Source organism: Lactuca virosa, chromosome 2 (assembly GCF_052849685.1).
Source record: "Lactuca virosa cultivar CGN04683 chromosome 2, Lactuca_virosa_CGN04683_v6, whole genome shotgun sequence".
Classification (NCBI taxonomy): Eukaryota; Viridiplantae; Streptophyta; class Magnoliopsida; order Asterales; family Asteraceae; genus Lactuca; species Lactuca virosa.
Window position 1 is genome coordinate 185,694,808 of NC_136427.1, and position 72,089 is coordinate 185,766,896.

Consider the following 72,089-nt stretch of genomic DNA (forward strand, 5'->3'; position numbering starts at 1 on the left):
CTAGATGACTGGATCACTATCACACCGAGGCCTCTCATCATTTTATTTTATCACACATCAACCATCTACCCATGTTTTACCCAACATATTTGTAGATAAAAATACATATACAGTTTAAAACTTGTATAAAACATCTATTCAACAGTCACCTCAATTAAACAATTAATATAATTACACATAGCACGTATTTTATAGAAAATACTTCATATCTAGGTGTAAGATGAAGGTGACTATACACTCACATGATTTACTGATAATCGGGCAGCACTTCGTTTCCTAAAACGATCGTTTCTAATAAAACCGGGAGTTTTATTGAGAAACCGGGCTCTGCGAAGGTTGGGCTTCAAAACCGAAAAGATAAATTTCTCGGGCTTCTCGGGCACTTCGGGGCGTATTTCGGGTGTTTGGTATAATACCGGGGCTTTGGGGGAAGTTGGAATGAAATAAATATTGAAAAGGGGGCTAAAAATGACAAGTTTTCAAAGTATCACCGGGAGGTCTCGCACCCTCCTATTTATAGGGGCGAGGCTCCTGATCCAAGGGTTGAGAATCCTCCACGCGTCAGCAGATCCGAAGCGAAGTCACATGGGTCGCACGTGCGAGGGTCCTGGTGTCGCCTCCTGCTTGGACCGAGGTCTATGGTCCGAGGGTTCGGTCGTGGCGTCAGTGACTCAGCAGTTCAGATTGCTACTGGGTCGCACTTCGGATGCGAGGGCAGGCGACACGCCTCGCCAGGTGGCGTCAGTGACTCAGCAGTTTCGGACACGTGGCGCGCATGCAGCGAAGGTGACGTGGCCGAAGTCCACCTATGCGAAATTTCTCGGATTTGGCATTTTTTCTCGATTTTTGTGCAAAAACTTCTAAAATCCATAACTTTCGCATACGTGCTCCGTTTTTGACGTTCTTTATATGCACGCGTAGGTAAAATTACGCTCTACAACTTTCGTTTAGACTTGTCGGCTAGTTTTGACTTTAATTTTTATATTATTATTTTTAACAGACCGGGGCAGGAAATCCGTTAAAAATTCATAACTTCTTCATCCGACGTCCGTTTTCGTCAGTCTTTTTACCGTTGTACTACTATTGACGAGACCTTCAATTCTCGTTTAGGTTGTATCGGCTAAAAATTACTCGATCTAAAATTCGAGTTTTTAGCTGTCTACTGCTAACCTGAAACTTAGAAAAATCATAACTTCCTCATACGAAGTCAGATTTGGGCGTTCTTTTTATACATACTTTCGGTTTAACGAACACTATGACTTTAGTTTAGATCACTAAGGCTAAAAAGTAGTTTATCAAAAACTCACTTTTTACGTCATTCGGCACCGTGTCGGTTTTGTCGCGAAACTTCGACAGGTCATAACTTCTTCGTTATAACTCAGATTTCAGTATTCTTTATATATCCGTAATCCTTGTCACGATCACTACAACTTTCTTAATAGATATCGGCTTTATATAATATTTATTTTCGACGCTCATTTTTATTCTTAATTAATTAAATCATAGTAATTAAGCATAAAACACATAATTCACATAATATTCACATAGTTCCTTTTCATTTCTTCAAAATGAGTTACAAAGGTTAACCTAGACTATCACATCAATATTAATGTCTAGCCTAGAAACACGGACATTACATGCAAAAACTTCAACGGATCACAACTTCTTCGTTCTAAGCCTGATTTGAGCGTTCATTATATCCCTAGAATCCTCTTCATGACTACTTCGACTTTCATCAAGGTTGTTTCGCCAAATTATTATTCTATTTAAGACGTGTATTTTATTTCTTATTTTATTATATCATTTTAAGCACGTATACTACATATAACTACACATAATACTCAATAATTATCTTTATTTACTTCATATAAATGTTACACTTGTTGGCCATTACAAGTATATCATTTTATTAATGTTTAATGAGAAAACATGGCCGTTACAAGTGGTCCTTATTGTGGATGTTTGTTTGATGGAGTCGTTAACATGCCTCATGTGCCTTGCACATGAGGCCATTCTCATCATTTGCCATATGGCCATCTTAAACATTAAGGAAGCGGAGGGGTTAATTTTCGGGCAACATAATCATTATCCTCTACCTTCTCCTTATGCTAAGAAACCTTTTGATCAACCCCTCTTCTTCATGGCATGGTGTCAATTCTCATTCATCTCCCCCAGCAACAAGTGATTATAGGGTTTCGACAAGAACATTTATTGCTATGTGGACCTTACGTCCACACTATAGTTAACCACATAACATAAGTAAAATTATGGTAAGCATAACCTTGTAATGTTAGGGTTAACTAAATGATGGTTGTATTCATTTTCACTTCTATCTATAACATCTATTTCTTGGGCCTTCATCTTAGGTTTTATACCAAACTTTTGCACAAAACCATGGCGCTCACTCTGTGGACCTTTATGTACTTGTAAGGGTCAAGGGGCATGACTGGGAAAAGAGATGGAGTGACCACAGCAAAAAAGAATGTGTTTGTAAAGAAGAAGGCTAAGGTTAACTGAAGTGGGGGTGTTTATGTCTGTTTTAGGTCTTTTGATGTAGAGTTGCCACTTTGTTTTATGGTTGTATTAATGGTAATTTTTTGTAACGAACGGTACTTAGTTTGGCAAGTTCTCTGTATGGTCATGTATGTTGACCTTTAATCATTATAAACTCAGGTTGACCATGAAACAATATTAATTGTTATTATGATATACAATACCATTTTTTGGTATGTTGTTTTTCTTATAAACTTACTTGGTTCAGTTCATTATGTATGGAAAAATAAAAACACTTGTTGACGCATAATAAATGTATGTATTAATCAAGGTATGTATTAATACATTACATATTCCAAAAATACAAGAAGGATCTAATTACACAAAACACATTAACCATAACACCAAGACTACACCTTACATGCATTCAGACACCACATCAAACTCAAAATAATACCATAAATACATTAACCATACAACCAAGAGTACATTTTCATACATTCAAGGAAAACATCAACCCTAAAATCTACTCAAGCCTGCTTCAGGGGACGAATTACAAAAAAACCCAACTGAAAAAAGGATGCACTTATACATCCTTGCTTACATTCTAGATTCTTGAAGGGATTTTTGGATTTTGTTCATCGACTTGAGTAACCCACGTATCACTTCCACAAATCTAGGGCACAAGGATTCATCAAACCACCCAATCCAACTACACATGCTCCTATTTTGAACACATGACCTAAATCGCCTTTCATGGTTGCATTTAGACCATGATGTTACAATAACATCTCGACTTCCACGGTGCCAATCGTCATTCTTCATGTTCTTGAGTTTCGTGTACTTTACAGATTGTGCCTTCTGTTGGATTAGGTGTCTTATCCAATAATTGAATTAATATATACTTGAAGTATTAGCAAAGTCCTTTTATGTTGCCCTCAACACCTAGTAATTGAATAAGATGACTTTTAGAGAGAGTGACTGATTTATTGATTTATTATATGATTAATAAACATAAATAAATGAATTTTTTAATATGTTATGAAAATAATATATTAAATTAAAAATAGTATTATTTAATTAATAATTAATCTGAAATTAATTAGAATTAATTTTGGGTTTAATTGGATTAATTAAAAGTGCAAGGGTCTAATTGAAATTGTTCAATAAGTGAATAAGAGGTTCCAGAACCTTCCTCCATAAGAGGTGGATGGTTCCGGGAGGATAATTCTAGGGTTTCTAGAATATCCCTTATAGATAATTAGGGAGTAGATAATTACCAAATTTGAGATATTAATATAATATTCAAATTAGGGTTATCTAGGATTTCCTAATTCAACTATAAAAGGACCACTAGGGATCTAATTTTCGGCCATCTCATTCTCACAAGGCCAAGCCAAAATTTTCATTTCCCCTTTCCTTTCTCTTAAGCCTCCTTGTTGCTAGGGTTGAGTGTGAACCATCAGAGGCACTAGATTTCTGGTGCTAGCTTCCAAGTGACTACAAAAAGGATTTTGTTTGATTATCTACTTGTATAATCAAGAGGTATGTTTTTCTAAACACTTTTGTTATTTTCGAAAATCCTAGGGTTCTTGTAGGTTTCTTGATGTTCAGTTGGTTATTGCATTCAATAGTGAAAACATAGATCCTTTAGATTGCATGCAAACTTAGGGATTAAGTTTTTCCACCAAAATATGATTTTTGTAACCTATAAATTCCATCAGTGGTATCGGAGCATTTATTTTCAATTGAATATGCATAATAGTTGAATAGATCAAGATTAGGGTTTATAGAAATTAAACCCTAATGGATGCAAATTTCGACTTGGGCTAGGGCTCTTGAAACCCTAGCCTCCACCCTTATTTTCGAAATTTCTAGAGTTTCCTTATTTGATAATTATTGTTTTTAATTGTTTAAAATAGAATAATTAAAATTAGATAACCCTTATCCCTTGATTTTCGAAAATATAGATGGAAAAGGATTAGGATTAAATTTAAATTATTTGATTAATATTTAATGGTAAATAGTTATTTAATACTCATAAGATTTAAATTAATTTAATTAATTGTTAACTAAAATATAAAGATTAAATCTTAATTGGTTTATTTCAAATTAAATTAACTTTTTTTTTAATTTATAAATTTAAATTAAACCTAGTATTTTAGAAAAGTTTTAAAATACACCTTATATATATATATATATATATATATATATCATCAAATGTTAATTATTATATGTATAAGACTAAGTCAGTCGGATCGCTTGTATGTCTCATTCACGAAACGAAACTATAAGGGAGGTATAAGGAAACTGTCGATAAAATGGTAGTTGAAAGGGTGTCCACTCTAACCCACCGCTTCCTTGTTTGGTGGAGGGTCGTTAGCAGAACATAACTAATAGGACATTAACTTCATTAAAAGTATAATGCTATTAAAGTACTAGAACTCTTTTATAAAATCTCACTCTAGTTATTTTAAGGAAAATGTGAAAACTATGCTAATCCATGAAAATGCACATTATGCTTTATATGTCATTATGGAGCGTGTGTGGTTAACCATCACACTAATAGGGACTATAAAGAGTAGTAATGGTCATCTCGAGAATTATCATTGTTGATGGAGGGTGTGTGGTTAACCAACACATCAATTAGAGATGATAAATGACATCCAGGTTGCCAAGCATATTTATATGGTTATTCACATCTTGTTTGTGATCCTCGGTATCCCAGTCACAAATAGAAGAGCATAATCTGATATTAAACATGACATTGATAGATTCATTGAATCTCAAAAGATCTACGAATTTCATTTTGATAGAAATTGGTAAATTGTGTTTACCTACCTTTATAAAATTTACAATTGGATTACGGCATCCCTCTTCTTGATTGTGAATTGCAATAGTTGGATCCTAGCCTCAAATATTTATTATGGGTTAAATATTAGGGATTATTTTATCATCTAACTAAAACTACCTTCCTTTTCTGTATAGATGTCTACTCCTGGTGATGCTTTTGCTCCTTCATCGTCTACCCACAACTCAGGTTTCTCTCTACTCTCAATCATGTCCAAGATGACATTTGATTGTACCAACTACAACGATTATACGTGTAACATAAAGATGGCTCTTCGATTCGAGGGCAAAGAGTATGTCCTTGAAAAGAAACTTGTTGAAATAAATGAAGCCACTGCTACTCTAGAACAACTAGCGTCCTACAAGAAATAATACGACAATGCAACAAAAGTTTCTTGCATCATGGTCACTACTATCGTCCCCGAATTGCATATGTTATATGAGAACTATTGGCCATATGAGATGAACAATGACCTTGTGGAAAAGTACCACAAGTAAGCTCGTCAATAGAAATATGAAGTGGTCAAATCTCTCATTGCTTGCAAGATGGAATAGAGAGAGTCTGTGTGCAACCACATACAGAGAATGCAAAGGTACCTGGAATGGCTTATTAGGCTCAATGTGCAGTTCGACGAGGAGTTGGCCATTGACATGGTCTTGAACTCCTTGCCAAGTTTTTATGATCAGTTCATTTTGTCCTATCATTTGAATAACACACAAACCACATTGGCCTAACTCCATAACTTGCTACAGACTGCTGAGTCGGGAATGAAGGGAAAGAATCAAGCCCCTACTACTAGTATTGCTCCTATTCTATCCATTAGGCAAAGCAAAAGGAAGAAGATGAAGGTTGCTCCCAAAGCTGACTGGAAGGGCAAGGCCCATTTTGGGTCATCTAGAAATGACCCAAACGCAAGGTCCAATTCAGACATTCCATCTGTTAGTGACCCCAAAGAGGCCACTTGTTACTATTGCAATGACAAGGGTCATTGGAAGAGGAGTTGTCCTAAGTACTTGCAAGACATCAAGGATGGCAATGTGAAGCCATCGTTGGTAGGTATATACACTATTCAAACTAATAACTCACAATCTACTAATTCTTGGGTCCTTGATACAAGATGTAGTTTTCACATTTGTTCTGATTTGCAAGGACTAAAAGAAAGTGAAGTTGTGGAGCATGGGAGGATGAATCTGATCATGGGGAATAGGTGATCTTCTCTTGTTACCAAGATTAGGACTTAACATCTTATTCTTAGTAGTGATGTTAGTTTAGATTTGATTAATTATTGATATTCTTCAGAAATGACGCGAAACATTATTACATTTCATGCATTGTTCAGACAAGGTTTTCATTATTCGTTTACTGATTTGAATGATTAAATTTTAGTTTATAAAAATGGTGTTTGTATTTGAAGATTTACCTTTAAATAGTGTGTATGAAACTCTGACTTGTCTTGATAGCTTAGGCAATAGTGTATTTCAAATTTATTCATCTAATGGTTTAGATAGAGCATACTTGTGGCATTGTCGTCTTGGGCACATTAACAATAAACGTATCGCCTAAATCCAAAAGGATGGAATGTTGGAAATATTTGACCTAAGTCCAGATGATGAGTATGAATCTTTTCTGTTGGGCAAGATGACAAAATCACCTTTCACTGGATCGTATGAAAGAGGTGAAGGTTTGTTGGACCTCATACATATAGATGTGTGTAGACCCTTCAGATCCACCACAAGGGATGTTAATCGATTTTATGTAATGTTTAGAAATGATTATAGTAGGTATGGTTATATCTACTTGATCAAACATAAATCAGAAACCTTCCAAAAATTCAAAGACTTTAAACATGAAGTCGAGAATCAATTAGGCAGGAAGATAAATATGATTCGATCTAATAGAGGAGGAGAGTATCTTAGCATCGAGTTCCATGACTACCTCAAGGAATGTGGAATAGTTTCACAATTGACTCCTCCTAGGACACCACAACTTAATGGTGTGGCTGAGAGGCGCAATCGAACCTTGTTAGACATGGTTCGTTCCATGATGAGTTGAGCCACTCTTCTCATCTCTTTCTGGGGGTATGCCTTAGAGACAGCCACCCATATCCTCAGTCTTGTCCCTAATAAGAAGATTGTCAAAACACCTCACGAGATGTGGACGGGGAAAGTTCCCTTGTTGGCACATATCAAAGTCTGGGGTTGTGAAGCTTTCGTTAGACGAGAGACTCATGACAAGCTAGAAGCTAGAAGTGAGAAGTATATTTTCATTGGCTAACCAAAAAGTCTTTTGGATATTTGTTCTACAGACCTAGTGAGAATGCGGTCTTTGTAGCACGAACAACAGTCTTTTGCGAGAGAGAGCTCATATGCAAAGAGGACAATGGGAGCACAATTGATCTTGAAGAGATTCAAGAGTCAACCAATGAAGGAACCTTAGAAGACACTAGCACTCAACCAGAGGAAGAAGTTCCAGTTGAGACAGTTGACAACTCATTACCTCTTCATCGTTCCAATAGAGTTATCATGCCATCAATGTCCTATGGTTTCCCTATAACGACAGATGGTGATAATTTTATCTGTGATCAAACACTGGTAAATTTGGATGAACCAGCTAACTACAAGGAAGTGATGGCAAGCCCTGAAGCTGCCAAGTGAAAAGATGCAATGGACAACGAGATCAAGTCCATGTATGACAACCAAGTTTGGAATTTGGTTGATCAAGAACCTGGTCGAAAGACAGTTGGTTGCAAATGGATCTTCAAGAAGAAGACCGACATGGATGGAAATGTGCACACGTTCAAAGAACGAATGGTTGTGAAGGGATTTACTCAAACCCTAAGGATTAACTATGATGAGACCTTATCACCAGTGACCAAGATAAAATTTATTAGGATAATGCTCGCCATAGCTGCCTTTCATGATTATGAAATTTGGCAGATGGATTTCAAAACCGCTTTCCTTAATGGGTAGTTGGTTGAAGATGTTTACATGAGTCAACCAGAGGTATTTGTTGATGTGAAGTTTCCAAATAGAGTGTGTAAGCTTGAGAAATCCATCTATGGATTGAAACAAACGTCTCGTAGCTGGAATCTTTGCTTCTATGAAAAAGTCAAAGAATTTGGTTTCTCTAAAAATGAGGATGAGTCTTGTGTGTATGTCAAGGCTAGTGGGAGTATAGTAACCTTTCTAGTATTGTATGTTAATGACATACTACTTATAGGAAACGACGTTCCAACCTTGCAAGAAGTAAAATTTTGGCTTGGAAAGTGTTCCGCTATGAAGGATCTAGGAAAGACAATTTATATTCTCGCGATAAGAAATTTGAGAGATAGAAAGAAAAGACTAATTGGACTTAGTCAAAGTACATACTTGGACAAGGTACTAAAATGATTTAGTATGGAAAATTCCGAGAAAGGAGAGCTAACTATTCAGATCAATGCTAAATTGAGTAAGACTCAAAATCCCAGAAAGGATGAAGAGATAGTTGATATGAGTCGAGTCCTTTATGCTTCGGTTGTAGGATCGATCATGTACCCTATGACATGTACTCGTCCTGATGTGTCCTTTGCTTTAATCATGGTCAGTCGCTATTAGGGAAATCTTGGCAAAGCTCATTAGACAGCAGTAAAGAACATTCTCAAGTATATGCGAAGGACAAAGGATATGATTCTAGTCTTTGGAGGCACTGATACGTTGAGAGTGACTGAGTACAGTGACGCTAGCTTTAAATCAGATAGAGATAACTTTCGCTCTCAGTCTTGTTGGGTGTTCACCATGAATGGTGGGGCAGTTACTTGAAAATTTCCAAGCAAGACATGCTGATTGATTATACGTGTGAATCAGAGTACATTGCAACAAGTGAAGCATCGAAGGAAGCGGATTGGTTGAGGAACTTCATCAAAGATCTTGGAGTAGTTCCAACCATTCAGGAACTAATGGAACTTTTTGTTGGAAAATATGTCTAAGCCCACAACTATAATTGGTATGTACTTGACCCGATAGTAGCATGGTCCATTTGGGTTGCATTCATTAAAGCAATATGTTAGGAAGGATATTTGAGTAAGAGGTTAATTATGATTTATTAATATATTATAAGTATAATATATTAATTGAGGAATCATATTATTTAATTAGTATTGGTCAAAAATTAATTTAGTGATCAAAAGAGACTAATTAAAATGATACATATGAATTGGGCTAAAGATCAATGGTTTGATTTGTGATGGGCTTATGGATTAATTCATGAAGTATTTATCCAAATCAAATGGATGGGTCATGGGCTAATGTGTATGGATTAGGGTTACACATGACCCTTGATATTATATATATATATATATATATATATATATATATATATATATATATATATGTGTGTGTGTGTGTGTGTATGTATCTATAAGCTTGAAATCGGTTACCCCTTGCACTCAAAGAAGTAGAATTCGATTTTAGAGTCTCCATAACCTCTCTATATTCCTCCCAATTGTTCTTGGTGTTTTGTGATTCCATTTGAGGCATCACACTATTGGTGCTAAGCTTTCTAGAGGCCAAGATATTCAAGCTACTACACAAGGTAATATTCTAACTAGTTTTTATGATTCAAATATCACCTTGCATGATAGTTTAGGCTCCGTGCTTTGGAAAATGTTTATTGCATGTATAATTAGAGAAAACTTAGATCCAAAGCATTAGGGTTGTATGTACACCATAGGAATGTTAGAGTACATAAAACCCAACACTTTTCTATGATAATGAAGGTGCGGTTGCTTTGACTAAAGAACCGAGAGGCCATGGCAAGTCAAGACATATCGACAAGAAGTACCATTACATCAGACATAGATTAGAATAAGGTCACCATATTGTGAAGAGAGTATCATCAGAAGAGAATCTTGCAGATCCTTTGACAAAGGCTCTAAGTAGGGTTAAACATAACCAACATGCTAGGAGCATTGGTTTGAGAGATGATATTAGTTTTAGTAGTTAGATGAGTAGTTTGAAACTTGTAACAAGATAAGTGTAATTGACTTTCGGTGATTAAATAATAGAGACTATTTATGAGTTTGTTTTTTTGCCTTTTTCAATTGTTTATTCTTGTGTTTCGTTTTGCATGTTTTACTTTCCGAACAATTTAATTATTCAAATTCCACAGTCACTCATATTTTTGGAAGTAAGTAGTGAATTAAGACTATCATGGATTGGATTGTAGATTGTCTAAGGGAGTTAGACATATCAATTGTATTGCTACAACATTCATGAGTACTTAGAAATAGAGATTTAAGTATTGGATAAACTCATGCTCTGAGAATTACTTCATGGATTCTATCACAAGTAATTCTGACATGATAATATCATATATTCTTAAAACGAAGATATATGAGTTGTAATTTGAAAGTTGGTTGTGAATTAGTGTTTTGTAAACGCATCAGTAACTTGATGTTATAAAACTTAGTGTCATACATAATCTGATGAGTAAAGGATACAAGAATATGAATCAAAGTTTATTCGTTCCTTTTTCCCTAACTGGAAAAATGATATCTTTGGGCCCCTTGGTGATTTGGTGTTGACTTATACCGTTGGGTCCACCCATTGCATTACAAATCAGAAATCGGAAAGCAAAACTTGGGCAATGAGATTGATTCTAATCCATGTCTCATGTCCGTATGATATCTAGTAGAATGAAGGAATATTGGATCACTTATCTTAGTACCAAATGTTTGTTTAGTTCAGAGTTCGGCAGTTGCTATGGAAGCACTCTTTACTGTCTAATTTAGAAGTTATACTGGTAATTGCAGTTATAGAATTCTCCAAGTGGGAGACTATTGGATTAGGTGTCTAAGCCAATAACTAAATTAGTATATACTTGAATTATTAGCAAAATCCTTTTAGGTTTCCCTCAAACCTAGTAATTGAATATGATGACTTTTAGAGAGAGAGACTGATTTATTGATTTATTATATGATTAATAAATATAAATAAATGAATTTATTTTTATGTTATGAAAATAATATATAAATGAGAAATAATATTATTTAATTAATAATTAATCATAAATTAATTAGAATTAATTTTCGGATTAATTGGATTAATTAAAAGTGCAGAGTTCTAATTGTAATTGTTCAGTAGTTGAACAAGAGGTTCTAGAACCTTCCTACATAAGAGTTGGATGGTTCTGGGATGATAATTATAGGGTTTCTAGAATATCCCTTATTGGTAATTACCAAATTTGAGATATTCATATAATATTCAAATTAGGGTTATTTAAAGTTTCCTAATTCAACTATAAAAGGACCCATTAGGATCTACTTTTTGGCCATCTCATTCTCACAAGGCATAGCCAAAATTTTCATCTCCCCTCTCCTCTCTCTTAAGCATCCTTGTTTTTAGGGTTGGGTGTGAACCATCAGAGGCACGAAATTTCTGGAGCTAACTTCCAAGTGACTACAAGAAGGATTTTTTTTATCTACTAGTATAATCAAGAGGTATGTTTTTCTAAACTCTTTTGTTATTTTCGAAAATCTTAGGGTTCTTGTAGGGTTCTTGATGTCCAATAGGTTATTGCGTCCAATAGTGAAAACATAGATCCTTTAGGTTGCATGCAAACTTAAGGTTTAAGTTTTTCCGCCAAAATATGATTTTTGTAACCTATAAATTCCATCACCTTTAGCTTCGTAGAGGGATATGAAGAAGATGAATTGAATATATATATATATATATATATATATATAATGTATATGTTATAAACCTTAGGGAAAAATGACGAAAATGACCTCGTGTAATGGGCACATTGGGCATGTTAACAACTTCATCAAACGTATATCGATAATAAGGACTACTCGAGCATAAAGTTTTGTCCAAAAGGACCATTCATGCAAAAATAAAGTTTCATAAGGATTGTTTTTTGGACAAAATCAAAACCGTAAGGACAATTTGTGAAATTTTTATCCTGAAAAAATTATAACTTTTTAATAGAATGTTTCAAATTTTGTCCTCATTTAAAAAAGTATGCATTTCCATATAATTCTTTTAAATGATAGTATTTTTAAATATATTTTTTCTAAAGTTTTTTTTGAAATTTTCATACAATTTTTTATACAATTTTGATACAAACCTTTTAAAATTTTTAAACGTTTCATAAATTTTTTAACAACGATTTTATATTTTCTTTATAACATTTTAACATACTTTTGATTAAAAAGGATATATGAAAGTTGTATGAAAGTGTAAAAGATATTTCAAAATTTTGCAGTACAAGGTTTAATAATTGTATATAAAATCTATAAAAAAATGTTTTTAACTTCTAATTAAAAATGCATAAAAATTATACAAAAATTCTGTAACACTCTGTTTTCACATTCCAATAGAATTCGATATGAACTTTTGTTTATAAAATTCAAAATAGAAATATATTACTTTTTCGCCAAAGTAATCATTATAAACACGTAGAAAATGTCAATACGATTTACGTAGATATATATAATGTTTTATGATTCTTCGAAGTTTTGCGTCCAGCCCAATACGACAAAGCACGTCGTAAAATACAAATCGGAGATAGATTGCTTATTAGCCTAAGTAATCTAAACGAAATTGATAGTAGTCGTAAATGCGAGAACGTGCATATAGAGAACGTCCAATCTGACTTTGTATAAGGAAGTTATGATTGTTAGAAGTTTATGTGTAGCAGTGTGCGACACAAAAACCAAAATTCAATTCGGTCGATTGTTAGGAAAAACAATCTAAACGAGAGTCGGAGATCTTGTCGATATAAAGACAGTCGAGAACGGAATTCGTATGGAAACATTATGATTTTTATACGGACTTTAACAGACTAAGTCTGTTAAAAATATAATTTTAAAAATAAAGTGCGAATTAGCCGATGGAGTCTAAACGAAAGTTGTAGATCTCATCGATAGCTACGTGTGGATATAAAGAACGTTAAAAACGGATATCATATGAAGAAGATTAGGTTTTTCAAAACGTCTAAAATTCGCACACGCTCGGCGCGCGCAACTTCTAGAAGCAGGTGAGGTTGACAGCAACATAGGAGACATGTGTGAGCAGGAAGTTTTAGCCATGTCACCAGGCATGGAGCGCCTGGGTGCGGCGCACCCCTCTTGAAATATATATATATATATATATATATATATATATATATATATATATATATATATATATATATATATATATATATATATATATATATATATATATATATATATGCTCATTTTTTCATCCCTTTGACTCACTCATTCCACCACCAAAAGCTCTGGAGACCTTCCCGCACCCTAGCCCTTTACTCCCTAGTTCCCGACTACTTTTGCGAAGCCCTGCGGATCAAAGAGCCGAAAAAAAAAGAACCTCTCCGATCAGAGTACTTCCCGCATAATTACCGGTTTTTGCTAGAAACTCTCTGTAAGTTAGGCTACACTTACTACGCCTTAAGTATAACTTATATTTATATTCATAGTTATTGTTATAAGTGTATGAATAAAGATTTGTCAGTAATTCTAGTTATAATACTTATTGATCTACTTACATGAGAGATGTATGGAACGGTCACGTTGGCTTGGTTGTTGGATTTCAGAAAGGCTATATGCCGAAATTGTCCTACCTCCCAATTGTCCTGCCTAGTTTATCCTTATTTGATACAACTTTCAGTATTCACTGGGACTAATGAAAGATCTAGCTTTCGTAACCAGATCGTCATAGAGATTAATAAGTTATAGTATTATAGGTTATACTTGTTAGGTGTGTTGCCCGCCAGTTGGAACGCCAGTGGAATCATAAAGATAGTTGTCAATCGCCTGAGTAATTGTCTGGGTGAGTTATCTCACTATACCATGTATTACAATATATACCCAAGTATGTTAGGATAGAGACCTGGTAGAGTAGAGCTGATAATATAATGTGCTTAAGTAAAAATGTGCATGTACCAGTAGAATCTAAAGTGTAGTCGTTATGTGTGTAATTGTGATATTAGATTTAGTTAGGGGATGATGGCGGAACGACAAAGAGGCCGAGAGCCTATAGACCTGCATGTTGACAAAATGGCATGTACTCCATAAGTACACATAGACCCGTGTCGACGAAATGACATATAGGTCGTAAGTACACGTAGACCCGTGTTGAAGACGAACTGGTCTGGCGGTAAGTCTAAAATACACATATTATTGGAAGATAGTGAACCATTGTTTGTATGCATGTATATGTATTGTGGTATAAGGTATTTTGGGGAAATCACTAACCTTCATGCTTACCCCGTTGATTATAAATGTTTTTTCAGGTACTTCATCAATTTGTGAGAAGGGCAAGGTTCGACTATACACACACGCATTCACAACATGTTTCCGCTTAATGTAATTATACTATGATATTATTGAATAAATGAAAATGTAAAATTTGGGTTGAAAATCGGGACATTACAAGTTGGTATCAGAGCCCTAGTTTGAGAGAACTGGATGAACATTCGTGTGATTCCAAACTCATCCGAGGATATGAATATCTTAACAAATATTTTTAAGAAAAAGAAATTTATTCAAAAGAAAGGAATGTGATGTGTATAGTCAGCCGGAATTCGTAAAGGAAAGTGATTCCCAAAATATCCATATTGTTATGATTATTGATATGTGAAATGTTAGAAATGCATGCTAGTATGTAGGCTAGGGATCTTTTTAGGAATTACATGATAGAATTTCCTGATACTTAAGATGCCTTATAATCTAGGGATTTGCTTTTTATTTGCTGTTTAGAACTTATATTAAATATTAATTTGTTATTCGAAAAATATGTTAGGTTGCATGCTCCTAAAATTATATAGTCTTAGATTGCTTGATTTAGCGCTATTGCGCAACTCTCGTCTAAGTCTAACTGTCGTAGTGTCGGATCTTTTAGCCGACAGGCTGTTTGATTTTAGTGGCATGCAATTGTATTCGTCCGATAATTAGTCAATATTGGTAGAAGTTCTTCCTCAGCTAACAATAGAAAGGAGTGGAAGGAATACTGTAAGGAGAGCCTAGGAACCTTAATATATCCTTGATATGGCATATATTCGTAAGGTAGGGCGTCGATAGAGACGCGAGATCCTATTGAAATCTAGGAAAGAAGTAATTAGGTCCTTGTAACACTATATGTGTGACAAGACCTATCAATAGTAGAGTGTAGTGACTTGGAAATCTTGGAGCAATTCTTAGATCTAGTATGAATAAGTGTGGAAGGTAGTATGGGCGCGTACTACCGGAAACACATGATCTATACATGAATTAGTAAAAGCTACAAAGTTGCTAAGGAACTAGAGAGGATTTGGATATTATTTTGGAGTTAGTTCGATTCGTATTAACCTATTCCCATTACACCTTTAGCACGGTAATGATCACAAGAGAAAGCGAGTTGGGTTCTGGATCTGAAGGGTTAGGACCAAGCGAGACTGCTATACATGATTGGATAGATGTGGCGATATCAATGACTATAAGAGAGATGATTATAGAAATGTTCAGAACTATTAAGACTGAATTGATAGCTTGTTTTATGAATGGTACGCTATCGTTGCTGGTACTACTTATGTTGTAGCCAATGTCGTCGTTGCTGGTACAACCCCGTCTGGAGAAAAGGAAATGCCCTATCAAGAGTTCAATAACACCAAATGTCCTGAGTTTAAAGGTGTTAGGGATCAAATTTTTGCAATGAGGTCGATCTAGAATGTGGAAGGATCCTTTTACACTTATGCTTGTCCGGAGAACCTGAAGTTCAAATTTGCACAAAATCTTCTATGTTTAGGAGCAAAGGACTGATGGAACTTTGTCACGAAGAACTATTCACTTGTGGAAAAGAGATCGGTGACTTGGGAACAATTTGTTGAGAAGTTCAAGGCAAAGTATGTTCTACGGGTATAGAGGGATCGACTTGTTTATGAATATCTATCACTTAAATAGACCACCGAATCAGTGACAAAGATCACCAAGATGTTTACCGAGAGGGGACTTGTTTTTCCCAGAGTATGCCTCACCAAAGCAAGTGCAGATGTCTATATACTTGAGTATGCTCAAGACCGAGATCAGGTAGCTTGTATCAAACAATCAACACAAGATCTTATCAGAGATGCACGAGCATGCCAGAAGAAGAGAAATTGAGTTGGAAACTCTGCGGAAGGAAAAGAGGCAGACCCCAGCTCCATCCTAGCCAACAACCAATAAATTCAAGCATGGTGAATAAAGATCTGAAGGATAGAGAGGTCCTCAATGAAATAAGTTTGGGAAGTCCAACGAAGGAGTTTATCGTGTTATAATATGCTACAAGTGCGGAAATGAGGTACATTACAGTAGATACTATAAGCAGGGAGCACAGGGAATGCACATCTTTTTCCACTACAACCAGATGGGCCACATCAGGGTTGAATGTCCTTTTCTAAGCCCAACAGGCCCAATACAAGCTACAACACCTGTAACTTTAAGGATAATTGATTGATAGTAGGGTAGAGTTCAAGCTCCAAGGGCCAAAGAGCGATCCTTTCAACTCACGGCAGAGGAAGCAAGGGAAGCACTAGAGGTCATGGCCGGTTGTTCTTCTGATCGAGGAAAAGCTCCAACATGAATGTGATCGCATCAGAAAGGTTAATAATTCTTTTAAACTTTAGCTAAAACCCTATGTAATAAATATATGACGATGAAGCTATAGTAAATATGGAATGTTAACTTCATGTTGTTGCTAATATTAAGTTAGTACATATAAAGACAACATTCTGCTTATCACGATCTTATCATGTTTTAGTCATGCTATGCGAAAATCACTTACATTGGGCACAAGTAAGTAGTACTTTGATAGGAATATTGAAGTTCATTGGATATGAAAAACATAAGTTTCTTCAAATTCCAAATAGCAAAAATTGCATAGACAAATCCAGCTTGGGCTTTGATCATTGACAACTAGAAACAAATAATTGGTCGAACCCAAGTGGGAGAGAACCAACCCATAATATGAAAGTGTAAAGAGAAGTTTGACTTTCGGTCTGTATGTTGAGGACCAGGAGGGTGAAACACAAGTGGATATTGATGGGTTTTGCGCATTCTAACACTCCTATGGTGTACATGCAACCCTAGAAACCTTGGATCTATGTTTTCTCTTCAAATTCAAGTTTTTTTTTTTTTTTTTTTTTGCATCAAGTATCAAATAAACAAACCTGGCTCTGATACCACTGATGGGATTTGAGCATTCTAACACTCCTATGGTGTACATGCAACCCTAGAAACCTTGGATCTATGTTTGACTAAGATACATGCATATAATTATTTTTCCAAGGTTCTTATCCTAAATAGCATGGCATGGGATACTTGAATCAAATAAAACTAGTAGAATTACTTACCTTGTAGTAGTAGTTGATTTCTTGGAGTTTGAGAGCCTAGCACCAATAATGTGGATGCCTTAAATGGAAGTCACAAATCACCACAAACTTGGAAACTTGAGAGAATAGTCACAAACTTCTTGAAATCGGCCCTCTTGGTTTACACACATCAACTAGTCCAATTTCAAGAACCAAAGCCTCCTTTATATAGTGTGGTGGATTAGGGTTACATCCATGTAAACCCTAATACCCATGTCTTTTCATTTCCATGAGATCCATGGGTTAAAGGTCCATGGAGTATCCATGGACTTTCCATGCAAGCCTAGCCCATTCCAAATAAGCATTAGCCCACACTATATAAATACAGGAGCCCATATTTAATTAGTCATACTTTTGATCTCTAAATTAATTCTAAATTAATTATAGATCAATACTAATTAAATAATATGATTTTATATTAATATATTAGGACTTATAATATATTAATAAATCATAACTTATACTATTCTCAAACGATTATCCATAAATTGTTCGGGTGAAGTGCAACCCAAATGGACCATGCCGGGTCGGGTCAAGTACATACCAAATATAGTTATGGACTTAGACACTATATCCAACAGTCTCCCACTTGGATAAGTCTAATAACTATAGTTGCAAGTATGACTTCAAGAACCGATCAGCAATCGTAGCTCTTTAAACTCTGTTGAACTATGAAGCGCCATTTTAGATAAGTGATCATATAATCCTCTGTTCTAGATATCGGCCGGACAAATACATGGAACATGGTCTTGCTTATTGTCCAGCATTTGTTTCCCGATTTCCGATTTGTTTGACATAGAACTTAACTGAACACATCAATTTAGCTCTTACCGGGCCCGGTACATAGGTCAAAACAAAATCATCGAGGGGACCAGATATCGCTTCTAATCCTAGAAGGAACAGAGAAACTTCGACTCATATGTTTGCTCTACTACTTGTTGAACTACACACAAAGGCACGGTTTATAACATCGAGTTACCAATGCGTTTTCGTGCAATCAATGCATAACCAACTCATAGGCAACAAATCATATCTCTAGGTTTGAAGACTTATATGATATTACCGTCTCACGATCACTCGAGATAAATTCCATGAAGTGATACAAGTGAGCGTGGGTTGAATCCAATACTCAGAACTTATGAGCACTCATGAGTGTTGTAACCCCGCTTTGTCTAACATCTTAGACCTCTACAAGCCAACCCATGACAGTCTTGATTCATATCTACTTCCAACATATGACCGACTGTGGAGAGTTTGAATAATATGATATAAACCATAACATAATTATTCTGGAAGTCAAAACATGCAAAAAGAAATAATAGTAAACGATTGACAAGAGATAGCAACACTTTACTCATAAATAACAGCTTTTATTTATCATCAAATGTCAATTACATTTTACAAATTTCAAGATTATCTAACTACTAAAACTAATATCATCCTTCAGCCCTATGCTCCGAGCATGCTGGAGATGCTTAGCCCGAGTCAGTCCCTTCGTGAGGGGATCTGCTGGGTTCTCATCCGATGATACCCTCTTTGCCATGAGGATTCCTTCTTCTATTCGATGTCTGATGAAGTGATATTTTCTATCAATGTGTCTGGATCTCCCATGATCTCTTGGTTCCTTGGCTAAGGCAACCGCACTATTGTTGTCACAGAAAATCTCCATTGGCTCCTTTATAGCTGGTACAACTCCAAGGTCTCCGATGAAGTTCTTTAGCCATATAGCCTCCTTTGCTGCCTCGCTTGCTGCTATATACTCTGATTCACAAGTGGAATCAGCCACTGTCTCCTGCTTGGAACTTTTCCAAATAATTGCCCCTCCGTTTAGAGTAAAGACCCAGCCCGACTGAGAGCGGAAATTATCCCTGTCAGTCTGAAAGCTAGCATCAATGTACCCTACAACTCTCAAGTCCTCACTGCCACCGAGGGTAAGGACCCAGTCCTTAGTCCTCCGTAGGTACTTGAGGATATTCTTTACCGCAGTCCAGTGTGCCTTGCCAGGGTTCCCCTGATACCTGCTAACCATGCTTAAAGCAAAGGCTACATCAGGTCGAGTACACGTCATAGCATACATGATCGATCCTATAGCTGAAGCATAAGGTATTCGACTCATTTCTGCTATCTCAGCCTCAGTACTAGGGCTTTGTGTCTTACTCAATCTGGCGTTACTCTGGATGGGTAACTCTCCTTTCTTGAAGTTATGCATGTTGAACCTTTTCAACACTTTGTCCACATAGGTGCTTTGACTAAGTCCAATTAGTCTTTTACTCCTGTTTCTCAAAATCCTTATCCCTAGGATATAGGCAGCTTCTCCAAGGTCCTTCATAGCAAAACACTTCCCAAGCCAGGACTTTACTTCCTGCAGGGTTGGGATGTCATTTCCTATGAGTAGTATGTCATCCACATACAGTACCAAAAAGCTGACTATACTCCCACTAGCCTTGATATAGACACAAGATTCATCTTCACTCCTTGAAAAGCCAAATTCTTTGACTTTCTCATCAAAGCAAAGATTCCATCTGCGAGGTGCCTGTTTTAATCCATAAATGGATTTCTCGAGCTTACACACTCTACTGGGGTACTCTGTACTGACAAAACCCTCTGGCTGAACCATGTAAACATCTTCAGCCAACTTTCCATTAAGGAAAGCGGTTTTGACATCCTTTTGCCATATTTCATAATCATGAAATGCAGCAATGGCTAACAGAACCCTAATAGACTTAATCTTGGCCACTGGTGAAAAGGTCTCATCATAATCAACTCCCGGAGTTTGAGAATAACCCTTTGCAACCAGTCGTGCCTTATAAGTGTGTACATTACCATCCATGTCGGTCTTCTTCTTGAAGATCCATTTGCACCCAACTATCTTACGATCAGGTACATTGTCAACCAAGTTCCAAACTTGATTGTCATACATGGACTGTATCTCGCTATCCATAGCCTCTTTCCATTTAGCAGCCTCAGGGCCTGCCATGGCTTCCGTGTAGCTGTTAGGCTCATCCAGATTTACCAGTGTGTTATCACTGATAAGTGTCTCACCTTCTGCAGTAATATGAAAACCATAATAATGCTCAGGTGCATTCCTAACTCTGGTGGAACGCCTCAGAGGTATAGATTCTTCAGTTGGCTCAACAGGAGTTTCCTCCTCAGGTTGAGGGCTAGGGTTTGAGGTTCCTTCACCACTTGACTCTTGAATTTCCTCAAGGTCAATTTGTCTCCCACTGTCTCCTTGGCTCATGAATTCTCTCTCTCGAAAGAATCCTCTTCTTGCTACAAAGACCACATTATCACTGGGTCTGTAGAAGATGTAACCAAAGGATTTATGTGGGTAGCCGATGAAAATACACCTTTCGCTTCGGGGTTCGAGCTTATCGTGAGTCTCGCGTCTCACGAAAGCCTCGCAACCCCAAATCTTGATGTGGTCTAGATTGGGAACTTTTTCAGTCCACACCTCGTGAGGTGTTTTGGCAACCTTCTTTGTAAGGACTAGATTAAGGATATGGGCGGCAGTCTCTAAGGCATACCCCTAAAATGAGATTGGTAGCGAAGCTCGACTCATCATGGAACGAACCATGTCCAACAAGGTCCGATTGCGCCTCTCAGCTACACCATTCAACTGTGGTGTCCTAGGAGGTGTCAATTGTGAGACAATCCCACATTCCTTAAGATAGTCAAGGAACTCAGTACTAAGATACTCACCACCACGATCGGATCGAAGCATCTTAATGTTCCTGCCCAACTGATTCTCCACTTCTTGCTTAAACTCTTTGAATTTCTCAAAGGTTTCTGACTTATGCTTGATTAGGTAGACATATCCATATCTACTAAAATCATCAGTAAAAGTCACATAGAACCGATTAGCATCTCTTGTGGCGGTTCTGAAGGGTCCACACACATCCGTGTGTATGAGGTCCAACAAACCTTCACCCCTAGCACAAGTGCCAGTAAAAGGTGACTTTGTCATTTTACCAAGCAAACAAGATTCACAACTATCATCTGACTTTAGGTCAAATGACTCTAAGACTCCATCCTTTTGGAGTTGGCCGATGCGTTTCTTGCTTACATGTCCAAGACGTCAATGCCATAAGGATGCTTTATCTAAGCTAGTGGAAGAGTTAATACACAATACATTATTTCCTAGATTATCTACAACAGATACAGTTTCATACACGCCATCACAAGGTAATGCTTTAAAATAAAGAACATTATTAAAGAAAGCATCAATACTACCATTATTATTATCAAAATAAAAGGTAAAACCTTGTTTATACAATGCACGAAAGGAAATAACATTTCTTGCCATTTCTGGCGAATAATAACATTTATTCAAATCTAATTTAAACCCACTATTTAGCACTAAGGAATAAACTCCTATCTTGGTGACAGGTGAAGCTTTCCTGTTTCCCATGATCAAGTTTATCTTTCCCTGCTCCACATTCTCACTTCTTTTTAGTCCCTGCAAATCACAACATATGTGAATACCACAACCTGTATCAAGGACCCAAGACTTAGAATGAGGTGAGTTATTAGACAATATAGTGTATATACCTGCATGGTTGGGTTTTACTTTCCCATCCTTCAAATCTTGCTGGTACTTTGGGCAGTTTCGCTTCCAGTGCGAATTTTCATGGCAATAGAAGCATTCAGCATCATTAGGGTTAGCAGAAGGAGTGACAAAACCTTTCTTGGTTTTGCTTGAAGAGGAGCCTTCAAGGGTCTTACCCTTGGTACCCTTAGAAGGGTTCTTTCTCTTCTTCCCTTTGCCACGCCCGATTGCCAAGACATTGGCCGCATTTGGAGTAGGAGTAGGAGTAGTAACAACCGACTTACCCTTTAGACCACTTTCGGCGGTCTTCAAGAGTCCTTGAAGTTTTCTGAGGGTGACTTCTTCCTTGTTCATGTGATATGTCATGCAGAATTGATCATAGCACGATGGCAAGGAGTGCAAAATGATGTCTATTGCTAACTCCTCAGGGAAGTTCACATTCAGCTTCAGTAAACGGTCCACATACCTTTGCATTTTCTGCATGTGGCCCGTGATGGGTTCACCATCCTTCATTCGGGTTGTTATCATGGAGGAGATTATTTCATATCGCTCTTGACGAGCACTTTGATGGTAGCGGTCCATCAAGTCCTGGTGCATCTCAAAAGGATAATAGTCCTCATAGGACTTTTGGAGCTCGGCTGTCATGGTGGCCATCATGATGCATGCCACTTTTGTAGCATCTCTTTCATGTACCTCATATTCAGCAAACTCTTCAGGAGTAGCAGTTGGCTCGGGTACCTTCAGCTCCTTGTCGAGAACATATTCTTTGTTCTCATACCGAGTGACCATCCTGATGTTTCTGATCCAATCTGTAAAGTTGGACCCATCAAAGATGACTCTCCCACAAAGATTCATGAGAGAGAAGGAGCTAGTAGGGTTTGAGCCAAAAGCATTGTTATTGGAAGACGTCTGAAAAGAAGATGGAATAGATTAGATTAGATATAGAGATAGTCCTTAACAAAACACCCAAATGTAATATTAAGGCTAGGACCCAACACAATATTTTATAACTTAGAAGAGGGATGCCGTAATCTAAGCTATAAGATATTTGAAGGTAGGTGAATGACGATTCACCAATTTCCACCATGAAAAACGAAATATTTAATTAGGTTTTAATTGGTTTAGAAACTCCTAGATTCTTGGAGATTCATTGAACTTTCTTCAATGGCATGTTTCAATCTCGAGTGTGCCCTTCAAGTTTTGTGACTGAGATGCCGAGGATCACAAAACAAGGTGTGAAGTAACCATACAAATTACTTGGTACCCTTAATGTATTACCCCTCAATCGATGTGCCGGTTAACCACACACGCTCCATCGATACTATGATAAACATTAAGTCACCCTTTACCTACCTTGTTAAGTTCAAGTTAGTGTGCCGGTTAACCACACACGCTCCACTAACGACTTAAACAAAGTGTAAAGTGTAATTTCATGGATTAGCACCTTATTCACATTTTCCTAAAATAACTAAGATTGGGAATTCAATAAAGTTTAGTTACTTTAGTATTATCATTATACTTTTAATGAGAATTTATAAGTCCTTGTCCTACCCGTTCGGCTAACGACCCTCCACCGATCAAGGAAGCGGTGGGTGAGAGTGGACACCCATTAAGTTGCCATTTTATAGGCAACAACCTTATACCCCCCTTATAGACCGGCTTCGTGAATGAGGCGTACTAGCGGTAAGACGATTTGATCTTATACATATATATAAATATTATTAAACTTATAATATTATAAAGTATAAGGGTTGAATTTTAACTTTTAAAATTCTAGGGGTTGGAACTAAAGTTTTTAATATGCCTTTACATGTTCCAAAACTTGAGGGCAAGTTTTGTAAACTTTCAAAACTTTTCATTTCTCATAACTTATGATTTAATGGTTATTAAAAATGAAGACTCTTCATTTTTTGTAACCTATGTGTTCTTTTAATGGTTATTTATAAATGTGGCTTTTGGTTATCCATAACTTAAGAACTAGTTATGGACTCCATTAAAACACATAAAGATCAAGAATTAATCTAATCAATTATTAGCACATAATTTCTATGATCTTCTAAACTCATATGTTTATGAATGTTCATATCAAAAATTTCAAGAATCGTAAGTACATATACAAAACTTGAAATTCTGATACGAGCTTTTGAACAAAACTTCGATTTTTCAAGTTTTTTTTTTTTTTTTTGCATCAAGTATCAAATAAACAAACCTGGCTCTGATACCACTGATGGGATTTGAGCATTCTAACACTCCTATGGTGTACATGCAACCCTAGAAACCTTGGATCTATGTTTGACTAAGATACATGCAAATAATTATTTTTCCAATGTTCTTATCCTAACTAGCATGGCATGGGATACTTGAATCAAATAAAACTAGTAGAATTACTTACCTTGTAGTAGTAGTTGATTGCTTGGAGTTTGAGAGCCTAGCACCAATAATGTGGATGCCTCAAATGGAAGTCACAAATCACCACAAACTTGGAAACTTGAGAGAATAGTCACAAACTTCTTGAAATCGGCCCTCTTGGTTTACACACATCAACTAGTCCAATTTCAAGAACCAAAGCCTCCTTTATATAGTGTGGTGGATTAGGGTTACATCCATGTAAACCCTAATACCCATGTCTTTTCATTTCCATGAGATCCATGGGTTAAAGCTCCATGGAGTATCCATGGACTTTCCATGCAAGCCTAGCCCATTCCAAATAAGCATTAGCCCACACTATATAAATACAAGAGCCCATATTTAATTAGTCATACTTTTGATCTCTAAATTAATTCTAAATTAATTATAGATCAATACTAATTAAATAATATGATTTTATATTAATATATTAGGACTTATAATATATTAATAAATCATAACTTATACTATTCTCAAACGATTATCCATAAATTGTTCGGGTGAGGTGCAACCCAAATGGACCATGCCGGGTCGGGTCAACTACATACCAAATATAGTTATGGACTTAGACACTATATCCAACAGATATAAGTTGTTCGTCTCAGTTTAGTTATTCAGGGTAAAAGAAGAAGGAATTCTTCTGCTAAAAATTACCCATATGCTATGAGTTTCTTGATTCTCAAGGAAAGGTTAGTCTTTCCTCCCAAGCATCTGATAAGAGTTAGGAATTGACCAAATTCTCGGGTATGGATCAGATAGCCAAGAGAACCCAATAGGTTTGTACCCTCAAGGATATGGGATTTATCTTGGCAGTATAAGAACTGCTAGACAATAAATCCAGTAGGTTGCGTAGTTCGCTAATAGATAACATAAAATATTCAGTTGTGGAGATACCTCTTCGGTTTTGAGGATGCAAAGATATGTTGTGATCAAGAAAGGATGATGACAGGAGCGATCAAGCATCAAAACCGTAGTAGTTAGATAGTATTACGACATGTCATGAGAAGGTATAGAAACAAATTAATAAAACAATAGTAATACCTTGATATAGGTAAAGTAGTTAGAGCCCTGGGAGAAGCTTAATGGCGACCCAGTGTTCATTATAATCTAGTAGGTTAGGAGATAAGCAATCCTTATAATGAGTTCATCACGAATACTAGAGTATTGGTTCCAGAGTTTTCAAGCCATTAAACTCGTTGTAGTAGTTTTGGTTAAATTTCAGAATGATGGAACACCTGATGTAACATCCTGAAAATCACAACCAAATTTTTCATTTTAAATTTTATAAAAACATAGTTTCCAGAAAATCCAAATCAATAAAATCTTAAATATCAAAATACAATCATCCAAAAAATTAGAGTATCATAAAATGTGGAATCATGAAAGTTGTCGAGGAGAGTGTACAGTCAAGCCTTTTCCTTTCGGCGATCATCTGAAGTACCTAAAACACATTTAAATCCACAACTGTAAGCACGAGACTTAGTGAGTTCCCCAAAATATCACATACAACACAACATAAATAAATAGCTATGGGTTATCATCAACCCTATAGACTATCAACAGTCCCAATGGGCTGACGACACGCCTTGTGGGTTATCAGCAACCCTGGGGACTATCAACATTCCGAATAGGCTGACAACACACCCTGGAGCTAATAGTAGCTCAGTAACACATAACAACATTCATCAAATAAGATACAACTGCTCAACAAGCACACCCTATGGCATAAGTAATACAATGAGAAGACTCACCTCGCAATAGCAACTAAATACAAGAACTCTAACATGGGGAACACAAGTACAACGAGACATCTAACAACAATAAAGAAGTATTCTCTCAGTCTACACCCTAAAACCCTTTAATCGACCAAAAGTCAACAATGGTCAAAAGTCAACGGGCAAACTCAGTTGTAGCCGGTCGTCACATCGTGGCCACCCCTTGGTTACGTCGTGGCAACATTAGGACAAATCATTCGTGAAGCTATCTGTTGCCACGTCGTGACAATCAACCCATCACGTCGTGGGAACCACGTTGCACAGCTTAATGCTTTAATCTCTTAACCCTTCAAGCCAAGCACTCAAACTTTCCAGAAGTATTTCTCTATCTCAAAGCACCTTAAAAATCATTGCTTTTTACACATACATCTCTTGAACACAAGCTAGGTCAAAATGAAGGAAAAATTAGATCAAATCTCATGCATGGAACTCATAACTCACTAAGTTTCCAGATCTGGGACAAAGGATCACAAAGGAGTTTCAAGAACTCATAAAGTTGCTAAATTTATGAGATTCTAACACTCAAACCTCCTCAAACGTTGAGAAAAGTGGACAAAACTCTAGATCTAACATGCTTGAGCTAAAAAGGCAAGAACTTGAGGACTAACAAGAGTCCTAAGGAAACTCAAGATGATGAGGGCGAGGCTTGCTAGCTGAGATAACGCACAAAAATATCTTCTCTTGTTCTTCAAGGCTAAAATCACCAAAGGAGCTCACAAATCAACAATGGAGGATTAAGGTTTTCTTGAGGGTAAGGGAGGTGATGGAGGCTGAGGGTGTGAAAACCCTAGCCCTCACTTTCCTTAATAAAGGGCACAAACCCCAGAAATTAGGGTTAAGCGCTCAACATCTGCCATGTCGTGACCACAAGCTCGTCACGTCGTGGCGCATGATGAATGATTCACGTTTCTACTGCTATGGCCACGTCATGGCATATCCTTTACCATGTCGTAGCAATCATAAAATCTACATTTTTAACTCTATAAATTATCCAAAACATAATTAATCGTTTACCTGAAAGAGATGTTGCAATTCTCTCCCACTTAAATTAGATTTCGCCCTCGAAATCCTCAACTAAAAACACATCTGGGTAGTGCTCGTGCATCTCCGCCTCGGGCTCCCAAGTCCACTATGATCCTTTCCGGTGTTGCATGCACCTTGACCAAGGGTACCACCTTGTTGCGCAAGTCCTTCGTCTTCCTATCTAGAATCGCCACCGATCGCTCAATATAATTCAGGCAATCATCAACCTGAATATCATCTTATGGAACAACAACAAAGTCGTCGTTCACACATTTCCTTAATTGGGAAATGTGGAAAGTTTTGTGAATCTAACTGAGTTCCTCCAGTAAATTTAATCGGTAGGCTACCTTGCCCATTCTAGCCATCACTCGGAAAGGACTGATAAATCTGGGGCCCAACTTTCTCCGCTTCTTGAAGAGAATAATACCCTTCCAAAGGGATACTTTCAGAAGTATTATATCCCCAACCTGAAACTCCAACTCTGAACGACGTTGGTCCACATAGCTCTTTTGTCAGCTTTGAGTTGTCAACAATCTCTGTCTAACCTGTTGAATAAGCTCGGTCATCTTGAGCACCACCTCAATACTCCCCATGACTCTCTTCCCAACATCTCTCTAGCAAACTGAGGTCCGAAACTTCCTCCCATAAAGAAGCTCGTAGGGAGGCATTCAAATGTTGGCATGACAGTTGTTATTATATGAAAACTCAGCCATCGGAAGGTAGGTGTCCCTTCTCCTACCAAAATCAATGATGCAGGACCTCAACATATCCTTGAGAGTCTGAATCATCCTCTCGCTTTGGTCATCTGTCTGCGGGTGATAAGTAGTACTGAAGTGTAGTCTAGTACCCAGCTCCTCATGGAACCTTACCAAAACCTGGAAGTAAACCGAACATCCTGATCTGAGACTATAGACACGAGCACCCCATGATGATCCACTACCTATCGAATATAAATGTTAGTCAATCTCTCAGATGACGAACTCTCCTGAATAACAAGGAAATAGGCACTCTTGGTTAAACGGTCCACAAAAACCCAAATAGCATCGAGACCCTTGGCTATCCTTGGTAACTTGGTGATAATTTTCATGATAATCTGCTCCTACTTCCACACGGGAACTTCTAAAGGCTGCAACTTGCCATGTGGTATCTGATGCTCAACCTTGACCTTCCTACAGGTCAGCGGTTACGTCCCAAACATACGACCCCAAAAATTTCATTTTTTGATTTAATAAAATAGTATTACCAAAACATCATCGATACAAACCAAATAAAATAAATATATCAACATCATCTCAAATCAAGTAAATCACAAAAGCGGAACTATGTGGTGTGTGCCATGCAGTCATCCCGAGCTCTTCCCCTTGGAACCAGAAGTACCTGAAACATAAAATGAAAACTGTAAGCATAAAGCTTAGTGAGTTCCCCAAACTACCCCATACCATACATAATAAATCACATATTTGGCCCCCGCCCGCCATCGGGCCCCACTCGGCGTCGAGCCCTGCTCAGTATACAGATCTGTTATTCTTAGGCCCCACATGACATCGGGCCCCGCCTTCTATATATATATATATATATCACATAATCATGCTAACATATACAGTGATCATAAAACAACAGTATACGATTCAGTCATCAGGCCTCGCCCAACATCAAGCCCCACCCGGTATACATAGCAACACATAACACATGCAAGGGTCACACAGATTCCTAGCATCCTAACATAATCCATAAGGGCCGGCATTGGTGCCTTCGACTCGCTAAATACAGTGAGGAAACTTACCTCAATCGATAGGTAAAAGATCATACCCTCATTGTTGTTGCGAACCGACGAATCCCCGAGCTATCACTACCAAATAACATCCAATTAATAAATGGATTCCAATCCATAACTACCAATCCATGAATACGGTAAAAAGACCATTTTACCCCTGACTTAGTTTGGACCAAGACTTAGGCCTAAACCTATAATCCAAAAGGCCCAAAATCCAACTAACCATTCAAGGCCCACACTTGGCCCAATTTTCAAATTGGGCCCAAACCCTTACATGGGCCTTACCCTAAAGCCTACCCATTCTCCTACTCCAAAATACTTATACTCAGATGGCCCAACAAGGACCCAAACACTTAAGCCCAAAAGCAAGGACCAACCTCAAAGCCCAAAACACAAAACCCATCAGACTGAGTACGCGGGGGGTACTCAGTTGTACGCTAAGCGTACACGCTAAATGGCTTGTACTCCGTGCGTATAGACTTGTACACCCAGCGTACTCATCCATTAAGCAAAAACCCTTTTTTAAGTACTCAATGCTTAAAACCAGCAGTCCAAATCACATATCTAATCTCTAATAAACGTCTAGAACCATAAATTCACTGACTTTGTGACTTTGCATGCCCCAAAAAGACCCAACTTCAAGATATAGCACTTTACTTTCACGAAATGGACATAATCTCATGCATGGGTGAATCTAAATCCTAAAGGTTCCAACTTTATGGACTTTTAACTTCAGAAAAACCAAGAGTGGCAACTCATAGCTCCTGGAGTGATGTCAAACCACGAGATCTCATTCATGGGACCAAAAAGGGTCCAAAACCCATATAAACTAGATCTAAGCTTCTAATGAGAAAGGTCATAGCTTTTTTACCTCAAACAAGCTGGAAATGGAGTAGAGAATCATGATCACCAAGCTCTTCCTTGATCCACAACCTTGCAACAAACTCCTTCTTCTTGAATATGAACCAAAACAAACGAAGATGAACACAATAAGCTCAAAAACACAACAATGGAGACTAAGGAACGATTTCTAGGTTTTTGGAGGCTTAGGGGCTGCTAAAGAGGCCAATCCTAATGACTTAAGGTGTTTATATAGGGTGCAACACCCTAAACTAGGGTTTCATTAACTCTCGCGTACGCCCGCGTACATGCATGTACGCCCCGAGTATGTGTCCGGAGTCAAGACCAAGCCTCACATCAGTACGCTAAGCGTACCCCATGGTACTCCCCGCGTACTGGCTTTTCATCGTGTATGCTAAGCATACCACTTTATACGCCCCGCGTACTAGCTAAGGACCAAAATGCAACTTTAAATAATACAAGGGGCAATAATGAAATTGTAACGCCCCGTTCCTAGTACGTATTTAATTTGATTAAATGTTTCTTTTTGTAAGAGCTACTCGGCGATTTGTAGCCCTAACTCGCCGAGTAGATGTCGAATTGGACGCGGGCTTTAAGTGATCTACTCGGCGAGTCCACGCCTGGACTCGGCGAGTAGGCCAGTCAGGAGGAAACCCTAATCCTTAGGGTTTGCACCCTATTTAAACGTCCTTATAGCCCCATCTCAGCCTCCATCACCCTCAGAGCATTCCTTATCGAAACCCTAGTCTCCATTGGTGAGTTTAAGTGATTGTTGCCTTGTGAAGGGACTTTTGGTGCACATTGGAGCAAGTGGAAGAAGGAAGGGGTTGAAGAGCTCAAGGAAGGGGACTTAGATCCAGAACACATTCATTTGTGGTCACCCATTCTGGTAATAAAGTTTCCATCTTGATTATTGATCTATTAGATCTTGTTTGTCCCTAAATTGTTGCTTTTAAGCCCTAAAACCCCAAATCCTTGCTAGAGAAACCTTATGGTTGGGCTATACTTCAGATCTGGACCCTCATTACCTTCTAGAGTTGTAAAGTCTCAGTTATGTTCGTGATTGAGGTCCCTCTTGAGCTTAGAACCCCATTAAGAGCTTAGTTTTGACATTTGGAGCCCTTAAAGCTATACATGCATGTAAAGTTTGCAACTTTACGTGATAAGCATGCCCTAGAAGCCTAGATCTGTGGTTTGGAGCCGCTGCATGGCTCAAACCAGGTTTGTATGGAAAAAGGACTGAATGAACTCGGCGAGTAGAACGCTGGACTCGGCGAGTCCTATGAACATAGCCGTGAACTCGGCGAGTTGGTTGAGCAACTCGGCGAGTTCGTTGAAGATTGCTTTGAACTCGGCGAGTTGTTAGAAGACTCAGCGAGTTGGCTAGGGTTTCTTCCAAATCTTGGCCATGTATGAACTCGACGAGTTAAAAAGGGAACTCGACGAGCCAATCAAGGATTTCACGACTTCTCGAGTTCAGGAAGGACTCGACGAGTCGGTGATCTGCACTCGACGAGTCGAGTCAACATAGACTGTTGACTTTGACTGTGGACTTTGACTTGGACCAAGGGTTGACCAGTTGACTTCTGATGGTTTCTGGTAATTGGGAGATTTATGAAAAACGTTTGTATGGTACCTATAGGTGGTGGAGTTCGTGTTGGACCCAGGAGTTGAGCCTTCTTATTTCCGACGACAGTTGCGAGGTGAGTTATCCTCACTATACTAAGGGGTCTAAGGCACCAAGGCCGGCCCATTGGATATGATATCCTAGTAGTTGTATTATGTTGAGTATGAGTTAGTTATGCATGCTAGTTTGATACGCTAGAGGGTAGGTCTGTAGGACTACCTGTGATACTGATTGATTGTCTGCATGTGCATTATCTGTTACATGTTGATATGTTATGTGGGATGGGTTGAGGTTGTACTGCTCCGTGCGGTAGCCAACAAACCCTAGAGTATTCCAGATATGAGTTGAGGGCCCGATAGGCATTCCAGACTCATACTGAGGACTTGGGAGCATTCCAGATACGAGCTGAGGGCCCGGTAGGCATTCCAGACTCGTACTGAGGGCTCGGTGGCATTCCAGATACGAGCCGAGGGCCCGGTAGGCATTCCAGACTCGTACTGAGGGCTCAGTGGCATTCCAGATACGAGCTGAGGGCCCAGTAGGCATTCCAGACTCGTACTGAGGGCTCGGTGGCAATCCAGATGTGAGGTGAGGGCCCGGTAGGCATTCCAGACTCACACTGTGGGCCCAGGGGTATTCCAGTCTGTAAAGATGTGGACCCGTTATGTGCTGTTCTGCTCAATGTGTTATGATATGTCATGGTGTGACATGGTTATGTGGATTGTATGTGTATCGGTATTTTGGGGGTAACTCACTAAGCTTTCGGGCTTACAGTTTCAGTTTATTGTTTCAAGTACATCAGGGGATCGCGGCAAGGCGAAGGCATGATCGTACAGCTCCTCCTATTATGTTATGTTTCTGGGAAAACTCTGATATAAATGTCTTTTGAAAACAAAGTTGTAATGTTTTGATAAATTCGACATGTTTTGAAAGTTTAAATTTGGCTTGAATTTTTGGGTGTTGCAGAAACATACCAGGATTCAAGTGTTACATCAGGCATCTCTCGATGAACCATGTAATCTCCCTTTTCATCCAGGGCCACCAATAACTGAGTCTCAAGTCTCGATACATCTTGGTGGCTCCAGGATGAATCGAAAACCTAGACTTATGCGCCTCCTTTAATACTGTTTGACGGACTCCCCCATAAACTGGAATCCAAATTCGCTCGCATTGGGTCAAAAATCCTTGACTATCGGTAACAAATATATTAATTCGACCCATGATCTTCTCTTTTTCCAATTATCCCTCTTGAATCCATCTACCTGAGTGTCTCTGTAACACCTCGGATTTTAAACAAAATTTTCATTTTTAATTCACCAAACGTTATTCATAAATCCAAGTCATCACAAAATTTTAAATTATTATCAAAACAATATCAGAGTATCCCAAAATCCACAAGACATCATAAGCCGGCGAATGTGTACAATCATGCCTCCGCCTTCCCGGAATCTACAAGCGTACCGAAAACACATTTAAGTCAACACTGTAAAAACGAAACTTAGTGAGTTCCCCAAATACCACATACACAAATAATTAGCCTCTCATGGCTAAATCTCGATAAGTACCCTCCGGTCATGTATCTCAGTGACGACCCTCCGGTCTCACGTCTCGGTATGGACCCTCCGGTCAAAAATCAATATATACACAAAATAATATAACAACATAAGTCACAACATAATGCATAATAACATATATCTCAGTATAAGCAAATAAGACCCTCTGGTCAATAATACGAATAAGACCCTCCGGTCACACATAAATTACCACACAGGTAAGTATAGTGAGAAGACTCAGCTTAGTCGATGGATAGCAAATCCTACACTCGTGTCTGCTGCACAACGGCTCCACACACTGAGCCAAACAAGATCATTCTCAGATAACATTCAGGGTTATACCCAAAGCACAAGGCCCAATTTAAACAGGCCCTCTAAGGCCCAAACCCAAACTAGGCCCACTAAGGCCCAACTCAATAACTCCCTAGGCCCAACAAGGCCCAAAACAGCAAAGCCCAACCTAAAAAACAAGTCCAAGTCCAAAGCCCACAACTCCACTGATCAGACGAACGCACGACGTTCGCCGCCGGATCACTTGACGGGGTCTCAGGCCGGAACGCACTGCGTTCCTAGGGATTACGTGCGGCGTTCCCTGCAAAATTCCAATTCTTGTTTTAATGACTTATTCCATTAAGTCCAGCGTCCAACACCTCTGAATAATCCCATAATAATGAATTAATCCATAAAGTCGAAGGCTTTAAGCCTTAGCATGGCTCAAAGGGGCTCAAACATGATTTCAAGCACTCTAACTCCATAAAGAGGCCAATAACTCACATTTAGTCCTTAACTCCTTAAGTCCTTTCAGCCAACACTCAGATCTGGTCCAAGAAGGAATTTTACAACATAGAGTTCCCAACTTTATGCCTTGTCATGGCTAAATGTGCTCAAACCCAAACCCTAACTTTTAACACAAAAACCCAAATTTCATAATCCTTTGCATGGATGGAAGGAATGGACCAAGATCACATTTTTATGACTTAGAACACTCAAAAACCTCAGAAAGGACAACTCAAATGATCTAGAGTAGTCCATACTTATAAAGACCAAAGGTTTGGGACAAAAAGTACATAAAACCCAAAACCAGCTAGATCAAACACATGATTCATCAAGATAGAAACATTATACCTCTAGTAGCTTGCAAAGTTGATGAAGGTTCTAGATCTAGGAGCTTTACTCCAACAATAGCTTGATCACCTAGTTTCGTCTTCTTCAAGGGCCAAACATAATAAGTCATAACCCAACTAGATCCACATGAGAAAGCCACCAAGATTCAAACTTTATACTTTCTGGAATTAAATCAATATGATTAGGGCTTGGATCCACAAGCTTCAAGCCAATTAATGCTTCCTCAAGAAACTCCTTCCACAATAAGCACCAAAAACCCACTAAATCACCAAAAAGCTCAAGAATCACTCAAATGTAGGCTAAGGGTCGATTTCTAGGGTTTAGAGGGATAGAGACTGAAGATATCAGGGTTAGGTTATGAGATAAGGAGCTTAAATAGGGTCCAAGACCCTAAAATAGGGTTTAGGTATGATTGGAGTACGCCCAACGTACATATGGTACACCCAGCGTACTCCAAAGAGCACCCGTGACCATCCTAGTCAGTACGCCAAGGTACGCCCTGCGTACTTCTGACTTCACTAGTACGCCCCGCGTACCCGGTTGCACCATAAAACCACCAAACTTCTGAAGGCCATAACTTCTTCGTTATAAGTTCGTTTCGGACGATACTTATATCAACGAAAAGGTAACGAGAAGCCTTACACTTATATCAACTTTATTTTTCCTGGAACCCACTCGAACTCATATCCAAAATTCATGAAAGGCCTAGACCAACACCTTTACTGATACCCTTAGGCTCTAAAGCACAAACCGAACTCTTTAATAACACAACCTACCTTACCCACATCCAAAAGGTTCTAAACCTTTCTTCTTTAAAACCTCAAAACCTTCTCATATCCAAATTACGACCTACGAGCCTTAATTCATAGAACGATCCGAAACAGGATGTTACAGTCTCGTATCATATCTAGAAGTGGTGAAATAATGGTCATCCTCAAACATAGGCCTCGAATAGGAGTACCAACCGTCTTGCGGCTCAAAGCATCGACTGCCACATTGGCCTTCCCCGGGTGGTATAAGATTTCACAGTCATAATCCTTAATCACATCAAGCCACCTGCGTTGCCTCATATTTTGATTCGGCTGATCCATGAAGTATCTCAAACTCTTGTGATCCATGTAGATGGGCAAAGACCACATCCCCCAACTCCATATCATGAGTAGGATAATTCACCTCATGAGGACTTAGTTGCCTCGAAGTATAAGATATCACATGACCCCTCTGCATCAAAACGGCACCTAATCCTAAAACAGATGCATCACAATATACCACAAAATCATCAACTCCTTTGGGGAGTACTAGGACCGGCGCCTCACATAGTCTCTGTGGTAGGGTCTCAAAAGCCACTTGTTGATTAGGCCCCCAACGAAAAGTGACATCCTTCCTGGTCAACATGCTAAGAGGAACTGTAATCTTGGAGAAGTCTCGAATGAATCTCCTATGGTACCCGACCAACCCAAGAAAACTCCCACTAAATCACATCCTCAATCTTGGCCAGATCGACTAAAATATCATCTTGATTGACGAGGTACCCTATAAACTGAACCTTACGCAACCATAACTCACACTTCAAAAATTTGGCGTATAACCTCTCCGCCCGCAGGACCCCAAGAATATTATGAAGGTGTTCCTCATGTTGCTCCAAGGTAATAGAATAGACCAAGATATCGTCAATAAAAACAATCCCAAACCAATCTAATATCGGTCTGCACACCTAGTTTATGAGATCCATGAACGTTGTCGGTGTGTTAGTGAGCCCAAAAGGTATCACCGCAAACTCGTGATGACCATAACGAGTATGGAAGCCCGTCTTCTAAATTTCATCATCCCTAACCCTCATTTGATGGTAAACTAACCTCAAATCGATCTTGGAGAACCGATACACTCGCTGCAACTGGTCAAAAAGACCATCAATCCTCGGCAGTGGGTAATGATTTTTCACTGTTAACTTGTTCAACTCCCAGAAATCAATGCACATTCAATGTGAACCATCCTTCTTCTTTATAAAAAGGATCGGTGCTCCTCAAGGTGAGATACTAGGGAGAATAAATCCTTTGCCTAACAATTCCTGGAGTTGCGAGGACAACTCTTGCATCTCAGGAGGCCCAAGGTGATATGGCACCTTGGCGATCGGGGCAGCACCAAGGATTAGGTCGATCCTAAACTCCACATGCCTCTCAGGAGGCATGCTGAGAAGATCATCTAGAAAAACATCAGGAAAATCCCTCACCATATGTAACGCCTGTGTTTCTGGGCTTGTCATTAATGTTGATGTATTAAGTCTAGGTTAACCTTTGTAACCCGTTTGGAAATAATAGAAGTGTATTATTTGAGTATTATGTGTTTTGTGCTTAATTGTGTGTCTTAATTAAATTAAGTATGAAAATAAGCGTCAAAATGAAATGTTAGATAAAGCCGATATCTATGGATAATGTTGTAGTAGTTGAAACGAGGTTTCCGAATATATATAGAATTCAGAAATCCGAGTTATAACGAAGAAGTTATGATATGTCGAAGTTTCGCGACAGAACCGGCACGACGCTGAATGACGTAAAATACGAAATTAAGATAGAGCAATATTTAGCCCTAGTAATCTAAACGAATGTTGTAGAGTTCGTTAAACCGAGAGCGTGCATAAAAAGAATGCCCAAATCTGACTTCGTATGAGGAAGTTATGATTTTTCTAAGTTTCAGCTTAGCAGTATGCAGTCCGAAACTCGAATTCGAGATCGAGTGATTGTTGGTCAAAACGATCTAAACAAGAATCGAAGATCTCGTTGATAGTAGTGAAATGGTGAAAAGACAGACGAAAATGGACGTCAGATTAAGAAGTTATGAATTTATAACGGAGTTTTCCTGTCCCGGCCTACTAAAAATAATACAATAAAAATTAAATCGAAATCAGCCGACGGAGTCTAAATGAAAGTTGTAGAGTATAGTCTCACCTACGCGTGGATATAAAGAACGTCGAAAACGGAGATCGTATGCGAGAGTTATGATTTTCAGAAGTTCGAGGCACGCACCCCGAGGAGGGAACTCCCCGCGTTCGGATGAGGAACGCCCCGCGTTCGGATGAGGAACGCCCCGCGTTCGGAAGCTTGGCCTCGGATTGGCCACGTCGTCGCTGACTCAGCTGGCATCGGATAAGACCCTCGCCCCCGCTCCTGCGCGCTGCGTCCGAAGGAACGCCCATCGTTCGGTGAACGCGCTGCGTACTCCGAAGGAACACGCTGCGTTCGCAAGGCCAGCCTCCCCTATAAATAAGATGCGAGGCCAGCCGTCCATGGTTGCCAAATTTCTTTCTTTCACTCCATTTTGCCTCGTTTTGCGTGCTAGTCATACCCCCGAATCCCCGGTATTATTCCCGAGCCCCGAAGCAAGTCCCGAAGCCCCGAAGATCCCGAGAAGTGCAATTCCCGAGCCGAAGCTCTGCACGCGAGAAGCCAACTTTTGTGAAGATCTTCCAGATCTACCGAAGAATACTACTTCTACAAGTCGTAGTGCTGTCCGATCATCTTCTGATCAGGTGAGTGTGTAGTTACTTTCTTCTAACGCAGAATTATGAAGTAATTTATACGAAATACGTGTTATGTGTATATTTTGTTGTTATATGTGTGAATGTATACTCACTTTCTTCTATCTCATAGATATGATTTATTCTCTATGAAATACGTGTTATGTTTATCTACTAATATGTTGGGTAGAACATGGGTAGATAGTTAATGTGTGATAAACAGATGAGAGGCCTCGATGTTGTTGTTGTTGATCTAGTTATTCAACGGAGTATGGATAACGACCACAGACTCTTTCTAGACAGTCCTGTGGAACGCTAGCAGGCTCATAACCTGTAGGTGTTGTGAACGATGTGTTCACCGGTGTACTCTATCCCCCTCATGGTTGCCTTTAGGACATCTATTGTTAAGGAAACCCCTTTGCAGTAATGTCCGTCCCGATGAAAATCCTAGATTAGGTCCCTTATAATAGATGTTGTTTTAGGGACGTAAAGTGAGGATAACGGGAATGGGTAATCGGGTTATTGTTGGTTGGTAAAAGTAAATATAATTATTTATTGCGGGTTGAAAACCCTATATGCTCACCAGGCTCCCAAGCCTGACCCACTCAGTTTTGTTGTATTACAGGTAGTGGCGCGAGAGCATAAGTTGGATGACTTATCAAGATCTTTTGATATTAGACCAGTTGTTATATGTAACTGTTGTATGGTCTATCTTTTGTTATTTATGCTTTTGGTCTGTTTATCAGAACATGACATCGCGAATATTGTTATATAATGAAAGTGCATCTCTTGATGAAATGCTTTGATAAACTTTATTTTATCATATTTTGTTTTGGGAACAAATTCCGCAACTCTTTTAAATCAATGGATTTACTCTGAACTATTTTAAAGGCATAAATGAAACCGGACTTTTTTGGCCGAGATTTTGGGGATGTCACACCATAGGAACATCAGAAACTGACTTCTTCTCCTCCACTCAAGTATCAATCACATAAGCAAGGTAAATCGAGCATCCATGATGAAGATATTGCCTAGCCCTTGCGGCCGAACAGAAGGCAAAACCAACCCTAATGCCCTCACCGAAGATGGTCAGCTCTCCCTCACTTGGGGTACGGACTACCTTTAGCTGACGCTCACAGTTAATCAATGCTCTGAACCGGATTAACCAATCCATACCTACTATCACACATATACATCTCTCATTGGGATAGGAATGAGGTCTATCGAAAATTCGTCACTAAAAATCTCCAACATACAGTCACGATAAACATTCGAGGCTAAAATCGTGTGTCCATCGGCGATGGCAACCTCCATAGGTCGATCCAATGATCCCAAGGGAACATGAAAATCTCTACTAAAAGATGACGACACGAAAGATCGACTCACACTCGAGTCAAACAACACTAGTGCAGGTAACGAATTCACTAGGAATGTACCTGCATACGCATGGATATATAAGTGTATAGGGAAATATAAATGGATACATACCAGTAATGATGTATTGTGTCGTCCTGGCCTCCTCTATTGCCAGCTATAAATCTCTCCCCGAAACTTTGAGGCCTCATCCTTCCCTTGGCATCCATCAGTAATGCGTAAACTCGCAGGATCTGGAGTCTACACTGATCTCGAGGCAACCAATGGGCAATCGACCTTCACATGGCACATCTGGTTGCAGTTGAAACAAACTCGAAAACCCTTCGAATAATCCTTTATAAAGTTCCCATCTTTGCCACACATGTAGTGTATTATCCCTGCTCGATATGGACCCTCATGATCCTTACCGAACTTGTTGCACGTGCAACCCCTCTGTCCTCCTGACCTTGAATCTGCGGGGTTGAACTGCTTACGTGACTAAACTAGAACAAGTCTCCTCTCCCTTCTTACTGGGATGTCCATGGGTTGCTTAAGACTTAAGCAGAAAATTAGGGTTTCCTCCAGAAACCCTAGCCGCCCTCAGCTATATAAGGAACCCCTAGGCTTAAGATTTTTGGCCAATGCTTGCATCTAGAGAACCCTAGCCAAAATTCTAAGAGCTTCCTCCTCTATCCTTCTCATCTTCTTGCTAGTGGTGTTTGTGAGCCACTAGAGGTGCAACATTTGGGGCACTAAGCTTTCAAGAGTCAAGGATCTACAAGGTAATCATCAAAACCCTTTTGTTATATGATTTTTAAAAATTGTGTGCTAGATCTAAGGTTTATTTCTTTGGTAATCAATTTCAGGTTCAACTAGTGAAAAACTTAGATCCAAAGCAATTAGGGTTGCATGATCACATAGGATGTAGTTGTGCTCATAACCCATCACCTTATTCATAAAAATGAAATGGAGAGTTAGGTTGGGTTATTATTATGGTTCCTTTTGAGTATTGGGTCCCATTAAGTCATGAAAGGGTGTAAAGTTGCCAACTTTACGTGTTAAGACATCATTTAGGATTAGATCTAATAATTTGGCTTAGTATCTTAACCGATTAAGCACTTAATGGAGAGTTGGGTTGACTGTGGAGTACGCTGGGCATAAGTTTGAGTACGTTGACCATAGACAATTTCCTTTGACTTTTGTTGACTTTTGCGATTTAGGCCATATTTAGACTACTAGGGTTTTGGGCCTTGTTGGGCCACTAGTCCTTTTGACTTTGGGTCATTGTTAGGCTTTGGGGCTTCTTGGATTTCAGCCTATAAGGGGCTTGGGGCCTCATTTAGGAATTTGAGCCATATTGGGCTTTTAGAGCCATTGGGTTGGGTCATGGTTATTAGGCCAAGTGAGAAAAAGGGTAAAATGGTCTTTTACCTTGGGAGTTGGACAAATGATGAGATTCCTAGTTATGGTTTATGGCCCAATTTTTAATTGGGGTTTTATTTGACTGATTAGCGCGAGGATTTTTCCAGATCAGCAGTCCGAGCATTTATCTGATTTTCAGCAGTTTGAGGTGAGTCTCCTCGTAGTATTTAGCAGGTCGAAGGCACCAATGTCGATCCATGAATTATTATGATTAAGATGCTAGTTGTCTATATGACTCTTTCACGTGTGGTATGTGATATGTACACCAGGCGGGGTCTGATGCCAGACAGGGCCTGCTGAGTGTATTGTATGCTATTTATCTTAGTGAATTTTGCATGTATTTTATATACTGTATGTATGTAGGGCGGGGCCTGATGTGTGTGTTGGGTGGGGCCCATCGCACGATATAGACATATATGTTCCGAGTGGGGCTCGATGTCAGACGGGGCCCAATGGTTGTTAGGCATGGCCCATTGTATGTTTGATATGTATGGTATGAGGTATTTTGGGGAACTCACTAAGCTTCGTGCTTATGATTTTCAATTTATGTTTCAGGTACTTCCAGATCGAAGGGGAAGAGCTCGGGAAGATCGCATCGCACAATCCACGATTTCCGCTTTATATGAATCTGATGTACTGGAATGTTTGAGTGACATCTGATTTTCTTGTATGGTTTTTATAAACAAGTTTTGGTTGATGGTTTTATTATAATTAAACTGAAACTTTTGTTCTTAATTTTTGGGACGTTACAAAAATGAAGGAAAATGAGATCAATTCCCATGCATGGAACTCATAACTCACTAACTTTCCAGATACGAGACAAGGGGTCACAAAGGAGTCTCAAGAACTCATAAAGTTGCTAACTTTACGAGATTCCAACACTCAAAACTCTTCAAACATTAAGAAAAGTGGACAAAACTCTAGATCTAACATGCTTGAGCTAAAAAGGCGAGAACTTGAGGACTTACAAGAGTCCTAAGGCAACTCAATATAATGATGGAGAGGCTTGCTAGCTGAGATAATGCACCAAAACGCATTCTTCCCTTCTTCAAGGCTAAAAATCACCAAAAGGAGCTCACAAATCAACAATGAAGGATTAGGATTTTCTTGACGGTGAAGGGAGGTGATGGAGGTTGAGGGTGTGCAAACCTTATCCCTCACTTTCCTTAAATAGGGGCACAAACCCCGAAAATTAGGTGTTTCTACTGCCATGATGAATGATATGTGTTTCTACTGCCATGGCCACATCGTGGCATAACCTTTACCACGTTGCGGACATCATAAAATCCATACTTTTAACTCTTTAAATTATCCACAACATAATGAATCATTTACCTGAAATAGATGCTACACATGAACTAGGTAGAGAAACCACTTACAATCTAGGTTCATGTGTGTTTTAAGGATATAACATAAGCCTTTTAGAGGCATGTTCTGGAAATTAGATTACGTTATGATGTCGTAGATAATTTCCCAAATTAATCGCTTTATAACGAGTCGAGAATGTTCATAGTCAAAAGAATAAATCGAAATTTCACGTCTGAAGGTGATCATTCACTGTAAGGAATAAATTCTGGAAGTACAGACCAACGAGTTCCAAGTTCTATAAGACTTCGTGAGGAGTTCGGGAGTACGACTAAGAAGTTCTACGGAGAATGTCGATGCGGAAACATCGGCTAGATCACAAGTTGACCTCAATAAACTTCAATAAGCCAACATCTAATAGCATTAGGAGCCTAAAAGAAAGTTGTAGATCTCGCCGATAGCTACGCATGGATATAAAGAACGTCAAAAACCGAGTTCATATGAAAAAAATATAATTTTTTGAAAAATCTGAAATCTGCGCACACGCGGCACGCGCAACTTCTAGAAGCATACGAGGTGGAACACAAAAGAGGCGAAACATGTAAGCAAGAGGATTTGACACATCACCAGGCGTGGTGCGCCCCTCCTGAAATATATATATATATATATATATATATATATATATATATATATATATATATATATATATATATATATATATATATATATATATATATATATATATATATAGAGAGAGAGAGAGAGCTAGGTTCAGGTGTTTAAAGTAATTATTGTGTTATTGTATGCATAAATGTGGGCCAATCAAAATTTAAAATAAAAATAATTAATTAATTAAATAAATAAGGGTAAATAGGTAATTTGATAATTAGTTTCCACAAATAATATTCTATAATTATGGTAACCATTGACTTCAGCTACCTAGGTTTTCTCCATCCATCGTCTGCTTTTTAAAACCACAATGACGAATTAAAGGGGTGTTTGGCTCGGTGACTCTATCCTTCTCCCATTGTCGGCAGCCCCAAAAGCAACAGCGGCAGTGGCGGTCGACAGACAAGAAGGAGGCATGAAGGCAGGGATTTCTTTTGGACACTCATTCCACCACCAAATCTTTTGGACACCTTCCTGCACCCTAGACTCTTTACTCCCTAGTTCCCGACTACTTTATTGAGACTTTGCGGCATCAAAGAGCCGGAAAAAAAAGCTCCCGGATTATAGTATTGCCCAAATAATTACCGGTTTTCGCTATAAACTCTCTGTAAGTTAGGTTACACTTACTACACCTTAAAGTGTGACTTATATTTATATTCATAGTCGTTGTTATGAATGTATAAATAAAGATTTATTAGTAATTCTAGTTATAATATTGATTGATCTACTTACGAGAGAGGTGTCTAGAATAGTCAAGTTGGCTTGGTTGTTAGATTTCATAAAGGCTATTGTTGGGTTTTGATATGAAATAAAAGTTTGTTTTTCACAAAAAGGGACAACGAAAAACTTTAAAATAACAAGTTTATTTTTAGTTCATAACAAAACCAAACCATCATGGATCCATTTATAGAGGTTAGAATGAAATAAAACAACCATAGGATGTTTTAGAGATAACCTTTGAGGCCTTTAAACTCACTAGGTTTTGGGGTGTTGATGAAGATAACAAAAGATCAAAGTGTATGATCTTCTCTACAAGTATCCACCATCAAGAGTAAGGCACTTGGAATGCTAGTCCCTTCTTGTATTCTTGAGTGTCTTAAACCTTTGAGTGCTTAACTCAAATAAGCACTAAAGGAGACAACTCAAGAGGGCTTCTAAACCACCAAATCAAAGCACCAAACTTCAAAAGAAGAGAACTTCTTCATGCTCACGGTTTTAGAGAGAATGAAGGGAAGAAAGAAGTGTTTCACTCTTGCAAAAATGCAAGCCTCATGCATCTCTTATGTAACCCATGAAAAGTAAGGCCTAACCAGTAAAATACGTTAAAGTAATGGCTAGCCTTTAGAAGCATGGGAGACAAAGCATGGAGGTTGAAAAACAACCTCCATATTTGTTTATTAATTTCGGTCATACCTTCTTAAAAGAAGAGGATTCTTTATTTTTTATAAACTCCAAGTTTATAAAATATAAACTTTGTCTTTAGGTAAAAGACAAAAGAATCCAACGAGTCCAAAATGTTGTGCATGACTTATTAATTCATACCATATGAAATAATAACTAGTTATACTCTCTTATAATTCTTATTTTCACAAAACAATAACTATTCCATAATTAAAATACAAGAATTTATATTATTTATTAATAATCACATTAATAATAAATATACAAAATGTGTCAACTTGATAAAGGTGTGACCCTATATGATCATATATTATTAGCAATATCACTTCATAATGATTCCTGGGCATATAGATCGAACAGCTATATGCCGCAATGGTCTTGCCTCCCAATTGTCCTGTCTGACTGATCATTATTTGATAGAACTATCAGTATTCATTGGTATTAATGAAAGATCTAGCTTTCATTACCAGACCGTTATAGAGATTTATAAGTTATAGTATTATAGGTTAATACTTGTTAGACGTGTTACCCGTCAGTTGGATCGCCAGTGGAATCATCCAGATAGCTACCAATCATCTGAGTAATTGTCCGGGTGAGTTATCTCATTATACCATGTATTAAAATATAAACTCATGTATGTTAGGATACAGAGCTAGTAGAGTAGAGTTGATAGTATAATGTGCTTAAGTGAAAATGTTCATGTACTAGTAGAATCTAAAGTGAAATCCCTATGTGCGTAATTGTGATATTAGATTTAGTTAGGGGATGATGACCAAAACGACAAAGAGGTCGGGAGCCTATAGGCCTGCATGTTGACGAAATGGCATGTAGGCCGTAAGTACACATAGACCCGTGCTGACAAAATGACATGTAGGTCGTAAGTACACGTAGACCTGTGTTGAAGATGAAATGGTCGGGCTGTAAGTCTAGAATACACATATTATTGACAGATATGTATATATATTGTAGTATATGGTATTTTGGAGAACTCACCAAGCTTCATGCTTATCCAGTTGATTATAAATGTTTTTCAAGTATTTCATCGATTTGTGAGAATGGCAAGGTTTGACTGTACACACGCACATTCACAACATCTTTCTGTTTAATGTAATTACACTCTGATATAATTGAATAAATGAAAATGAAAATTTTGAGTTGAAAATCAAGACGTTACAAATTCTTTTCTAATCATACAACTTTTATAGTGACTATTTTTTTATCGAGAGTATTTTAAATTATTATAAAAATGTATAAAAATATATAAAAAATGTAGTGAAAAACATTTAGAAAATGTTTTATGAAAGTTGTAAAAAAGGTTATATGAAAGTGTACAAAATAAAAAAAAAGTTATAAAAACAATTAAAAACATTTAGAAATATTTTCTATTAAAAAGTTATAAGAAATTGTAATTTTTCATTTTTTCTTATAAAACTGTAAGTCAGGTTCTAAAAGAAATTGTAAATCAAGTTTAACTATTTCGTAAATAAGTATAAAAAGTTATATATTTTTTAATTTCAAAAAAAGTTATAATTTTTTTCCAATTATTAATTTTCACAGTTTGAAATTTAGATGGTTTAATGGTGACATTTTTATAATTTGAATGGTTAGATAATTCAAAAGTTATTTATAAAATTAGACAAGCCCTGAATTAACATATCATAAAGAAAAAAAACCAAAAAAAAATTTAAATAATTAATTATTATGATTTAAACTTAAATGCCTAAATAATAACATTTGTAAAATTTTGGTGGTGACTTAAGTAAAAAAAATTATACAATAATTACTAATAATTATTACTTCCTCAAGCTCATTCCAACTTGGTTAAAGAAAAGTAATTTTGAAATGTTAAAAGGACATTTTGAGTAAAGAATGAAAGTTTAGTAGTCAAAATGATAAAAAAATAATAAAGACAGAAAAGTGAGATTCCAATGTAGGAGAGAGAAGAAAGGTGATTGGTGGCATGGCTGACACTTGAGCCAAGTGTTCTGAGTTTGATTAACTCAATTGGGTTAAAATTTAACCGCAATTCACCCTTAGTTTCTAACTCGTGTTAAAATAATAATAATAATAATAATAAAATAACCATATATTTTTTTATATAGAAATATATTAGGAAATAACCAGATTAGGAACAAATAACACAAATGGTTATCAATTTTAAATTATATATGGATTATTAGAACTTATATTTATTAATAAAAATCAGGTTCGATTTTTTTTTTAAATAGCTCAAAATTTTGAACTAGTATTTTTTAGAGAAGTGGGATATAAAACATTTCATATCTAATTCAAACATCTATATTAAAATTTCAACTATTATTTTATAAAAATATAATTTACAAATTCGTTTTCGTAAAAAATTAACTAAATAACTTTTAAAAATGCTAATTTTCGAACTTGATCATTTGTGTTACTTTTTTAAAAAACTGATAACTTCTTAATATTTATTAAAAGAAATATGATATTTGAGGTGAATTTTTTTTTATATATTTATGGATTATAATGTTCTTTTATCTTTTTTATAACAACTTTATATTATAATTTTTAATAAGATATCATTTTATAAAAAAATTATAATCTATATTATTATATTTTTATTCTTTGATTTAAATTGCTTTATATTTCTAATATCATAATAATTTATAATTCTCAAAATGTTGTAATAATTTTTTTCAGTAAAAAAGCAATAAAAATACATTACTACATCTTATATGTAGCCTTAAAAATACGTTGTCTTTATTTTAAACAAATATAATATTTTACTTGAATTAATAAATTCAATTGCTTTTCGTAACAAAATACTATATGTTTTTTGTAATTTAATGTAACCGTCTACAATACATGTTGTCCAAGTTAAAACTGTATATAAATAATAAAAAATGACAAGTTTTTTATATATATTACATGATAGAAGAATATATTTTACATGAATTTATAAAATAGTAATATTTTGTATTTTTTTTAATACTTACAAAAAACGTACATATACTATAATACTAACAAAAAAACATTGAGTTATAACTTATAAGTTATAACCAATAATTCAAGCATTCCATTAAATTTAAACACCAAATTATAAAGTAATTACAATTGGAAAAATAGAATTGTCCAAAATTTAGCCCCAATCAAATTTTCTTCCCTAAAATCTTTGTGGTTTTTCTTCTTGTTTTTGGTAAGCAACTTTGTAGGCTGATTCTAGCCAAACCCACCTAGCTAAGCCATATATCTACCTCCCTCTCACAACCCAATTTGCTGACTCTCGAACACCCTTTCTTTCTCTCTCTCTAAAAAACCTCCCATAAATCTAGAGAGAGAAAATGAGGAGAAGAAGGCTGTCACCAACTTCATCGTCTTCGTGTTCATCTTCATCTTCATGCATTAATGAACGCCAAGTTCCAAAGCCCAAACGATCCTCTAGAACCCACAACAAGAACAGCACTCTCAATTCAAATCAAAATGCCGCTGCTGAAAACACCCGCAGAAGCTCCATTTACAGAGGTGTCACCAGGTTGTGTAACAGTTTTTCCTCAATTTTTTCTTGAAATTAGTTGGTTTTTGGAATCTCAACGGATACCCATTTGTTCAAATTTGCTAGTTTTTTGAAATTTGGTTGCTGATTTTTGAAATTGGGTTTTGGTTGTAGAACAGGGGAAGAGGGATTCTGGGTTACATGCATGGGAACATTCATGAAATTTGTGGGTCAATTGGCGAAAAGAAATTAAAGTTTTTCAAAAATGGAATCAATTCGATTCGATAACATGAAATTTTCAAACTTTAAGCTGTCATAAGATCATTTTCTGAAAAAATCCCAATTTAAATTCCGCACATGCATGTCAGTGATTAATCGATTATCTGATTTTCAGGGCAATGGGTGAAAAAAAAACTCGAATTTTCTCGAAACAGAATGAATTCGATTCGATATCTTGTGAATTTCAATCTTCAAAAGCTTAATTTTCGCGAAATTTCTAAATCAAACTCAAACTGACAAAGATCAGAGAGTACAATCTGTACAGATTCTGGGTTACATGCATAAATTCGTCTTGATTTACATGAAATTTCGAGCTGCATGCATGGAAATACGAAAGAATTAATGGAAAATTGTAACAGGCATAGATGGACAGGAAGATTTGAAGCACATCTATGGGACAAAGGAACATGGAACAGCATCCAGAACAAGAAAGGGAAACAAAGTGAACACCATCTCTCTCTGTTTTTTTCTTCATTTCTTTAAATTAATATTTAATTCTTTAATTAAATTAGTAATAAAATCAAGCTAGAGAGATCTGCAATCTTAATTTTCTGATAATTTTTATTTTTAATTTATCAATTAAATTTTTAATTTTGAGTTCTGACTCTATCCTTTTGGTTGTATGGTTTGGTGTGATCCCCTGTTCCTGATTGCCACCATGGTTTCTGCATTTATAGTTTATTTAGGTAAGTCTTATTTCTCTCTCTGCCTCCTTTTCATTACTTTTTTTTAACATACTTTAATAATTTAAGTGCCCTACATTGTAATCTAATTGAGTCTTTAATTAAACCTTATAAATGAGTTTTTAAACTTTATAATTCCGTTTTGGGACTATTTTGTTAAATTCAACATTAAATGGTGTATTTTTATAGGGGCATATGATAGCGAAGAGGCAGCTGCTCGAACCTACGATCTTGCGGCCCTTAAATACTGGGGTCAAGATACAACACTTAATTTCCAGGTAACTAATAAAAAAAAAAGATTTAATGTTTGACTTTATTTTGGGTTCAAAAGTTGACTTTATAAAATGGTTGGAGCAAATTTATTACACTTGTTTGGTAGTCAAGCTCTTCTCACCATCATGTAAATCTTCCTTCTATGAGAATAAAAGTAATTGATAAGTTTGTTTGTTCAAGTAGGCCCCATTTGTTACATATCGTACACGTCATGGACCGATGTCAGTTAAGACAAATTTGTAGTCTTTTCCCCGCCCAAAAAGGTAAATCAAGGTGAGAGAAAGACTCGTTTTTAACTGACATCAATGTCCACGTGTAACAAAGGTGAGCTGTAATCTTTTTCTCGCCCAAAAAGGTAGAACAAGGTGGGAGAAAAACTATTGTCTATGTGGAAGACTTAAATTCCTCTTCCTTATCATCAAAAATAGTTTTAGAAAGTTTGTCATGTCCAGTCACATCATGTGTAACAAAGACACAATCATATGATGATTGACAAGGATATGTAACCAAGTTATAGTACCATTTTAGCTTTTTGGCTTTATATATGTATCATTTTTACATTGATCACAGATAGATACATACAAAAAGGAGATTGAAGAAATGGAGAAATTGTCCAAGGAAGAATATTTAGCTTCACTAAGGCGAAGAAGCAGTGGATTTTCAAGAGGTGTTTCAAAATATCGAGGAGTGGCAAGGTACACACTAAAACCTTTCTCTGGTACTACAATATCCTTAGAGGTGACATTTCCTTTGACAAATGAAAATAAATTTTAAAGTTAAAGTAGTCATATTATTGTAAAAAAAAAAAAAAAAAAACACTTTTTAACTAATAGATTCGTGTACCAAAAGGTGGCCTAGCCCTCTTTCCCTTTTTTCAAACAATAGCAGTCGTTTTATAACATATTGTTGGTTAAACATTATCATTATAGTTGAAGTAAATGACTCATGTAACCATTATACTTCATGTTTTTTATCTAAATGACCATCATACTTTTGCAATTAAAAAACTTTTACAAAACATGAATATTCATTTCCATCATCATTGTCTTTCAATTCCATTGAGTTTTGTTTATGGTTTTCACATACCACTTCGATTTATTTGGTTAAAACAATAAAGATATGCTTTTTGAATATAAAACGTTGTTTTATTATACCAAGAAGCCTACCCAAACGTGAGTATACCATAGACGAAATTTATTGTCGTTTACTTATTGATATAATTATCTTAAACAGTTGAAATTTGAGGTCACTAGTTTAAAGTTATACAAAACCAAATGGTTGGGGGAAGTAAAGAAAGCATGTTGAATGAGTTGTGGGAATGTTCATGTTTTTTGTATGTTACATGTGAATATGTAGGTGCAAGCATGTGTTTTCTAATATATGATGTTGATTTTGGCGTATGTATCTTCACTATAATGATTGCTTTATTTTTCAAATTATATTTGTCCATTATATCATAATGATCCATCGTTACGTACTTTGACTAGTTACTTAATATTTTACTTATGATGTATCACAAAATAAAGATGCATTTTTTTTCAATAACAACTTTATTTGTTACATAAAAATACAATTGCTAATACGATACATGGTTTTTTTAGGCACCATCATAATGGAAGATGGGAGGCACGGATTGGACGAGTTCTTGGAAACAAATATCTATACTTGGGAACTTACAGTACGTATTATCTTTTACTCTTAATCATCAGTCATCATCTCATTTGTGTGTTTTCTTACTAACATGAAGACATAAAAATCCAAAAATGAGAGCTTAAGTTCAAAAATATGAGTATCATGGTTTTCTTTTAGAAATAATGATTTATGTTTCTATGTTGACCATAGAACCTCTATGGAACCATGTCATTCACCCTGTAGCCACTTTATGTATTAAGATCCTTTTAGACATGCCATTTATATCAACATATATGCATTTCTATTAAGAACACAATTGTTTACTTTGAATGCATGATTTTCTATATCATTGTGCTCACACCCAGGTCAAACTTTTGGGCACAATTTTACAATTTCAAGGAGTTTATTTATAAAAATCAATGTTTATGAATCTATGCTATAATTTAAAATTAAATAAAAGAGGGTTATTTAACAATGGTCAAATTCTATTCAGATAATAGGTTTCTTATTTGATTAAACACTTATAACATAAGTTTTTATAAATTGATTTTAGAAGTACTTCCGAATTTAGAAATTAATTGAAAGTATATTTGCACATGTAATATGCCTTCATTATTATCTCAAACCAAATTACAGAAATAGTTAATTTCCGATAAGTGAATAATGGTATTTAGTTTGACAAAAAAGAGTATTATCCTTCAAACCATTTTTGTTAATTTACATTAGAAAAATTAATTATTTTCTCCCGAATTTCATCCATATGTCAATTCGTTTGGAAAATTTTGCATATTTTAAGCCAAAAATGTTAAAAGAGGTCAAGGCAGCTTAAATATTCATAACTGAAGGCGCAAAGTGTAAATTTAAATTCTAGAAGGGTCATTAGGTTAAAGCAAATGTTCTCTGTATTTTGCTGTGCGGGTAATCGTGACATGGCACATGCTGACTTGTTCACTTTGCCTTTTTTTTTTTCCTTTCTATTTAACTGTATTATTTGATTTTTGACTCATTACACACACAATTACTTGAACATATCGCAATATACCCCTCAAATACAATGATAACATCAAGAATATATTTATAAACATATATATTAATCTTATAATGTATAACCCTTTCTTTACGAAATATATAAACAATCGTTAAATATAATCTCTTATTAAACTTTCAAGAGCATTAAAAAAAAAAAAGGATTTACCAAATGTAGATCTTGATTTTGACTTTGCCTTTGGGAGGATTCTTTGTAGCCGTACAAAACTGGCGCTTCATATTTTCCAATCAAATAGATCCCGTCTCAAAAGAAGTGCATTATTTCTTTAATTGTTATTATTATTATTATTTGGAAAATTTGTCCATTAATAATATAATACATCTTTTAAATTTGTAAAACAATAAAAATGTTACATGAATATAGTCATATACATCAGCAAAATAATACTGTATATATATATATATATATATATATATATATATATAGTGACAGTAAAAATATAAAAATAGAGAATAAAAGTAACTTTTAAAGCCTTTTCTATCAAGTATATACTGCAACAGGGCACATGACCCTCCCTCTTCCCAATGAAATATAAAAAGGTTGTAATATAGTATGGTTGTTATTCTAAATTAACAACTCCTTATTTACTTAATTATTCGTTAACAAAAATTATATTCTATTTGAAAGAATTTGATAATTATATCTAGTAGCATTATACCATTAATAGTTAACATTTTATAATTACATTTGCAACATATATCACTGCATTTACATGTTTACTATATTTTAACTGATATAAACATGGTATACTATAACATTATTTGTTGCACAGAACCCTTATTGCAAAAGAGTAAATAAATTTTATAACTATCAAATAAAGATATGTAGTAAATTATTCCTTATACTTGTAACATTCTTTCTATAATCAAATATACTTCCTTTTGGTCCTCTATGATTCTCTATGTTGCATGTGAGTCTCATTTGTATCAAGCAAGTAGAGCATATAAAAACAAAAATGTTAGATGACTAATTGGCTTATGCACAATTTTAAAGGTACTCAAGAGGAAGCGGCTGCAGCATACGACTTAGCAGCCATTGAGTATCGAGGCGCTAAAGCAGTGACCAATTTCGATATTAGTATATATGCGGATCGCTTAAAAAATGGCGCATCACAAACCCAAGCTACTCCTGAATCCACAGAAGTCATAACCTCGTTGAAAAACGAGCATAACGAAGAGCCTCATCATGACCTAAACTGTAAGCAGCAACAACAACAACAACAACAACAACAACAACAAGATCATGAAGCAACAATAGTGGAAAAAGAAGAGTCTTTACATGAGATGCATGACCTTGACTTCCCACCTTCGGTTGAGGAAGATCATCCATGGAGCTTGTGCATGGACTCAAGTTACAATCTCCTTCCGGTTCCACACATTCCTTTTGATAAATCAGGCGACCTTCTTGACTTGTTTCATGGTACTAGTTTTGAGGATGATATTGATATAATTTTTGATGGGCCATTCTCGATTGGAAACGAGTTGGAGAAAGTGCATGTATGTATCACTTCGCCTTCATCTTCATCATCATTATCATCATTATCATCGTCGTCTACAACAACCTCCCTTTCTTATCCAAGTTCCCATTGCTGAAGAGAAGGTTGAGTCCTTTGATTTGGTATTGTTTTGTGTTTTTGTTTTTGTTTTTGAATTTTATGCTGTTGTTTCTAGTGGATTATAGAGATCATTAAATAGTTTGAGCTTTCTTTTGTTCTCTTTATTTGTTGTTAGTTCGTTATAGACTTAGATCAACAAAACAAATGGCTGTTTCGTGGGTTGGGCTGGGATGGGCCTATTTTGTTAAATGGGTCACGCTTAAGGCCTAGGGTTTGCATAATTGCATTGCAAAATAAATTGTAGTTGTATAAAATAACACACATGTAAAAAAAACTTTACTAAAATGGTAAGCACAATTACTTAAATCAGAAAGTCAATCTAAATAGTAATCAAACTTTTATACACATGCAACACTACATAGGGACCGAAATATCATATAACGTAAGGTGCTTGTGATTAGTTAGCGATGAAGTGCATTCCAAATTGAAGAGCAATATCGTTACGAATATGCTTTAATATCATTAGATGATCCTTTAATTATTATTATTTGTGTCATGACTACAAACTCCGTGAAGCTTATAACATGGCATGTAATCATGAAGTTGCTCGAGTATAAAAAACTTGGTTTTTTAGTTGTTACGAATGCAGATAAGCAAAAGAAATATGGGCATAATAAATTTTGGATATTTTAGGGTCAGTTATAAGCTTCTTGCTCATTTTTCATATTGAGAATGATGGTGTATCTTGTATTGGAAGTAAGCTAATTATTCTTTTCTTTTCAGACTTCATTATACTTTATATGTCTGTGGGGATTTCATTTATGACACATTACAAAAACATGTGTCATGTGATATGCGGCATCTCAGTAAAATTATATAAAAATAAACAAGCAAACGGGAAGCTAGCATATAAAAGAAAAAGTTACAAAGAAATCACAATACAAAGATGCTAATACACAAAACACCCCTGGACATAGATCTAGGAATGTAAACCGGTCTGAATCGGACCGAAACCAAAAGAACCGAAACATGTTAAGAAGTGAACAGGGAACCAAGAACCGGACTGAATACCACTAACCAGTTTTGATTCGGTTCGTTTCATTTGGAAGTGTGCTATCTAAGAAGGTGTTCGGTACCAGAACCGGTTTAAACCGGATCGGAACCGAAAGAACCAAAAACCGAAAATGATTAATTGGGGGAACCAGAAATCGGACCGAATACCACTAATCGGTTCCAACTAGTCCAAGTTCAGTTTTTCAGTTAAAAAGTTCATCCCTATAAAGCATCACTGTACCTAAGGCCATCGGGTATGGCTGATGTTTTTACGCGTAAAGGGTGAGGTGCCAGGGTTGTTCACGCGTGAACACCGCCCCTAGCCCATAAATGCAGTGTGGATTGGTACTGGCTACGTGTCCTTACGACCGATAGGGTTCAATTTCGCAAACGCTCAAAAATTAACCCGTTAACAATTTTATAAAAAAAAATCCCTTTTTAACTTTAAATTAAACCATATAAATACCAACATTTTTACACCATTTCACACCTCAAAACCTTTCAAATATCTCTTTCTATTCTCTCATTTTTTTTCTCAAAGTATGGATCAAAATCAAAATACCTCAACCACTCCAAACACCCCAACAACCCCAAACACTCCAAATGATCAATATCAAGGTCTTAACTACATGCAAATGTTAACATCCTCAATCCAACAACAACCTCTATTTACCAACATTTCATATCAACCAAACTACTTCCAGCAACAAAGACCACAACAATTCGATCAACCCCAATTCCAAACTTTTCAACAATTTCAACCTCAACAATTCCAAACACAACCATTTCAATAATTTCAAACACAATCATCTTAAGTCTCATTATCTCAATCCCAACCTATAAACCTAGACAATGACAAAGACGAACGGATCCAAGAAACACAACCATCTAGAAGAAGGCAAGCAAAAGGAAAAACTACAAAAAAAAAAAAGATGAACGACATAGAATAGAACGAACATGAGGAGGAAGCTTTATCTAGCGCTTGAATTTTTATATCGTGTGACTCGAGGACAGACAACGCGCAAACGGGAAACAGTTTTTGGCTTCGTGTTTTAGATCACTTTCATTCACTTCTGGGAAGGCAAACGAATTGAACGTACAACGCGGTCAATGGAAAATGGCGTGAATTACGAGCGGCTTGTGATGGGTTTTGAGCATAACAAACAATCCCTATGTGCGCATGCAACCCTAATATTCTTGGATCTATGTTTTCTCTAATTGAACATACAAGTATTAAACATCAAAAGGAAAAACCTAGGACGCATATACTATTTTTGAAATCTATAACAAAAGATAGAAAACATACCTTTAATTGGTATGTAGTAATAACAATATGAATCCAAGACTTCTTGAAGCTTGAGAGCAAGTGTCACGAGTGTAACACCTCTAATGGCTCACACTTAAACTAGGCGAGATGATGAGAGAGGAGAGAGGAGGAAAAGTCTTGAGAAATTCGGCTATTCTTCTAAGGTTAAGATGTTGGATTAGGTGTCTAAGCCCATAACTATAATTGGTATGTACTTAAATTGATAGCAGCACAGTCCTTTTGGGTTGCCCTCAACCTAGCAACTGGACAAGGAAATTATGAAAGGAGAGATATTAATTTATAAGATTAATAAATTAATATATATATAATTGATTTATTAATATGTTAATGGATTAATATATTAATTAGAAATCATTATGTTTAATTAATTGTTAGCCAGAAATTAATCAGAATTGATTTTGGGGTTAAAAGAATTAATTATAAAGTGCAGGGACTAGTTTGCAATTAACTGATAGTTGAATGGAAGGATCCAGAACTCCCTTGGAAGGGGGTGGACGAAAACCCTAGGGGAAACCCTAGAGAATTCGTCCAAGGGGTCCAAGATAAGGCCTTGGGTCTTGCTTAGGCCCTAAGCAAAGGATAACTAGGGTTTTTCCTAAACCCTAGTTCCCTCAACTATTTAAGGAGCCTCCTGGCTCACATTTTGGATACTCATTCTTTGGAAGAATACCTTGGCCGAAATTGCATACTCCCTCTCCTCTCTCTTCTTCTACTTTCCTTCTTGCTAGTCATTGGGTGTGATTCCATTAGAGGCATTACACTTGTGGTGCTAAAGCTTCCAAGAAGATCAAGATCAAGATCAAGGGAATATCAATTGTTTACTGTAACAATTAAAAGGTATGTAAACCCTAAACCCTAGTTTGTTAATTTCGAAATTAGCCTCTCTCCTCTAGGGTTCTTGTTTTGCAATTCAAAGTTGTATGTTCAATAGTTAAAACATAGATCCAAAGTAGGTTGCATGTGAACTTAGGAATTGTTTTCTAGTTTATTTGTTGTACATAAAACCCATCAGTGGTATCAGAGCCATTGTTTGTTTTAAATTGAATTGCTATAATAGTTGAATTGCAAATTAGGGTTTATAGCCATTAAACCCTAAAGGCCAAATTTTCGCAATTAGGGTTTAGGATTGAAGGGTTTTCGAAAACCCTAGCCTCCAAAGAACCCTAATCGAAATTAGGGTTAGGGTTTTGAAAACCCTAGCCTACTCCCTTGTGAATTTCGAAATATGCTAGAGGATAACTAGGGTTTCTTGTTTTGGATAATTGTTACTTAATTAGATTAATTGGATAATTATCCTTACCCTATATTTTCGAAATTTAGAGGGATAAGGATTAGGATTAAATTAATGGATTAATTTAATTAGATAATCCTTACAAGATTTAATAATTTGATTAATAGTTAATTAAAAGATAAATATTAAATCTACTTAATTGGTTTATTTAAATTTAAATTTAATAGCTTAAATTTCGAAATTTATAAACCCTTGAAGTTTTAAAATGTTTTAAAACACACCTTATATATATATATATATTATAATTAAAAGTTTAATATTATATATGTATAAGAACATGGTCAGTCAAATCACTAATATGCCTCATTCACGAAGCTAATCTATAAGGGGGGTATAAGGAAACTGCCTATAAAATGGTAGTTGAATGGGTGTCCACTCTCACCCACCGCTTCCTTGATTAGTGGAGGGTCGTTAGCAGAACGGATTTGATAGGACAACTACTTCTCATTAAAAGTATAATGATATTAAAGAAAGTACTATAACATTATTTTCAAAATCCCAACTCTAGTTACTTTAGGAAAAATGTGAAAAGTATGCTAATCCATGAAATTGCACATTATGCTTTATTGGTCGTTAGTGGAGCGTGTGTGGTTAACCAGCACACTAAAAGGCACTAATAAAGAGTAGTAATGGGTATCTCATAATTGTCATTTTGATGGAGCGTGTGTGGTTTACCAGCACATCAATAGTTAATGATAAAGACAATGAGGTTACCAAGCACATTTGCATGGTTATTCACATCTTGTTTGTGATCCTCGGCATCCCAGTCACAAATAGAAGAGCATAATCTGAGATTAAAACATGCCATTGAATAGTTTCAATGTATCTCAAAAGAATTAGGAATTTCACTTCGTTTGTTTCGTCTAATGGTGGAATTGGTGAATCGTCATTCACCTACCTTTATGAAATTTGCACTTGGATCTCGGCATCCCATTTCTAAGTTGTGAATCTTCATAGTTGGATCCTAACGTTGATATTATATCTTTGGGTTATTCTATTAAGGTATCTTGAAATCTAACTAAAACTTTCTTTCTTTTCAGATGTCTACTCCTGGAAACACTTCTGCTTCGTCCTCCTCCAACCAAAACTTCTCCCTGCTCAATATATGCTCCAAAGTCGTTATGGATGGCTCAAACTATAACGATTGGATGCGCAACATCAAAATGGCTCTTCGTTTCGAGAACAAAGAATATGTTCTTGAAAAGGAGCTCAAAGAGCTTGATGAGAATGAAGCTACTCCTGAAGATCTTGCTGCCTACAAGAAACATTACGATGATGCTACCAAAGTGGCATGCATCATGGTGGCAACTATGTCCCCAGAACTGCAGAGGTACTATGAGGACTACTGGCCTTTCGAGATGAACAAGGACCTTATGGAAAAGTACCATAAGCGAGCTCGTCAAGAAAAGTTCGAAGTAGTCAAGTCACTCATGGCTTGCAAGATGAAAGACGGGGAGTCGGTTGTGTCACATGTGCAAAGAATGCAACGCTACATAGAGTGTTTGGTCAAGCTCAATATTCACTTTGATGAGGAATTGGCCATTGACATGGTCTTGAACTCACTTCCTGAATGTTATGGTCAGTTTATTCTAACTTACCATTTGAACAATACTGAGCAGACCTTGGCCCAATTGCACAACTTGTTGCAGACAGCTGAGGCAGGGATGAAGGGTAAAAGTATACCCTCCACACCTACGAGTGCCCCTGTTTTGGCTATTGGACAGGGAAAGGGGAAAAAGAGGAAAGGTCCTCCCAAGCAAAACTGGAAGAGCAAGGCTCAAGCTGGGTCATCTAGTAATGGCCCAAAGGCTAAGCCCAATGGTTCCACTCCCCATGTTTCTGATCCAAAAGAGGCAGTTTGCTTTTACTGCAACCAAAAGGGGCATTGGAAGAGATCTTGCCCACAATATCTGCAAGATATCAAGGATGGCAAAGTGAAGCCATCTTCGGCAGGTATTTACACTATTTCTGCTAATAACTCATTATCTTCTCGTTCATGGGTCCTTGATACAGGATGTGGTTTTCATATCTGTTCTGATTTGCAGGGTCTAAAGGAAAGTGAGGAGATAGAGCGAGGAAGGATAAACCTGATCATGGGAAACAGAAAGTCTTCACCAGTAACCAAGATCGGAGTTTATCAGCTTCTGCTTAGTAATGATGTTAGATTAGATTTAATAAATTGTTGCTATTCGTCTGAGATGACGAGAAACATTATTTCATTTCATGCATTGTTCAGACAAGGTTTTACATATTCTTTTAATGATTTGAATGGTTCAATTTCTGTTTATAAGAATGGTGTTTTTATGTTTGAAGCTTTGCCTTGTAATGGTGTGTATGAAACAGTGACTTGTGTTGATAGCCTAGGAAATAGTGTACTTAATATTGACTTGTCTAATAGTGTAGACAAGGCATGCTTGTGGCATTGTCGTCTTGGACACATTAACAAGAAACGCATAGCCCAACTCCAAAAGGATGGAGTGTTGGAATCATTTGACCTAAAATCAAATGATATGTGTGAATCTTGTCTTTTGGGAAAGATGACAAAATCACCATTCACAGGGTCTTGTGAAAGAGGTGAAGGTCTGTTGGATCTCATACACACGGATGTGTGTGGGCCCTTCAGATCAACTACAACAGATGCTAATCGATTCTATGTGACTTTCACTGACGATTATAGCAGATATGGATATATCTACTTGATCAAGCATAAGTCAGAAACTTTTGAAAAGTTCAAAGAGTTTAAGCATGAAGTCGAAAATCAATTGGGCAGAAAGATAAAGATACTTAGATCCGATAGAGGCGGGGAGTATCTTAGTATCGAGTTTAACGACTATCTGAAAGAATGTGGGATAGTCTCACAATTGACTCCTCCTAGGACACCACAATTAAATGGTGTAGCTGAGAGGCGCAATCGAACCTTGTTAGACATGGTTCGTTCTATGATGGGTCGGGCTTCGCTTCCTATTCACTTCTGGGGGTATGCCTTAGAGACAGCCGCCCACATCCTCAATCTTGTCCCGACAAAGAAGGTTGCCAAAACACCTCACGAAATGTGGACAGGGAAAGTTCCCTCGTTAGCACATATTAAAGTCTGGGGTTGTGAAGCTTTCGTAAGACGAGAGACTCACGACAAGTTAGCAGCTAGAAGTGAGAAATGTGTTTTCATTGGTTACCCAAAGCAGGCTTTTGGATATTTGTTCTACAGGCCTAGTGATAACGTGGTATTTGTAGCACGAAGAGGAGTCTTTCTTGAAAGAGAGCTCATATTCAAAGAGGACAGTGGGAGCACTATTGACCTTGAAGAAATTCAAGAGTCGGCCAATGAAGGAACCTTAGATGACACTAGCACTCAACCAGAGGAAACAGTTCCTGTTGAGCCAATTGATAACTCATTACCTCTTAGAAGATCCACTAGGGTGAGTGTGCCACCTGAGTTGTATGGTTTTCATATTACTTCAGATGGTGACACATTCATAAGTGACAGAACACTGGTAAACTTAGATGAACTAGTCACTTATAAGGAAGCAATGGCAGGCCCAGAGGCTTCCAAGTGGAAAGAGGCAATGGACAGCGAGATTAAGTCCATGTATGACAACCAAGTTTGGAATTTGGTTGATAGTGCACCAGGTCGCAAGACAGTTGGGTGCAAATGGATCTTCAAGAAGAAGACAGACATGGATGGAAATGTGTACACATTCAAGGCTCGACTGGTTGCAAAAGGTTTCACTCAAACCCCAGGGGTTGACTATGATGAGACCTTCTCGCCAGTGGCTAAGATTAAATCTATTAGGATATTGCTCGCCATAGCTGCCTTTCATGATTATGAAATCTGGCAGATGGATGTCAAAACTGCTTTCCTTAATGGGAAGTTGGCTGAAGATGTTTACATGAGTCAGCCAAAGGGTTTTGTTGATGCAAAGTTCCCCAATAGAGTGTGCAAGCTTGAGAAATCCATTTATGGATTGAAACAAGCATCTCGCAGTTGGAATCTTTGCTTCCATGAGAAAGTCAAAGAGTTTGGTTTCTCTAGAAGTGAAGATGAGTTCTGTGTGTATATCAAGGCTAGTGGGAGTATAGTAACTTTTCTGGTGTTGTATGTCGATGACATATTACTCATTGGTAACGACGTTCCAACCTTGAAAGAAGTTAAGTCTTGGCTTGGAAAGTGTTTTGCCATGAAAGACCTTGGAGAAGTTGCCTATATTCTTGGGATTAGAATATTGAGAGATAGAAAGAAGAGACTAATTGGACTTAGTCAGAGCACATACTTGGATAAGGTACTAAAGAGGTTTAGTATGGAAAATTCCAAAAAGGGAGAGCTACCTATCCAGAGCAATACCAAATTGAGTAAGACTCAATGCCCGAGTACAGATGTTGAAATAGATGACATGAGTCGTGTACCTTATGCTTCCACTGTCGGATCGATCATGTACGCTATGATATGTACTCGCCCTGATGTGGCATTTGATTTGAGCATGGTCAGTCGCTATCAGGGAAACCCAGGTAGAGCTCATTGGATAGCAGTTAAGAATATACTCAAGTATTTGTGAAGGACAAAGGACTGGGTCCTTGTGCTTGGTGGCAGTGATACTTTGAGAGTAGATGGTTACAGTGATGCCAGCTTTCAGACGGATAGAGATAACTTCCGTTCTCAGTCAGGCTGGGTGTTTTTACTGAATGGAGGAGCAGTTACTTGGAAGAGTTCCAAGCAAAATACGGTGGCTGATTCTACTTGTGAATCAGAGTACATAGCAGCAAGTGAAGCGTCGAAAGAAGCAGCTTGGTTGAGGAACTTCATCGGGGATCTCGGAGTTGCTCCAACCATCCAGGAGCCTATGGAACTGTTATGCGATAATGAAGGAGCGGTTGCCTTGACAAAGGAACCGAGAGATCATGGTAAGACCAGACATATCGACAGAAAGTACAATTTCATCAGACATAGAGTAGAAGAAGGCCATCTTATAGTAAAGAGGGTGTCATCTGAAGATAACCCAGCAGATCCTCTCACAAAGGGTCTGAGTAGGGCTAAGCATATTCAGCATGCTCGGAGCATAGGACTGAAAGATGATATTAGTTTTAGTAGTTAGATTAGTTTTTGAAACTTATAACAAAGTAAATGTAATTGACTTTTGGTGATTAAATAATAAAGTATTATTTAGAAGTTTGGCTACTACCTTTTGTCAATTGTTTATTATTGTGTTTCATTTTTGCATGTTTTACTTCCTGAATAATGAGATTATTCAAACTCCACAGTCGCTCGTACTCTTGGAAGTAAGTAGTGAATTAAGACTGTCATGAATTGGATTGCAGATTGTCTAAGGATAGACATGGCAATAGAATTGCTGCAACGTTCATGAGTACTTAGAAATTGAGATTTGAGTATTGGATAAACCCTCGCTCAGAGTATTACTTCATGGAATTCATCACGAGTAATACTCAGACGATAATATCTTATAATCTTGAAATGAAGATATATGAGTTGTAATTTACAAGTCGGTTGTGCATTGGTGATACAAAAACGCATCAGTAACTTGGTGTTATAAAACGTATTGTCATGCATAATTTGATGAGTAAAAGATACAAGCATATGAGTCAACGTTTATTCGTTCCTTTTGCCCTAACAGGAAAAGCGATATCTGTGGGCCCCTCGATGATTTGGTGTTGACTTATGTGTTGGGCCCAGCCAGGACTAAATTGATGTGTTCGATTAGAAGTCCTACATCATCACAAATCAGGAATCGGGAAACATAGATTCTGGACAAACAGATTGATTACATTCCATGTCTTTTGTCTGGGGATATCAAGCAGAACGAAGGGTTATATGATCACTTATTTTAGGACACGTAACTGACTGGGTCAGAGTTCGGCAACAGCTTTTTGGAAGCTACAATTTGCTGGTCAAATTTAGAAGGCATACTAGCAATTATAGTTACAGACTTATCCAAGTGGGAGACTGTTGTATTAGGTGTCTAAGCCCATAACTATAATTGGTATGTACTTAAATTGATAGCAGCACAGTCCTTTTGGGTTGCCCTCAACCTAGCAACTGGACAAGGAAATTATGAAAGGAGAGATATTAATTTATAAGATTAATAAATTAATATATATATAATTGATTTATTAATATGTTAATGGATTAATATATTAATTAGAAATCATTATGTTTAATTAATTGTTAGCCAGAAATTAATCAGAATTGATTTTGGGGTTAAAAGAATTAATTATAAAGTGCAGGGATTAGTTTGCAATTAACTGATAGTTGAATGGAAGGATCCAGAACTCCCTTGGAAGGGGGTGGACGAAAACCCTAGGGGAAACCCTAGAGAATTCGTCCAAGGGGTCCAAGATAAGGCCTTGGGTCTTGCTTAGGCCCTAAGCAAAGGATAACTAGGGTTTTTCCTAAACCCTAGTTCCCTCAACTATTTAAGGAGCCTCCTGGCTCACATTTTGGATACTCATTCTTTGGAAGAATACCTTGGCCGAAATTGCATACTCCCTCTCCTCTCTCTTCTTCTACTTTCCTTCTTGCTAGTCATTGGGTGTGATTCCATTAGAGGCATTACACTTGTGGTGCTAAAGCTTCCAAGAAGATCAAGATCAAGATCAAGGGAATATCAATTGTTTGCTGTAACAATTGAAAGGTATGTAAACCCTAAACCCTAGTTTGTTAATTTCGAAATTAGCCTCTCTCCTCTAGGGTTCTTGTTTTGCAATTCAAAGTTGTATATTCAATAGTTAAAACATAGATCCAAAGTAGGTTGCATGTGAACTTAGGAATTGTTTTCTAGTTTATTTGTTGTACATAAAACCCATCATAAGAGTGGCCGGAATCATGAAGGGGTACAACCCTTTATATAGTTGTAGTAGCTTATAGCCAAAGCTAGGGTTTTATGGAGTAAACCCTAATTCCTTAGCTTAAGGCCTAAGCAGCCCATGGACTTCCCATCCAAGGCCTTTGGACGAAAATTCTAGGGCATTCCTAGAAGTTTTCATCCAACCCTTAGGGAGGTCCAAGAGCCCAATTCATCAACTATCAATAAATTGCTAAACAGCCTCTTCACTTTTAATTAATACAATTAACTCCAATTAATTTCTGATTACCTATTAATTAAATAATATGATTTCTAATTAATATATTATTTTCATAATACATTAATAAATCATTTATTTCAATTTATTAATCAGATAATAAATTCAACCTCTTTTCTCCAAAAGTGATCATGTCCAGTTGCTAGTATGAGGGCAACCCAAAAGGATTGTGCTACTATCAATTCAAGTATATACCAATTATATTTATGGCCTTAGACACCTAATCCAACAGTCTTCCACTTGGATAAGTCTAATAACTACAGTTGCCAGTATAACTTCAAAAACTAATCAGCAAATTGTAGCTCTCAAAGCCAATGTCGAACTCTTACCTAGTCAGTTACGTGTCCTAAGATAAGTGATCATATAATCCTTCATACTACAAGATATCATGTGGACAAACGACATGGAACAAAATCAATCTCATTGTCCAATACTTTGTCTCTCCATTCCCGATTTGTAATGACAATGAACTACTAATCGAACACATCAATTTAGTCCTGGTCATGCCCACCAGCCCAGCACTATAAGTCAATCACCAAATCATCGAGGGGCCCAAGATATCACTTTTATCGTTAGGGCAAAAGGAACAGATAAACTTTGACTTATATGATTGCACTATTTACTCATCAAATCATTCACAATAATACATTTTATAACATCAAGTTACTGATGTATTTACGCATTATCAACGCACAACCAAATCGTAAACAACAAGTCATATATCTCCGTTTAAAGATTATACGATGTTATCGTCTCATAATTACTCGTGGTAAATTCCATGGAGTAATTCTCTGAGTGTGGGTTAATCCAATACTTAAATTCTCCATTTCAAAAGTACTCATAAATGTTGCATCAAACCATTGCTATGCCTAAACTCTTAGACAATTTATAACCAAATTCATGGCAGTCTTGATTCACTACTTACTTCCAAAAGTATGATCGACTGTGGATGTTCAAATAATCCAATTACTCGGGAAGTAAAACATGCAAAAATGAAACACAATAATAAACAATCGACAAATGATAGTAAGTAATACTCATAATTAATTCTCTATTATTTAATCAACAAAAGTCAATTACATTTACTCTGTTACAAGTTTCCAAATATTTATTTAACTACTAAAACTAATATCATACTTCAGACTAATGTTCCTTGCATGCTGAAAGTGTTTAACCCTACTCAGACCCTTTGTGAGGGGATCTGCAGGATTCTCTTCTAATTAGGGGTGGAAATTTATGACACGACACGAAAAAAATACACGACACGAAACGAAATTGGGACGAAATTGAAATTTGAATTTGTGTTTGTGTCGTGTTCGTGTTCAAAAATGAAATGTAAAAAACACGACGTCGTATCGTGTCATGTTCGTGTTCAAAATTCGACACGAAATTGACACAATTTAGCATTTGTTTGCCGTGTTTTTTGTGTTTGTCGTGTTATATATGATTAAGTATTAATTAAATAAACTAATTTTTATTTTATTTTATCTTTGTCGTAGTGTGTCGTGTTTGTCGTTTTTAAATCGGTTCGTTTTCGTGTTAGTTAAAAAAAACACGACATCGTGTTGTGTCGTGTTCGTGTTACTTAAAACATTGTCGTGTAAGATAAAAACATGACACGATGGCTCGATTTTCCACCCCTACTTCTAATGATACCCTCTTCATGACGAGGTGTCCTCCTTCTACCCTATGATAAAATAGTATCTTATGTCGATATGCCTCGATCTACCATGATCTCTTGGTTCCTTTATCAAGGCAACCGGTCCTTCATTATCACAAAAAAATCTCCATTGGCTCCTTTATGGTTGGCACAACTCCAAGGTCTCTAATGAAGTTCTTCAACCATATAGCCTCCTTTGATGCTTCGCTTGCAGCTATGTATTCTGATTCACAGGTAGAATCAACCACGATCTCCTGTTTGGAACTTTTCCAGGTTACTGCTCATCTATTAAGGGTAAACACCCATCCAGACTGAGAACGAAAGTTTTCTCTGTCTGTCTGAAAATCGGCGTCACTATACCCAGTTACTCTCAAGTCATCACTGCCACCAAGTACAAGGACCCAGTCCTTAATTCTTCGAAGATACTTAAGAATATTTTTAACCGCTATCCAATGAGCTCTACTTGTATTTTCCTGATATGAACTAACCATGCTCAGAGCAAAATCTATGTCAGGGCGAGTACATTTTATAGCATACATGATCGATCCAACGACGGAAGCATATGGAACTCGAAGCATTTTTGTTATCTCTGCATCAGTACTCGGACTCTGAGTCTTACTCGGTTTAGTATTACTCTAGATAGGTAACTCTCATTTCTTGGAATTTTCCATGTTAAAACGTTTTAACACTTTATCTAAATACGTACTTTGACTAAGTCCAATTAGTCTTTTACTCCTATTTCTCAAAATCCTTATCCCTAGGATATAGCCAGCCTCTCCCAGATCGTTCATAGCGAAACACTTTCCAAGCCAAGATTTAACTTCTTGCAAAGTTGGAATGTCGTTTTCTATAAGGAGTATGTCATCAACATACAACACCATGAAGGTTACTATACTCCCACTAGCTTTGACATATACACAAGATTCATCTTCACTTCTAGAAAAGCCAAACTCTTTAACTTTTTCGTCGAAGCAAAGATTCCATCTGCGAGAAGCTTGTTTCAATCCATAGATTGATTTCTCAAGCTTACACACTCTATTGGGGTACTTAGCATCCACTACCCTCTGGCTGACTCATGTAAACATCCTCATCCAACTTCCCATTAAGGAAAGCAGTTTTGACATCCATCTGCCAAATTTCGTAGTCATGAAATGCAGTTATGGCTAACATTACCCTAATAGACTTAATCTTAGCTACTGGTGAGAAGGTCTCATCATAGTCAACCCCTAGGGTTTGAGTAAAGCCCTGCGCTACCAGTCGAGCCTTGAAGGTGTGCACCTTTCCATCCATGTTGGTCTTCTTCTTGAAGATCTATTCCGCCCAACTGTCTTGCGACCTAGTACATTGTCAACCAAATTCTAAACTTGGTTGTCATACATGTACATGATCTCGTTGTCTGTTGCCTCTTTCCACTTGGCAGACTCAGGGGCCGCCATGGCTTCCTTGTAGTTAGAAGGTTCATCCAAATTTACCAGTGTATTATCACTGATAAACGTATCACTATCTGTAGTTATATGGAAACCATAAAACTCAGGTGGCATTATGACTCTAATGGAACGTCTAAAAGGTAACGACTCGTCAATTGGTTAAAATGGATTTTCTTCCTCGGGTTGATTCATAGCATTTTCAAAGATTCCTTCATCGTTTGACTCTTAAATCTCTTCAAGATCAATTGTACTCCCACTATCCTCTTTATATATGAGCTCTCTCTCTCTCTCTCTCGTGAAAGACTCCCCTTCGTGATATGAAGACCATGTTGTCACTAGGTCTGTAGAACAGATATCCAAAGGACTTTTATGGGTAGCCGATGAAAATACATCTCTCACTTCAAGGTTCAAGCTTGTCGTGAGTCTCTCGTCTAAAGAAAGCTTCACAACCCCAAACCTTGATATGTGCCAACGAGGGAACCTTCCCTGTCCACATCTCGTGAGGTGCTTTGGCAACCTTCTTTATTGGGACAAGATTAAGAATGTGGGTGGTAGTCTCTAAGGCATACCCTAGAAAGAGATTGGAAGTGAAGCTCGACTCATCATGGAACGAACCACGTCCAACAACGTTCGATTACGCCTCTCAGCCACACCATTAAGTTATGGTGTCCTAGGAGGTGTCGGTTGTGAAACTATTCCACATTCCTTGAGGTAGTCGTGGAATTCGATACTAAGATACTCACCACCTCTATCAGATCTGAGCATCTTTATCTTCCTGCCCAATTGATTCTCAACTTCATGTTTGAACTCTTTGAAAATTTTAAAGGTTTCTGACTTATGATTGATTAAGTAGATATAGCCATATCTGCTATAATCATCAGTAAAAGTCACATAGAATCGATTTTCATCCCTAATAGTGGATCTGAAGGGCCCACACACATCTATGTGTATGAGATCCAACAATCTTTCACCTCTTTCACAAGAACCAGTGAAAGGTGATTTTGTCATCTTTCCAAGTAAACAAGACTCGCACGTATCATCTGACCTTTAGTTAAATGATTCCAACACTCCATCCTTTTAGAGTTGTGTAATGCGTTTCTTGTTGACATGTCCAAGACGACAATGCCACAAGCATGCTTTGTCTAAATCATTAGACGAATCAATTTGTAAAACATTATTACCTAAATTGTCGACAATCATCATAGTTTCATACACGTCATCACAAGGTAAAGCTTCAAAATAAAATACACCATTTTTGAAAGCAAAAATAGATCCATTCTCATTATTAAAAGAATATCTAAAACCTTGTCTACATAAACCATGAAATTAAATGATGTTTCTTGTCATCTCTGACGAGTAGCAACAATTATTCCAATCTAAACATAATCCACTACTAAGCACTAAGTTATAAACATCAATCTTGGTAACAAGTGACGATCTCCTATTGCCCGTGATCAGGTTCATTCTCCCATGCTCCATATCCTCACTTCTTCTTAGCCCCTGCAAATCAAAACAAATGTGAAAACCATATCCTGTATCAAGGACCCAAGAATGAGAATATGATGAGTTTTTAGATAAGATAGTGTAAATACCTGCCGAGGTTGGCTTTACTTTGCCATCCTTTATGTCTTTCAAGTACTTAAGGCAGCTTTGTTTCCAATGCCTTTTCTCATGGAAGTAAAAGCAAGTAGCCTCTTTAGGACCAGAGGCGGGGGGAGCATTAGAACTGGCCTTTCTTTTGGATCCATTGCTTGAAGACCCAGCCTGGGACTTTCCCTTCCAATTCTGTCTGGGAGGACCCTTCCTCTTCTTCCCCTTTCCTTTCCCAATGGTCAATACAGGAGCAACAACAGTAGGAGTGGAAGCAACATTTTTTCCCTTCATTCCACTTTCAGCAGTTCGCACTAGGTTCTGAAGTTGAGCCAATGTGGTCTCTTGGTTGTTCAAATGATAAGTCATGATAAACTGGTCATAACAACTGGGCAATGAGTGCAAGACTATATTGCTAGCCAATTCGTCATCAGAGTTCACATTAAGCTTCACCAAGCGTTCCACATATCGTTGCAAGTGGCTGTTGACGGACTCTCCGTCTTTCATCTTACTGGTAATGAGGGACTTTACTGTTGGATATAGTGTCTAAGTCCATAACTTTATTTGGTATGTACTTGACCCGACCCGGCACGGTCCATTTGGGTTGCATGGCATTGCAATACTTGGATAGACTAGATGAGAGAATAAGGCACTTATGATTATTAATATATTATAAGTTCTAATATATTAATAATAGTATTATTTAATTAGTATTGATCAAGTATTAATCTAGTATTAATTTGGTGATCAAAGTGAGACTAATTAAATATATAGGGTTGATTATGACAATCATCAATTCTTTTATGGTGGATTAATGATCCATGGTTTATGGGTTTGGTTATAACCATATGGAGCTCCATGGATAGTCCATGGGAGTTACAAACCCATGGGTCATGAGAAATCAAGAGTCATGACAATTAAGGGCATTCATGTGTAAACCCTAATTGTGACAACACTATAAAAGGAACCCTATGGCTAGCAAAATCGTGACCTAGTGTTACTAGAGAGGGCATAACCGATTTTGAGTGCTAGAAGTATTCTCTCAAGTTATTCCAAGTCTTGTGGTGTTGTGTGAAACATTTGAGGCACAACATTTGGGGTGCTAGGCTCACAAAGTCTTGAAGGAATCCAAGCAACAACAAGGTATGTATTTCTACTAGTTTTATGTTCTATGTAATCCCCATGCCATGCTAGTTAGGAAATAACCTTGAAAAGAAATTTGCATGTATATAGAGAAAACATAGATTCAAGGTTATTAGGGTTGCATGTACACTTAGGAAGTGTTAGAATGCTCAAAAACCCATCAGTGGTATCAGAGCCTAGGATTGTTTTCTGTATACTTGTTGCAAAACTGCTTAAAAATCGAAAATTCTGCACTCTGACGACTGGACTCGCCGAGTCCATGGGGAGGACTCGCCGAGTCCATGAACAAATTCATCCTACTCGACGAGTAGAATAATGCACTCGGCGAGTAGGAGCGTGCTGGGCAGTTTTTTCAAGTTTTGTTGCTGGAAATGGATTAAGATCATTATCCCAATCTGTTTTGGACTTGTAAAATCTGTTTTTCAAAAATGATAATGATTATGTTAACCCATTTTACATGACTTTTGTCAATTTTCAAGTATTGTATATGTTTATATGATTTTCTTGAAATTGCTTGACATGAATTTGTGTTCATATGAGTTTAGAAGATCATAGGAATTATGTGTAACCTCCATGTGTGTTTAATTCATGATCTTAATGGCTATGATGGTGTCCATAACTTGTCCTCAAGTTATGGATAACCAAAAGTCACTTCTTTTAATTATGATTAAAGAACTAAAGAGGTTTCATAAAATGAAGAGTCTTCTTTTTATGAACCATTAAAACTCATAAGTTACAAATTGAAGAGATTGAAGAAACTTGGAATAGTTTCAAATCTTGCCCTCAAGTTTTAGAATTTGAAAAGTCTTACACTTTAATACTTTAATTCCAAATTAAACCTTAGATTTTTAAAAAGTTTAAAAATCAACACTTATACTATTATTATAATTTTATTATATAGATATGTATAAGAATATGTCATTCTTACCGTTAGTAGGCCTCATTCACGAAGCCGGTCTATAAGGGGGGTATAAGGTTGTTGCCTATAAAATGGTGACTTAATGGGTGTCCACTCTCACCCACCGCTTCCTTGATCGGTGGAGGGTCGTTAGCCGAACGGGTAGGATACGACTTTAAATACTTGTTAAAAGTATAATGAATTATAAAGTAACTATACATTATAAATTCCCAATCTTAGTTACTTTAGGAAAATGTGAAATTGGTGCTAGCCCATAAAATTACACTTTGTACCTTACTAAGTCGTTAGTGGAGCGTGTGTGGTTAACCGGCACACTAACATGGACTAGTAAGAGTGGCAAAGGGTAACTTGACCTTATTATAGATCGGTGGAGCGTGTGTGGTTAACCGGCACATCGATTAGGTAATATTGTTGAGGGTACCAAGTCAATTTGTATGGTTATTCACACCTTGTTTGTGATCCTCGACATCCCAGTCACAAACTTGAGAGGGCACAATCGAGATTCAAGCATGCCATTGAAAAGTTCAATGTATCTCAAAAGATCTAGGAGTTTCAAAACCAATAAAACCTAATAATAAAATATTTCGTTCTTATGGTGGAAATTGGTAAATCGTCATTTACCTACCTTCAAATATTTTATAGTATGGATTACGGCATCCCTCTTCCAACTATAAATAGTTTGTTGGATCCTAGCCTTAATATTTCATTTGGGTGAATTATTAAGGATTCCTAATCTAATGAAACTTGTCTTTCTTTCCTTTCAGATGTCTTCCAACAATGCTTCTGGCTCAAACCCAACAGGCTCCTTTCCCCTTATGAACTTGTGTGGTAAGGTCATCTTTGATGGATCCAATTTCAATGAGTGGATCAGAAACATCAAAATGATTACCCGCTATGAGGACAAAGAATATGTCCTCGATAGGGAGCTTAAGGTTGTGAGTGAAGCCACTGCTACTCCTGAAGAGTTTGCGGAGTTTGTTGCACATGAAAAGGATGCTACTAAAGTAGCATGCATCATGATGGCCACCATGACTCCTGAACTTCAAAAATCCTATGAAGATTTCTACCCCTATGAGATACACCTGGATCTGATGGAAAGGTACCATCAGAGCGCGCGTCAGGAGAGGTATGAAATCATCTCGTCCATGATAACCGCAATGATGAAGGAAGGTGAACCCATCACCGGTCACTTGCAGAAGATGCAAAGGTTCGTTGACCGGTTGCTGAAGCTAAATGTTGACTTTCCTGAGGAAATGGCGATTGACATCATTCTCCATTCCTTACCTCCAAGTTATGATCAGTTTCGTATGACTTATCATTTGAACAAGGAGGAAGTCACACTTAGCAAACTTCAAGGACTCTTAAGGACAGCTGAAAATGGCCTTAAGGGTAAAGCGGTTGCTACTTCTACTCCTTCAACAGCCCCTGTTCTGGCTATTGGGCAGGGAAAGGGTAAGAAGAGGAAAAACCCTTCGAAGGGTACCAAGGGTAAGACTCTTGATGGTTCCTCTTCAAGTGGGACAAAGAAAGGTCCCATTACTCCTTCTTCAAACCCAAAGGAAGCACAGTGCTTCTATTGCCAGG

The 72,089-nt window shown here is 37.1% G+C and overlaps 1 protein-coding gene across 1 annotated transcript; it reads left to right on the forward strand.

Annotated features, from left to right (window-relative positions):
- The first annotated feature begins 47,311 nt into the window (after positions 1–47,311).
- Positions 47,312–53,150, forward strand: LOC145159834 (uncharacterized). Its single transcript, XM_079078878.1, has 7 exons — positions 47,312–47,575; positions 48,175–48,257; positions 48,493–48,501; positions 48,688–48,776; positions 49,342–49,466; positions 50,373–50,449; positions 52,445–53,150. The coding sequence occupies exons 1-7, from the start codon at positions 47,385–47,387 to the stop codon at positions 53,041–53,043; spliced, it is 1,173 nt and encodes a 390-aa protein (XP_078935004.1). The 5' UTR covers positions 47,312–47,384; the 3' UTR covers positions 53,044–53,150.
- Positions 53,151–72,089: the final 18,939 nt, after the last annotated feature.

Bases quoted from the DNA above. Each gene is read 5' to 3' on its own strand.
- LOC145159834 (XM_079078878.1), top strand. From the start codon at position 47,385: ATGAGGAGAAGAAGGCTGTCACCAACTTCATCGTCTTCGTGTTCATCT. The intron at 47,576-48,174 runs GTTGTGTAACAG...AAATTGTAACAG, and splicing joins ATTTACAGAGGTGTCACCAG to GCATAGATGGACAGGAAGAT. The intron at 50,450-52,444 runs GTACGTATTATC...ACAATTTTAAAG, and splicing joins TCTATACTTGGGAACTTACA to GTACTCAAGAGGAAGCGGCT.